The sequence below is a fragment of the Nicotiana tabacum genome, chromosome 22 (genome assembly GCF_000715075.1).
Source record: "Nicotiana tabacum cultivar K326 chromosome 22, ASM71507v2, whole genome shotgun sequence".
Lineage (NCBI taxonomy): Eukaryota > Viridiplantae > Streptophyta > Magnoliopsida > Solanales > Solanaceae > Nicotiana > Nicotiana tabacum.
In genome coordinates, this window is record NC_134101.1 from 138417385 (window position 1) to 138489473 (window position 72089).

The window sequence follows — 72089 nt, forward strand, 5'->3', positions numbered from 1 at the left end:
ATATGTGCCCAGCCACCAAACTGGGGCAGAAAATTTTCTTTGTTTTCGTCTATTTTGTTGAAGTCAGGAGCCCGCCTGGAGAGCAGGGAATACATTTCAAGTCAGCAATCAGGAGCCCGCCTGGAGAGTAGGGAATACATTTCAAGTTCAGCAGTCAGGAGCCCGCCTGGAGAGCAGGGAATACATTCAAGTTCAGCAGTCAGGAGCCCGCATGGAGAGCAGGGAATACATTCAAGTTCAGCAGTCAGGAGCCAGCCTGGAGAGCAGAGAATACATTCAAGTTCAACAGTCAGGAGCCCGCCTGGAGAACAAGGGAGTACAATTCAAGTTTTAGTTTTCAAGTTCTTATTGATATTTGGTAATGTGATTCGTTTTACACTTACATATGTTCCCAGATACCCAAATCGGGGCAGAAAAATTTCCTTTATTTTCGTCTATTTTGTTGAAGTCAGGAGCCGCCCTGGAGAGCAGGGAATACATTTCAAGTTAGCAGTCAGGAGCCTGCCTGGAGAGCAAGGAATACATTTCAAGTCTAGCAGTCAGGAGCCCGCCTGGAGAGCAGGGAATACATTCAAGTTCAGCAGTCAGGCATCCACCTGGAGAAAAGGAAAAAAATCTCATATTACAAGGCAGCAACAAAGGGATTCCACCGGGAGGATACAAGTCAACAAGGAAACAGAACCACAAGAGCAAGTTTGAAGATATAGATAGGATTTTGTAATGCATAGACCATAGTATAGTCTAGCTTCTTTTTATTTTATCATGGTGTAATAAGAGATGTAGTAAGTAGTAGCAGCAACAACAACAACAGTAAAACCACAGTTTCATAGTAGTCCCAGCTACCAAAACTTCTCGAACTATACTGACCCGATTCCTTTTCAGCCAAGGATATGTAGGCAACCTCAGAAGCAGGGTGCGGTCAACTCTTTCAAAAATGCTTCCCACGGAGTATTCAAATGGGCAAAAATCGCTCGTATCCGCTCACTTTATCTTTGCACGAAAACTCTTCGTGTTTCCGGGCAAAGAGGGGCAGCTGTGAGCACGTGATTTTTGCCCTATATGAATTACTCCCACAAATTCAAAACAAAATAATTTCTTTTCATTATTTGCATTTTTTTGTGGATTTGTGGCATTTTCTGATAATGGTTTGCATTGGTCTATGCATTTTTATTTTTATTTAATTAATGAAAAAAATATAAAAATACACTGCATTGGCATTTAGGATCTAATTTTGCATTCTTGAATTAATTAATAATTTAGCGTTTTATAAAAAATGAAAAAAATCACAAAATAGTTATTTTTGCACTTTTAATTTTAATTTTTGAACTTTGGTAGTTTTTCCTTTAATTCGTTTCGTAATTATTTGTGGTAATTATTATTTGGATTTAATTAATTCACCTTGGTAGGTCAATTTGATTTTTAATCTTAATTCAAGGGTTTCATGTTTAATTTTGAAAAAAAAGAAGAAAAAAGAAGAATTAAAAAGAGAAATGAATTAAAAAGGAAATTGAAATAAAAGAAAATCAAGTTTGGGCTGTTATAATTAAATATTCCCCAGGCCCAAGTCTTAAACACCCCTCACCCGTCCAAAAATGTCCCAAACCCATCCCAAACCCGGGTCCAACCGGTCCACCCCCCAGTAACCAAAACGACGGCGTTTGATTACCGTTTGATCACGACCGTTGGATCTCCTTAATCCAACGGTCCGGAACTGGGGAGACAATAATATATATATGTCTGAATCCGCCTACCCCCCCTTTATCTTCGTCTCTCACCATCTCAGAGACCTTCCCCTTTTGCCCCGCCCTAAAGCACCGCCTGCCGCCCGCCGGAAATCGCCCACGGCGGCGTCCGGCGTCCAAACACTACCAAATTTACACCCCTGATTCCTCTCCACCTCCCTATTACAAATCTCCAAACCCCTCCCTTGAATCTTACTCGAACTCTTCGAATCTTGAATCGAAGAAAGCAACCAAAACCCTAACGCCTCCAATCCTCACCAAATTTACACCACCTAACCACCATGACCCTCTTGTTCCTAATCCACCGTTGGTTTCCCTCGAATCTGTCCGATGCTTCTCGAATTTCAAATCTAGGGTTCAAGCCAAGGAAGTCATGGCCGAGTTCATTTATGCAAAGGTGTTTCCCCAGTCTTCACGAGTGTTCAGGGCCGATTTTACCACAAAACAATGTTATTCGACAAAGAACGAGCAGTTGACGTTCGTCGGGGATTTAAATCAAAATATCGGTCACGAGTTCGAGTTTTGTCAGTAAGTTTTCCTTCCTTATTCATTTCTGGCATTGTTCCAGTCTCGTTCCTCTTCATCTATCTTTTTTCTTCTTTGGTCAATTCAATTGAAATTCAACCAAAATTTTCTGGACGAGAATATATAGTGTTCTTTTTATTCCCTTTTAACTTTGTTTTTCAAAAATCCTATCCCCTGGTTTTTCTTGGTAGGTTCAGTTTTTATTGGTAACAACATGAATAAAAGTTCTGATTTCATCTTTTATTTAGTCGTTTAGTTAATTTAATTAGGTTTATTTTAATAATTTAGTCAACTTCCTGCTTACTTGTGTTCAATTAGTGCAAAGTTTGGCTTCAAAATCATTTAAGTGGCTGCCCTCAATTTGTTGACTAATTTGATTTGGATCATTTTGTTTGGGCTTTGAAGCCAAAATCAGAACCTCCTCCAAGGGGTTTGATTTAGGCCACGGGTTCAGCATTGAGCCCACGTTGGGCTTAACTACTGGGTCAATTCAGCCCATGACCCAAATCTGTCTAATTTCAGGGGTAATAACATGGTGTTTAAGGTGTAAAATAGGAATTCTATGGTAGGGAATATTGTTGTAACTGAATAGGGAAACTTCTAGGAAGTTGGGGTGGGGGGCTATCTTGAATTCTGAAAATTTAACTAAGGGCAACTAAGCTAAAATAAAAATTAAAAAAGGGGCAAAGTGCAAGCTGAGGCAGCCCTACTTTCTTGCCTATAAAGGCATCATTTCTTGCCTTTAAAGCAGAAAAAAGGAGCTAAGAGGCGGAAGAGAGATTCAGAGATAAAAAAAAAATCTAGAAAAAATACAAAAGGGCAAAAATTCTACTATTCCATTGAACTTCAATGATTTCTTAATTTCTGAAGAATTCCTATTCTGATATTCAAAATGGATTGATGTTTGGTTGTCGAAAGTTTTGATTCAAGCTGGTTGGGGGTTATTCTTCCATTGGGTTTCTGGGTTAATTTCAACAGTGGGTCATGTGAATCTGAGGCTATTTTTTTGCTACTACTGTTGCTGAGCTACTGACACTCACTTCTTCTTTGTTTCTTCTCTTTTCCCAGGTACATTTTGATCCTTATGGGTGTCATTTGATGTGTAATTTGAAGTATGAGTTGAGAATGAGATGAATATAATGTTGTTGATGGACTTTACCTCTTCTTCTTTCAGTTTTATAATCACCATGTAGCTTTGAATGTTCTGATTAGTGTATTCGTCAAAGGATGGTTTGTAATTGAGAATTAGACCATGTTAGTTCTTTTCTAGTATTTTCGTAACTAGTGCTGGAGTTCCCTCTGTGTGTTACGACTGATAAATTTATGTCAATAGTATGCTTAATATGAAGAGTCTACAAATTTGATTTATACCTGGTTAGATCTACTTTCTCAATATGTTTGGAAATTCCTTGAAAGCATGTTGTTGTCCTTTCATTATAGATTTTGTGGTATCGTATTTTGCATGTCATACAATTGAAAAGGAAAGGCTGGATATGTAATTAAGAAGTAGCCGGGATATTCTTAGAGTTGAAAAAAATGAATTCATGTGAGTGTCCTTGCAAATTCAATTGGGGGCAGGCTTGGTGTTGATTGTAATATAATGCTATAAGTTTTTTTTGTGATTTGTAATCAACCTGTATAAGTGCAAAATAGTTCCTTGTCTAATGCTTGAATGAAAATGTTTGAACACTGTTTCCTGTTAGTCGTAGCGTGTCGAGTTTTCCTTACTCCGCTTGGATAACGATTTGTTTTGTTTGAATGGTGGTTATTTGAGTTTTCTTTATGTATTATTTCAACTGATTGATGAAGTTAAGTTGAGTAGACAAATTAGTTCATTGGTGATTGTTCTCTATTAAATAGTAATATCTTTGGAGATTAACTATTGAATTCTCTGAATAAGGATGGTCGTGAATTTGAGTGTTAAAATGATGCTTCAACTTTAGGGACAATTGGGCCAAAGTTTGTAAATGACAGGCTTGGCCGAATCTAGTGATAAAACCTATCCTTTCTCCACAACTCTACTTCCATAAATCATGACCCTTACAATAATCTCAAAGATTAGGAAAATAATTCAAATGCGCTAGTTGCTTTAGGCGCGATTAATAAACCATTGTGACTATGGGTACGATTCCCGTGACATAGTTACGATGCCTAATTCCAAAATTCGGGGGTGCATTTCATGTAACCCGATTATAACAACTTCGAATAATAAAATCCTTTTTAATAATTTGAGGCATGACATGCCAAATAAAATCTCAAAACCCATGGCCCTCACTTAATTTGATTTTTATCCTTAGAAACTGAGGCGCGCCATTTAGCAAATTTTCCAGGACCCTCGCAAAGTTGAAAGTGTGTAGTTGCTTTAGGCGTGTTATTTTAATAATATTACCTTCCTAAACTCGAGTGCGCATTTATGTGACCCAAATCCAAATCTCAACAACGATGTTAAAATATATCAAAAATCGCGGGTGCATTTATGTGACATGGTTCGAAACGTGTTTTAATAACGTTGCAATTTTCTTTAAAAAATGAATAAAAGTGGCTAAAACTAAAATTGCACATAGGTTAAAACATGTATTAAAATCAGTAAGTAGGCCAATTATAACAATTGAGCGACCGTGCTAGAACCACGGAACTCGGGAGTGCCTAACACCTTCTTCCGGGTTAACAAAATTCCTTACCCGAATTTCTGGTTCGCGGACTGTTAAGCAGAGTCAATCTTTTCCTCGATTCGGGATTGGAACTGGTGACTTGGGACACCATAAATCATCCCAAGTGGCGACGCTGAATTTTAAATAAAATAATCCCGTTTCGATTGTCACTTTAAGTTGGAAAAAACTCCCTTATACCCCCTTCGGGTGGTAGAAAAAAGGAGGTGTGACACTCGCCATGGTACTTGGTAATATAAAGCTTATCAGAACTCTCATACTTTAAAGCGTGTAACTTCCATGGGCAACTCACATCTCGGCATGCCACTGAAGTTAATTTACTGCTACTCTTCCTCATACGAAACGCAAAATGTATTTTCATAGAAGCAATCTCCAACTGTTTCATTAGATCCAATTTGTTATCAAAATATTTCCCAAGGAAAAAACATGTACTATCAGGGTGGCTGTGTTGTGTAGCTAACGAGCCCACCAAGCCTTCATATCCAGCTATCCGACTAACAATATCTGGGAGCTCTTCTGTTCCATCTGTATCTTTCGGACCATACGAGTTAATTTCATTGTCACCAAAATCACGCAAATCATCACTAAATCCACTGAAGCCATCTTTCACCATTCTTTCCTCCTCTACTTTTAAAATTGGTGGCTGTGTTGGTGGTGGTGGTGCATCTGCAACATTTGAACCTTGATGAGATCTTTCTACAAGAACTTCAACCCCTTCTTCAAAATCATTTTCAGCCACAAATATCTTCAAACAAGGCCTTATACCATCAATTGTAACATCAAAGAGGTACGATTGCAAATCATTGTCGTTCTTAATGAAGAAAGGAGGAATATTATCCCTCTTCGGAGCAGAGCTAACAAATATGTAATATTCAAATTCCTCGGGGAACATGTTAGTTTTTCACGTTCAATAATGACATCAACAAATTCGCCAAATGTATATTGCTAGGTATGCGATAGATACTGTAACCTTTGTATAGGAATTCCAATTCCAACTAGTTGACCCCTCAACTCATTCAGTAGAATATAGACCACATACTATATATAATCTCCCATCAGTCTAATCTGAAAGGGTGGTCTATTCTAATAGTGGTCTATTATACACTAGTGGTCGAGCACTGTGCAGAAACCCAAATTAACAATGACGAAGAATATGAGATGGAAACACTTACCAGATGAAGGAGACACACAATATACCACCTGGAATGAATTATCAATCCAATATACCACCAATTTCTTCCCCAAATTCGACAGATCCAAAAAATCCCTAATTTTTGATTTCTTCAAAGTAAATGATAAATCAAAAGAATGAAGCTTTGAGAGGAGTGGGAAAGAAGGGAGACGACCTTTGTGTGTTGAATGCAAGAAAAACAAGCTGCAATGGAGGAATCAGCTATGGGAAATGGGGATTGGGGTGGCAGATGAGGCGGGAAGGGATGATTTTTTTTTTTAAAATCTGGTAATATTACAATTATATAGGTTGGGGCTAAAGTGTAAATACTGAAATTTTAGGGATAAAAACTAAACTTTTCCCTTCACTTTATAATCTCACTTAACCATTAATTAAACATGAAGGTTAACCCTACAATAATTAAAACCTGAAGATTACTCGGCCAATTCAAGTTTGGAAAGAGGCCACCTCGCCAACTACCCCTAGTCTCAAGTTAGAGGTATACTTTCTTGAAAATATTTCTGAAAAGCCAAAAAAAAAGCCGCAAAGGGTATTGTGCTTAGGAGCTTAACCTTGTGATCATGTAACCATGGGACAAGATTAGATGTAGTTTTTGTTCTTGTTTTTTTTTCCGGGGTAAAATTTTTCTGGACAACAGCTCAAAGCTGGTTTTAAAAGTCAAAAGACTGGTTGAAAAGGAAAAAAGAAAAGGTCAAACATGCATATCCCCCGATGTAGTAAAGAAAATTTTAAAAAAACCCATGACCTACAAAGCTTATGAATTAACGGCTCTTACATGATTATATTTTTTAGTTATTTTCTTTTATTAACTTGTCGCTAGTTAAACCATGCAACAAGAATCATACGTGTGTTATATATGGTTAATAAAGGAATATAGTACAACTTTGTCAACAAATCATTTCGTTCAAAATACACACACATGATTATTATATAGAATATACAAGTTAGCAATTTTCGTGACTAATTTTTAAGACATTTAAAAAAATATTAAACTATAGAATTATACTAATGTATAATACTTCTAATATAATTTTAAATATGATTATTTTATTCAGAAAAATCAACTTTTGAATTCATTTTTAGATGCAAAGAAAAAGGCAACATTGAAAAGTTTCCAACTCCCAACGGCAAAAGTCAGTCTCTGGCCCCAAACTTTCCAATTTTCCAGACACCTGTGGCTGTTGTTCATGTGAAAAAACGGAAAACAAATTCTCTTCTAAACAATGAGAGGAGGACACGTGTGCATCGTCGTCAGTTTCCTCCTCCTCCTAGCTGCCCTTAACGGGGAGTTCGCCGGCGATTACTCGAAGCTGTCGGGAATTATCATCCCAGGGTTCGCGTCCACCCAACTGAGAGCATGGTCAATATTGGACTGCCCTTATTCTCCTCTGGATTTCAATCCTCTCGATTTAGTCTGGCTCGACACCACCAAAGTAAGTAATCAATAATCAAAGTTCTAGACATTGTGTTGCTTTAATTGGTTGTGTGGAGATAATGATATTGTTCACTGTTTATTTATGCAAGCTTAGTATTTGAGTTTCACTTTGTAAAAAGTTTATAAGTACTCCGTACAATCGGAAGTTTCATGCATTAAGTAAAAGGATTTAAGTTTTACACACAGTGAGTGTAAAAAATTTCATACGATCAGTGTGATTTTTACCTGTTATAGGAGGTTACTTGCCATTTGTTGTAGGTTATCAATGCTTAGGTAATAACGTTACCTGCAATCACCTTTTTATGTGACCTGATAAGTTTTGTACTATCCGTGCATAGAACTTAAACTCAATAAAAATATTGATCAATGTACATTTAGTTAAGAACATAACACTGTAGAAGCAAATAATTCTTAAAGGTAATACCAATTAAATTGGGATTGATATTTAGGATGTGTTTGGTTATTTGGTATGAAGGAAAATGTTTCCTGAAAAAAAAAAGAGTGGGTTTCTTTCTTATTTTTGGTTTTTGGTAAGTAAGAAGAAAATATTGTCCCTAAAGTGTTTATATATAATCTAGCCAAATACTATGAGGGGGGGTGGATAAGCATGGAATGTTGCTCATGGAACTTGTTTTCTTACTCCCATGGAAGTCATTTTCCTGATTTTTAAGGAACTTGTTTTCCTAGAGAAAATGTCTTTCCAAACCGAAACATTTTGACCAACCAAATGCAGGAAAATTGGAAAATATTTTCTACCAAACACACCCTTAGGGAACCTATTTCTTTTTAGAGTATTTGGAATAAAATTGACATGAATAATATGGAATGTATATAGAGGAATAGTCGACCACAAATAATTTGCGACGATGTGCAGTTGATTGATTGAGTGGAAGAAAGTCTGATATTGAACTGTGAGTTTTATCATACACTAAGCTAATTACCAGATTTTTCATATTGTAATGGTAAACTAATGATACTAACTTATGAAGTATTAATGGGGCAATTGGTATATAAGTGATGAGGACATGGATGTTGGTTCATGTCTTATTCTGCTTCTTGTTTGAAATCTTTCCTCGTTCAGATCAATATTCAAGGTGTTCAATTACTTTCGATTTTGCTGGTGCACTACATTGAAAGATATGATCTTGGTTTTGTAATGTATTTGGGGAAATACCCTGTGCGGCAAATTACTAGATATTAGACCATGCATGAGATGTTGTTTCGATTGCAGTCATACAAAAGTACTCTCTGCTGTCAGGATCATGCTTTTGTGATACAAAAGCACTGATCTTTTAGTTTAACTTTTACCTAGAATCACATGGAATTAAGTTGTATCGAAAGACCTACAATTCCATGCAGACCTGGTGAAAAATAGGGCACAATACAAGAAAAAGATCTACATAGGTTATACCCATTAGTTGGTTGAGTTTAGTTATGTTATATTTACTTTAAGTCCGATGTTGCTAGGAGTCTTTTAGTCTTGTAAGAGATTTATGTGTCAGTAAAAAATATATAGAACTTATACTGTTAGAGAAACTTGTTTTCTTTTTGTGAAGATTTTATTGTTATTATTATTATTATTATTATTAGTATTAATATTTTTATCATGGGGGTGGTGTTCGGGCTTGCTTACACGCACCCCGATTATTTCACCGGGTACCTGCTTCCTTTCACCAGCGCATGTACCAGGTGACTTTGCCCACCAAGGTTTAGGCAGATGGGAAGAAATCACCTAGTGTGTTTTTCCTCCCTTGGGTTTGTCAAGACTTTATTTTATATAATATTGGACCGAAATGAGCCTAAATGGAGCAGCATAACAGTAATGATTCAAATAGCTTGATCCCTACTTGCTTGGGCTTGAGACGTAGTTGTTGTTTATAAGTTAACAGTTTATCTTTCTTACAGCTTCTTTCTGCTGTGAATTGCTGGCTGAAGTGCATGATGTTAGATCCTTACAATCAAACAGATCACCGGGAATGCAAGTCTCGACCTGATAGTGGCCTTTCTGCTATCACGGAGCTTGATCCGGGATACATTACAGGTGATCTTGTTTTGTTCTCCGTGCAATTCCTTTGGACTTCTAGTAAAATGGAATAAGAATTCAATATGATAGCCCCCATTAGCCAGGACATGAAACTGAACCGACGTTCACTGGTAATATCTTAAGTTGCCTCTTTTTAATCCACATGTAGCTAGGTGCACAGCAGGTTGGGCGCTTTGCCTCTGCTAGGCAGCGGTTCATTGGATTTACTAATTAGCAAGCGCTAAAGCGTGTGATTCAGCAAAAGTTTCTTTTTTTCAATAATTTTGAGAACTTAGGTGAGCGTGGTTCTGTCGCAATAAGAGCGACACTAAACAACAAAATATTTAGCAAATCAACCTAAGAAAACATTAACCTGAGAAATAGTGATAGAAACTATTAGAAATACAGTAGTTAATAGATTTGAATTAGGAACTTAAAAGTTGCATTTTGCATCTAATGAAACAAATTTATTGGTTCTTGAACTTGGACTAACATTCTTTTTTTACTTTGCTTATCAAAAAGAAAAAAGATTAGCATTGTTTTTACTTCATTTGTTTTGCTTAATCGCAGTTGTTTCATTTCCTTTATCCATATTAGTTTTGCTGTGTTTTATGTGAGTGTATATATACCTTTTTCTTCATTTGTGCCTTCACTAATGCGCCCTTTAACTATGCTTTAGCTTAGCTTCCAATTAGACCTTGGCTTTATACGTTTTTTTTTGCCTTCGAGAACAGTGGTCTGTGTGGTCTGGTTTGAGCCAATTTTTACCTATGAAAAAACCAAACCAACTAGGTCTATTCAGGTTCCGGTCTTAGTGGTTCTGTGGTTTTTTTCTTTCTCTCCAAAATTTGGCTTTTTTATCAGTAAAAAAAAATATAATTCTGCCTTTTGATTTTCTGCATGTTTTGATTGAACATGGTTGTTGCACAAGTGGGACTTAACTAGGATCTGGTATAACAGCATATGCAGGGTTAGTCAAGTCTTTGCAGCAACCATTCTCAACTAATCTTGTGGTTGTAAAAGAATTAAACCAAAAATGGGCAAAGCCACAAACCCAAAGGAGGAAAGGAAGAAAATATTACTGAAAAAATATATATAATTTTAAATATCTGTAAAACAAATATGCTTACTTTTATAAACTTACAAAGTGATATATACAGACCCCACTTGTGGGACTATACTGGGTTTGTTGTACAAAGTGATATATACATTGTTGGTTCTGTCCAATTAGCTTCTTTTTTCGTTTAATACTAAATCAAACTCAATATAATCATTCTTTTTCTAAGTGAACACCAAATAATACCAAATTTAGAAACAAAATTAGTTTATCAACTCAGCTTGAGTTGTTTCTCACTTTGGTACAACTTAATAAGTTAGAACAGTGTTTTGTCATGTTTGGAAGCGGAAGATGCTTTTACACACTAATGGCAACTTTATATGTATTTGTTTTACCGAGCCTTCACATTATGTGATGGGGTTTTGCCTGCAACAGCCTTTCGGCGAGGCATTCAAATATGAGTTGTTCTTTTTGAAGTGTCCATATAAGTTCACGATTCTTGAAGTTGCTCTGGCTTAAATGTTTGTTATGACCACTTTTTTTTCCAAAAGAAGATTTGGCTCCTTCTTTGTTATTATCTTTCTCCTTCTTCTTCTACATTTTCTGAGTTCACATTTTTTAACTTTATTCTACTTGGTTGAACTAATGAGACATGGAACTGAACGGGCAAAAACTTCTAAATTTATGACTTAAAAACCATTTTCCTTAGTGTGAGACTGATGAACTTCTGCCTGCTGCCCTTTTTCTTGGATTGTCAAGACCAATTAGTAGGGATTCTATGGTTATATTATTTTAAAGGACTATTTATATATGAATATGAAATTACAAAAAGGACAATAACAGAGAGTGGTCAGTGAAGGACCATTTGTCATAGATATCTTTGCTACTCTAAGGGATTTAAGTGATGATTCTGCTATTTGTTTTGGTTCTCTAATTGATCCAAACCACATTCCTCTTCAGGTCCTCTGTCATCAGTGTGGAAAGAATGGGTTAAGTGGTGCATTGAATTTGGTATCGAGGCTAATGCAATCATTGCAGTTCCATATGACTGGAGATTGTCTCCATCAAAGCTTGAGGAGCGAGATCTTTACTTTCACAAACTAAAGTTTGTATTTTCAGGATACCATTTATGCCTTGAATTTAGATATATGTGTTTATTATCTCACTAAACGATTCTTTCCTAAGTTCAAATGACAAATTGATTGGTAGAGAAGTGTAAACCTTTCCAATTCCTTTTTCCCAGTGGAAAGTAGAATTGTCCATTTCTTTCATCTATTTTGTTTCAGAATTTGTAGTAGTGAGCAAGATATTTACTTTATACAATGGTTGAAGATCTGGGTTGAACCCAAGGCAATGTTTTTTTTCTTCCTCTTTGGCCTGGGGAAGATTTTCCTGCAACAAATATTTAAGAATATATTACCATGGAAAACTTAGCGACTTTACAGTTTTTCTTCCTGCCTTTTTTCTCATAAAATGTTCAATCCTCCAATAGTATGGGTGGAGGGTTTTTTTCTGTTTTTTATGCTAGAGATCTTTCTTAGTACATCATTGAGTGATTTTTTTTTTTTTTTTTTTTTGCACAAATAGTGCCCGATGTGATTGTTTGCACAAAATATGAGTTCATTTTTACACATAAAACTCATCTTTTACCACCAGGCATGGTGGGATGGTCTGTTCAGGAAATAACTTTGACAATTCCAGACACATTGTGTCAGAAATACCTCTGTTACCTTTTAACGACTTGTTTTTGCATCTCCCTTTCCTGCTTCCCCTTTCCCCTCCCCGTACTTCGCATAAATCTTTTAAACCTTCTGCTTTGCTGATTTTATTGTTCTGCTCTTTTGAGTGTTAGAGCATTTCTTTTGTAATTTTTCTGGTAAATGTCTTTTATATGGTGGGTTTTTATCTCTTTTTCCTTTCTGGCAGGCTAACTTTTGAAACTGCTCTTAAACTTCGTGGTGGGCCTTCAATAGTTTTCGCTCATTCATTAGGTAACAATGTCTTTAGATACTTCTTGGAGTGGTTGAAATTAGAGATTGCTCCAAAAGAGTATTTGCGATGGCTAGACGATCACATTCATGCCTATTTTGCTGTTGGTATGTCTTACTAACCTAAATACTATTTGATTCCAGTCTTATCTCAGAAATTAGGGAAAGCTACTTATCTGGAATTGCTGCTTTCTTGTGGTTTCAGGAGCTCCTCTTCTTGGTGCTATTGAGACAGTCAAAGCAACATTATCGGGGGCTACATTTGGTCTTCCTGTTTCTGAGGTTTTTATTTTTTATTTTTATTAAATTCAACTTAAGTTCTAATGCGGTAGGCTACCTTTATCTATGTTTAGGACCTTTAGGTTGTGTAGTTCAGACATAGAAATTCTAGGTTGCGCAGGGCACACTCCTTAGAGAGCTTTAGAGACTACTTTTTTTCATTAAAGAAATGTGAATTTGAGAATTTTTTGTTCTAAAGCTCTTGTATTTGTTTCAAAAGTTAGGGAATTTAATAAAAGTTGTAAATCTGGACATTCTTATTAATTCGTACAATATTAGATATTATATCTGCATTGATATGACATGTATGTTTTCCAAGTTATCAGGGGACAGCTCGCCTGATGTTCAATACTTTTGGATCTTCTATGTGGATGTTGCCATTTTCAAAATATTGTACAACAGATAATGTGTACAGGAGGCATTTCTCTGGCGGAGACCGGAAAAACCATCACGCCTACCATTGCGATGAGCATGAGCGTCAATCAAACTATTCTGGCTGGCCAACAAACATAATCAATATTGAAGTTCCTTCAATTCGAGGTATTACCAAAAGGCCAACGAGCATGTTGTGTCTTTAGCATAACTTGTGCTAATGGGCTTTTAATATGTCTTAGCAGGGGATAAAGCTTATCCATCATTCGTAGAAATTGCCCAAGCTAACTTGTCTGGAATGGAATGTGGATTTCCAACGCAATTGTCTTTTTCTGCTCGCGAAGTCTCTGATGGGACCTTTTTCAAAGCCATAAAGGATTATGATCCTGATAGCGAAAGGCTCTTGTACCTTTTACAAAAGTGAGTACAACAGCAAATCCTTTTACGTCCATGCAACATTTTCAGATAATGCAATAAGAAGATAGTATCCTTGATGTTTTCAATGTAACATATCCAATAAATTCAAGATATAGTTGAGCTTGTTGAAGGAAATGAATTTTCTGTACCTTCCATGAAAGTGCTGATCTTATTTTATTTCCTTTTGTATTTCCAGAGGTCGGAACATATGAAAAAATATATTTTCTCCCTTGACTTCTCCATGGATGATCAAGGTGTTGCAATGCTCACAAAAACTAGCATGTTTTGCTACTTTGTTTTGCTTGTGTTACTTTCATTGTCCCAAAAAGAATGATATGATTCTATTAACAAAGGCAACTTGGACATTGTCCTCTTAAAAATTGACATGATTCAACTAACAAAGGGAAATCGAACATATTCCTTGTCTGATTTCAGAGATGTAATCTCTATTTTAAAACTAGAGTTATTTTATTTAAAAACTAAGTAAATGTAGCACTGTCTAGATATCAAAATAAAGCTGTAATAATACTCCCTTCATCTTGTTTTGTTTGACGTACTTCCGACTTAGTCTGTCTTAAAAGGGCTCATTTTGAGAAGCGGTTAGGTTCAAAACATTGAAGTCAAACTAACCTTTAAAAATACTATTTCTAATGTTATACTCTATATTTTAAATTTGATCTCATATGTTTAAACTATGCGAATTATTATCTTAACACATTGTAATATATAGAAGGTCCAATTACACTGAACTTCCTCTCCTTTTGCCATTATTCAGAGGACATCCCCTCTAGCTTGGCAAAATTACACTTGCCTTTCCTGTTAGACTTATGAACTAACAATGATAAGTTATAAAAAGGTGGTTATGTTAGTTTACTTCCTTGCCATTAGAATCCTGTACTTTTAGATAGAGTATGGCAAAAGGGCAGCCCGGTGCACGAAGCATCCCGCGTGAACGCAGGGTATAAGAGATCAAATAAAGACACCTAATTTATAATTGAATTACTTAACTACCGTTTTAACCTAAACACTCTCGATGGTGATAGAGTATCTACTTTGCCACATTGAATTATTGGGACAATATTTACATTTAAAAGTTTTTATTTGTGATAGATCATTGAATACTGATGTTTTAATTTATTATTTCGTTGTTACTCTTTATTTCAAAACTGCCATTAACCACTTATGTAGGTTGCTGTGCGTCCATTTCGGCAAGAAATTGTATTGAGAAAATTAAAAATAATTCAAGATGATAGATGAATTAAAATGAGCAAAATTTGATTAACTAAAACTTTGAAATGCAAAATTTGGAGAGCAGTTCAATTTATTAAAAAAAAAAATAGAAAATTTAATCTTGGAGCTAGGCAGAGTTTTGTGCATATGGACTCACTAAGTAAGTAAAACTTGGTGAAAGATTAAGTTGTCTTTATATAAAAGAATGTTTTATGGTGGAAGTAATTTAAGCTAGCTTAATACTTATCCTTTTTTTTCTTTTTGTTTCTCCATGAGTTATTGGCTATTGGCTTAATTGTTCTTTGGTTCTATGCCAGTTATCTCTAGCTATACCATGTTCTGACATCTAAAGAATTCAGGTCTTACCATGCCGATCCGATTTTAAATCCTCTAACACCTTGGGAAAGACCACCTCTCAAGAACATATTCTGCATTTATGGCATAGATTCGAAGACTGAGGTATTCTTCTCTTCTCAAGGGTCAATTTCTTGCTCTAGCCAGTTTAGAAATTCATTATGATTGTTGTGCATATGTGTTTTAACATAGATGATTTGGCTGTAGGCACATGCTGTTATTGAACTCAATATTACTTGTTTTACACTAATTAATCGGCATACACACTAAATCAACTTTCTTGTGCTCGTTTATCAGCTAGTTCATCATGTTCTTGTATTAATTTCTGAACTTCTTCAAAACCCAAAAGTGAAAACTAGTGCGCTAGGTGACTGTTCATCTGAAGCTGACAGGACAGCTAGAACGCCTCGAATCAGTCTTCAAACTTTGCATATTAAATTACTCGGAGATGGGATGGTACTAACCATTGATGTAACTTACCGATCAGCATGAAGGTTGTAAGTTATGTCTGCTGTTGATCAACCTAGGCCTGTCTATTATAATTCTTTGTCTGTATTGCTTTCACATGACAATTTTGTGATGGAAGTATCTGTTCTAATCGCTAATTCTTTTAAGCATTCAGTTGAAAGTTCCAACTTGAAATCTTTTACGAGGCCTCTTTTGATCTGTGGTTTAAGAAATCAGAACCAGAAAGTCCATGTGTTTTTACAACCATTTCATGTTAGCTGTGATTGAGCAACATTTGCTATAATGCTTGATTTCTTAAAGATTTTGGTTGTCGTTTTCCTTTTCATTTTTCTTATTCTAAAGGAAAAGCTTGTTTACCATATCCATCAGTTGATTGCGGCAGAAAAATAAAGAAAAGCAAGAAAAAGATGACAATTGAAGAAATAGTAGTATGAAAAAAGAAAAGGAAAATAAACAAGCAGGTTATAGTGTTCTCCCTAGTTGGCTGTATTTCTCAATGCACCAACCTCTGTCTACCACTAGTACCCCCACCCTGTAAAAATGATTTAATGACATAAGTCTTCTATCCGCATTACATTACATGCCTCTATATGATTATATTCCCCTCTTCTAGTTATGTTCTTCATTTAGTATGTGATCCTGAATATTTTTCTGCTTTCTTCATGTTGAATAACAGGTTGGTTACTATTTTGCACCCAGTGGGAAGCCTTATCCTGATAATTGGATTATAACAGATGTGATATATGAAATTGAAGGATCTCTGTATTCACGGTAACTTGTGTTCTGCATCTTGATAACATATTCTGGAAAGCTCTCTCCGAACAGCACATCTGAACATGACATTTTTCACTTATTATTGTTGCTCTTACTTCATTATCTTCTTTTCCTCATCCATGCCACCCGGATCCTCTACAACTTCATTAAGACATAAAGTTGTAAGGGTTGGAAAAAAAAAACGAAACAAGATTAAGTTGTTTGACTTTTTTTGTGAAAGTATATAATTTTGAGTCTTTGCATGGAGGACATTATCCTTCTTTTAAAATTCCTAAGCTTCAATTTTTAATCCTTAGTATTAATTTGCATAGCAGACAACATGGAGTAGGATACTGACCATGTGCGTGATACTAAATCAACCATTCTTCCTATAGAATATGTTAACTTGTCTTCCTCTTCTTATTCCTCTTAAACCTCGTTGAAGTTGGATACTGACTATTTGAACATTTGGATCTCTCTCAGTATCTCAAATTTCCTCCTTTTAGGTCAGGGAATCTGGTTGAAGGAAACCCAGGTGCAACAAGTGGGGATGAGACGGTATGATGAAGGATTAATCAGGCATATTTAAGTATATAAATTTTTGTAATTTATTGAAATGACCTCCCTACTGAAATTTAAAATGTCGTTAGAGAGCTCTCTTTGAAAAAGAATTTCCACGTGCTTGGCTCAGCAAAAAGAATCAAGTCCATATGTGAGGAGGGCATGTTAAAGACATACTTAAGTAAATAAAAGTGTGCTCTCTAAAAAAACTCAAGCTTTTTGATGAGTTGATCAAACAATTCAACAATGGGCAACGATTATTTTGACAATCGGACTAACTAATGCTTTTAAGCTCATCATTTTAGTACCCAATTTAAGTACTTACTGTAAAACAGTACTAATTCATAGGAAATTCAACGAAATTCAAATTTTAGTAATATAACTATATAAGTAATTGTGTGTTGGTGGGAGGTAGCATATGCCAAATGCACGAGCTGGTCCAGGTACACCATTATTGGAAAAAAAGTAGCTAATATTATTAAAGTCAATGGCTGCACATTGAAATGTTATTTCATCGGTTCTTTCCACTACTGAATAAATTTACTTAAAATGTTGGATTGGTTATGATATAGAATCTTTAAAATGAACTTTAGGTAATTATAATCTTAAGATATGAAATAAAGTCATTATGTTTAACAAGGAGTAAGGTTTATATTAGAATAAGCTGCAAAAATCTGACAGGGGAAGTAGTATTATTTTTAAATTCGATTGGTCCATTTGATTACGGTCTCATATCTATGACTATGAGTACGAGAAAGGGATTCTTTTTTATTAATTGAAGCAGATTCGCAGGTGCCATACCATTCTCTCTCCTGGTGCAAGAATTGGCTGGGGCCAAAAGTGAACATAACAAGGACACCACAGGTATTCAGAAGCTCTGTTATAGATATAGATATCTAAGATACCGTTGTTCCCCTCAGATCAGTTCTCTTTTATGATTTGAAAGTGCAAATTAATATTCTTTTGAAATTCGTAAAGATCATCTGCCTTCCTTTTTGGTATGTGATATTTTGTTTGATCTTAATCTCAGTCAAGTGGGGAAACCGCAACCAATATTACCACCTTTACTAGTAATTATGGGGAAGACATCTAACCATATTGAGCATATGAAAATAGCTCCAACTCCATCTCACCACCCCACATAGACACATTGGAAGAGCTGCCTAAAAGACTATGATAGATCTGACTATTGTTAGTAATTTCTCAGATACTTGAAAGTTTGATGCAACACATTTTAAAGATCCTCACATTTTCCTACAAAACGATCCCCTAGCTTTTGTCACTCAGTGCATCGGCCCTGTAAGCCCTACCTTTGAGTGCGGTTTGAATTACACCCAATTTTTCTGATTCGGCGGTTTGTCTGCCTCAGGTTGAGTAGTCAGAGAAGGGCAATGCGGCAACTATCCTGATTGAATTATTTGGCCCTCGATCCGAATGAATCAACCTTTCCACGGAGGTAAATCTTTGCCTGCTGCTAGGCAAAGATTTACACCTCCGTGGAAAGGATGATTCATTCGGATCGAAGGTCCAAATAACCAAGCTATGCAATATTTATTTCAGTAGATCCCTTTCACCTAATTGGCTTCTTCTGGAGAACATAATATATTCATGAAGATGTAGTCACATGACCTCATACTTTTCCAGTTTTCTGCTAAAACTCTACTGCTTGCTTGTGAATCATTTTAGCTTTTATATTGGTACTCACTGGCAACTGCAGCTCTATCTTACTCTCTGTCTTTGACAACATCAGTCAGAGCATGATGGCTCAGATGTACAAGTGCATCGAAATATAGAGCACCAACATGGAGAAGATATCATTCCCAATATGACAAGGTTACCTACGGTGAAGTACATAACCTATTATGAGGATTCTGAAAGTTTTCCAGGAAAGAGAACAGCAGTTTGGGAGCTTGATAAAGGTATCTGAAGTATCTCAATTTCTTATTCTTGTTTAAAGTTTTCTAAATGAATTTCTTGGTTATTTAAGTAGAATGCTGTCTTTCCCTCTCGCACTTCTTTCTGTTGGCTAGAATGTATCTTCTTTCCTCTGGTTCACCATTCGCTTTCCTATGTCTCATTTGTGGCTGTCCTTTACTTGTTTAATACCCAAAAAGCTGTGGAATGCAGTAATTTCTTTCGTCTTCTGTGATATGGCATTTCTCACCCAATATGTGTTTACTTTCCTCTCTGTATTCCTAATTTTTATTAGCTCTATCTACTATGACTTGTACAAACTCTCAGCATCTCATTCTTGTGAAGAGATAATTACTCGATTCCAGTCAGTAGCTTGTGATGACTGTAAAGTAAAATCTAGATAACACTCCAAACTTTTGTTGTATTTTTAATGTTTAAAGCTATTTTGCTGGGACTCTCCAAAAATATCGCCGAGTGCGTGTCGGATCCTTCAAAAGTAATGTATTTTTGGAGGATCCGAGATGGGTATGGCAGCATCTAGAGTCCGTGCAACATTGGTTTAAAGACATTAATTTTCTTTTTTGATAAGGAAAGAGGAGCAATGCAAAAGACATAATTTCCTTTTACATAGAAACACATACATTATGTATACACAGATACATCCTGGGTAAGGGGTTAGGCAATTCATAGTTGTAGTTATTTGGCTTTTTGGTAATATTGTTTATAGTTGAGTGATTACGTCCACAACACGCCTCGATAAGAGATATGATACGGTCATATGTAATATTATTTACCCAATTATTTTGTCGGGGCTGAATCCTATAGAGAACAATATAAGGGCGATCAAGAAAGTGAGGTATTGTCACTAATTTGGTTAAGCCAAACACTTTGACTTTATAAATGTTGATATGAACTAAAACCTAAGAAAGATAAAAATCTAAACTAGAAAGCGAATAAAGTGATCAATGGCATCCTCACAAGCAAGGAAAACAAAGAAATATAGAAAATAGGAAATTCATTGATATCGAGTATATTCCAATGTATTTAATTAACTCCTACTAATTAATCATAGGTCTAAGTCATTAGCATTTGAATTTATTACCCACTAGCGTTTCTCAGCAACTAGTGAGTCTAACCTGGTTGATTATCCCTAACCTAACCAGGTTCCGTTAAGAACCTTCCAATTTTAGGCTACAAGCGCGAAGGATTTTCCTTGACCTCAATCACTAGACTAGGACTAATCGATCCCTCAATTAACCTAGAATCCCGTCAATCAATCTAAGCCCAAACCTAATTCCCTTTGAATCAAGTCAATAGGGGATGTCCTAGGGGTAGCTACTCCTTTGAAAAATCAATACAATGCAAGATTAATTGAATAAACACAAGACCATTTCATAAATAGTAGAATTGTCATTTAATACAAAAGCAACAAGTTATAAATCAAAACCCTAATATTGAAATATCATATATATATATATATATATATATATATATATATATATATAGTAGGAAGCCCTTAAGCCCAAAGTTAAAAGACCAAAATAGCCATTAAAAGTTGAATGACCATTTTGCCTTTCAATCAAATATTCCTCCTACAATGTTTTCGTACAAAAATGTAATTATACATTCTATAACAACAACAACAACCCAGTAAAATCCCACTAGTGGGGTCTGGGGAGGGTAGTGTGTACGCAGACCTTACCCCTACCCCGAAGGAGCAGAGAGTAGAGAGGCTGTTTGTGAAAGACCCTCGGCTCAAGATAAATAAAAAGACAAAAAGGAGACAATATTAGTTTCATTACAGAGATCATAGGAAAAATAGGAACATAAAAAGCAGAAGAAAAGTGCAAAGCAAAAACGATGGCTAGTAAATAGGTCCTGCACCGAAAAGAGAAAATAGTAAGACACGACATTGCCACTAGCTATCTTAGACAAAAACCTTACCAGACTATGCTCACAAAGGTACAAAGTAAGACAAGACTCAACTACCTTCTAGCCTACAACCGTAATACTCGACCTCCACAACTTCCTATCAAGTGTCATGTCCTCGGAAATCTGAAGCCTCGCCATATCCTGCCTGATCACCTCTCCCCAATACTTCTTAGACTGATCTCTACCTCTTCTCGTGCCCTCCACAACCAGCCGCTCACACCTCCTTACTCTATTAGATCTAAATATTATGGACTACTAATATATAATTTTTTAATAAAATATTACATTATTCCTCCATTATTGCAAAAAACGTAAATAAGCATTGTTGTTTAGGAATTTTAAAAGTTGCCTTGTAATATGTAAGACAACTTATTATTATTCATCTTCAAAAATGCAAATAAGAAAAACTGTCTTGGATTTTTAAAAGTTGTGTTGCAATATTTAAGACAACTTATTATTGTCCAATGTCCACGTACAAAAACGTAAATCAGTGAAACTGTCTTGGAATTTAAAAGTTGGCATGCAATATTTAAGACAACTTCATATTGTTCATGTATATAATTTTCACATCTTTTCCAAGATTTACTATCTGATTTTTCAAATTTTCAATACATTGTCACGTATTCCAGAGCAAACTTCTAATAATTCTCATATTTGATCTTTTGGTTGTTTCTGAAGACTTTTGATACTTATAAATACTGTCATTTCAAAACCATTTTGAGAAGCATGCATCTTCATTATGGTAAAGTCATGCGGTTGGATAGCTAGCTTTTCTGATGGATCGATCTCGTGCAAAGAATTAACATACTACAGTTTTATTTCAAAAAGTCTTGCAGCTGCTACATTATAATTTCTGCATTTTCGTTAGGGCTTGTCGTGCCATTAATGGCAGCTAGCTGCATTTAAAAGGGACAATGACGTGAAATTAGCTATGGTGGCCACTATGTTAAGCTTCGCCTTGGTGGTTATTAGGGACATCGGATTAATGTTGGTTAAGAGCTCCGCAATAAAATTTTCCTCTAGGGTGCTGGTTGGAGGTCGAATGGAAATGGCCATTACATTAGGATTAACCAAGTTGATAAATTTTGCTGGCTTCAAATGTGATTCTTGATAGACTAAGCATTTCATTTTTAATTGTTTTATTTTATTTTCATCATCTTTACGCCTTTTGGTTTTTATCTTATAACGCAAATATAATTTGTAAGAATATTTATGCGATCTTTTAAAATTTTTGTACTCATCACTACACCATAAAAATAAAAATAAAACCATACGAAACAAGGAGTTAAAGATTGGAATTAAAAAGGTAAGAAATGCTCAATGAAGTTCGTCCAAATCTTCACTCCCAATGGTGTTGATGTTAATTCCAGCTTGGAAAATAGCCGAGACGTCTATTATTTCTCCTAAGTCTTGCTTTTATAGTTCCACAATTTTTCCCAAGTCCAATGGCAAAAACAGCCTTCATTTCTAAGTTTCTGCCCAGTTTTTGCATCTCTAGCCAGTTCTTACGCTTCTGGCCAGTTTTCAGTCCATTCAGCCACTTCCAAATATGGCCAGAATTGTTTCCTTTTCTTCAAATTGGCTTCTTTTGACTTGTTTTCTCTCCAAATCTGTTCTCCAACGTATAAACCTGAAATATACAATAAAACCACAATGAATGCACTAATTTTCTCCATTAACAAAATAAAGACTCAGGTAAAAAGCATATATAAGTTGGTAAAGTACCAACTGTTTACCAACTTATAATTGAACAGACAGGTATTTGAGGGGGATAGGTTGGTGCACCAATGAAATTCCAGTTTGTACAGAAGATTGGATGTCGTTCATAGATAATCTTGTTATGCTGTAGATTCTCTACTTTTTTGTGTATCTTATCAAAACAAAAAAAAGAAAAAAGAAAAAGGGTAAGAAAGAAGAACAGATAGGTGTTTGAATATCTTTTCTATGTTCTAATGCATGTCCCAGCATCATTCTAATAGTTAAACTTTGCAGAAGATCTAAATTTTCTTCTTGGATAATTATTCTTTGGGGAGAAAACTTATATCTTAGTTCAGAAAATAGACATTGGAATTTCCAGCTTACCTGAGTAGCATGTTTTGAGAGCTTGTCCAATTCCATAGACTAAAATTACTTTTCTTGGTTCCTTCATCGGTTTACGACGGTCGTAAGCGTTTGACACGGGACAGATTTAAGACATGGTACATCGTTTTATACCTCAAACCAATCTTGCATATGATGCATGATTAAAGATCTTGTCAAATGTTCAGTTTCCATATGATGCAAGATTAAAGATCTTGTCTAACTGCATTGAATGAATTCGGTAATGTTGGATTGTTCTAGTTGTAAGATATTGAATCCACCTTAGACATTTTGCACCTCATGCAAATCGTCGATCTGATGACTGTAAATTTTCTTGGGTAGCAAATCACAGGAACATTGTCAGATCTCCGGTTTTGATGCGGGAGCTGTGGCTTGAGATGTGGCATGATATTCATCCGGATAAAAAGTCTAACTTTGTTACAAAAGGTGGGTCTGTTTCCTCATTAACTTCTTCTATGAAAGTTTAGTTTTTATTGACATTGTAAGCATTGCAACAAAAAGCAAAGCGTGGGCCTCTGAGGGATGAGGACTGCTATTGGGATTATGGAAAAGCCCGATGCGCATGGCCTGAACATTGTGAATACAGGTAACAGTGTTTCAATTGAATAGTGCAAAATAATATTCCCCTTCACTGTATTTAGGCCAGCTTTCTCCGGTTACGATGATGCAGATATTTATTCGGGGATGTTCACCTGGGGCAGAGTTGCAGATTGAAGAATTCTACATATGATCTCCTGTCGCACTATGTATGATTTTAAAGGTATGCCGTTCTTTTTTGTTAAAAGGGATAAGGAATATTCAACAGCTAAATTATCCTAAGGAAGCGTAAAATGACAACCAAAATATGTGACAACAAGATCGAGATTTGCTAAAATGTACTTTGTGCTTCAATGCAAGGGATGTTGATTTGTCCCCCATTTAATGTCGTGACTTAGGAAGTACTTTTATATACCTCACTGCTTGAGGAATAGCCAGCTTTTTTCTTGATGTAACAGCCCAGCCCGCTAGTGATATTGTCCGCTCTGGGCCTAGGCCTCCACGGGTTTAAAACGCGTCACTATGATCTAAGGCTTGTTAACTTATATACCCAACATCGCTCTTGTGTTTTGTCGATGTGGGATTCTGTCTAAAGCCTGGGGTGTTACATACACCCCCTCTTATGGACTCAGCGTCCTCTCTGAGGTTTGCCCCACCGCATGGGATTTGCCTAGACTCAACATTGAGGTTTGCCCTACCTAACCGGGATTTGCCTAAACTCAGTTGAACTCTGACCCACCATCGGCATGGCTGACACAAGAGTGACTCTGATACCATCTGTAACAACCCAGCCCGCTAGTGATATTGTCCGCTCTGGGCCTAGGCCCTCATGGATTTAAAACGCGTCACTAGGGTCTAAAGCTTGTTAACTTATATACCCAGCATCCCTCTTGTGTTTTGTCAATGTGGGACTCTGTCTAAAGCCTGGGGTGTTACACTTGAAGGGTGCAGAATAATGATGGTCTTATTATTTTTCTAATGTATGATTTTTGTGATGTTCTTGGTACTTTGAATTCTTTAGTCGTAGGGGGCAAAAGCTGGGAACTTTTAAGTGATGGTTCTGTGCTTTCCCTCTAGTAGTCGTGTCCGATGGTCCTGACTATCTTTCTGAGAGATGAAAAAAGTTCGGATTAGCAGCCGTAGAATTGGGTTTTCCTCCAAAATAGGAGCTTCCCGATTTCAAGAACCTAAAAACAAGGGGGACTATTAATGGTCAAAAGATATTGAGCTGAAACTAGAAAACTCCCCAGAAATAATACAAAGTCTGCAAAAAGGAGTCAAGTATCTTCACTACTGAGTATGAGTTGGAAGACCAACTTCCCTAGTACTGTGCTAATTCATCACCAATGACAATCTTTTTGCCAGAAGAATTTTGTTTTAAGGGATAAGTTTTCATGTGGTTTGCAGAAAGCAGATGTACATTCCACAAATATTAGAAGAACAAGGCCTAACGATTCAGAGAGCAAAGACTGGATGTTCGTCTGGACTGCATCGCATCCAACTTTGTGTATCTTTAACTTGGAGAGTTTCTGGATCACCTGTACATCCAAATGGAAGAAAATTTGTAGAGTATCAGATGTAGCACCATAACATGTTCCACATTAGAGTGTAATTACAACGAAGAGTCAAATAGCTCTATTCATTTTTAGGAAGACTATGATCATTTATATGCATTGGTGTTTTGAGTGCCAACAGTTGATCACACGTCTGAAAATGTAACCCATATATTGAGACTCCATTAGTTATTTAGTTTTGACTATTTAGATAATGGAATTACACAATCCAAGACTTTGCATGGATGAACTATTTGGGTTCAAGCACGAGAACTGAATGTCTTTTTTCGCCATTCTTGCCTCTGTAATCTGTCATCAACAACAGAAAATCGGTAAAGTGATGCAGAATACAACCACGTGCCAATATTGGGGCCATAAAGGACTGTCTTGTTGAATACATTTCTATACACCCTTTTTTGTATGATGTGATAACTTGAAAAGAATCAACTGTTTGAATAAAACTACGGTCATGCATGAGAATTTCTGCTTTTGCAAAGGTTGCATCCTTGATCTTGAAGTAATCTGAATTCCAAAAGTAGGTTTTCACATTCCCTCAAAGTTGATCTTGATGTGATCTGAAGAAGTTTTTACACGATTATGATAAATGCGTTTCAATTTTTTCTCTTCTAATTAAGCAATGCAATATAATATCGTCATGTTCATCCTCATTTACATCCTATAGAAAAGAATTTATATGGTCTGAATTTCACTTTTAGGAAGGTAACATCTTATTAAACATCAGCACAAAAGCTGTGTTGGTAGCCATATTTGCAGATTCCAGAAAAGCTAAAGTATTTCCTTGCTCATCTTACAAGGATTCAATGATGTCTAGTACAGAGTCAACATCATCTATATAGTTTTCTTTACACCAAAAATGAAATAACAATGAGCAATTCATCGTCTAGAAATAGAAAAGATTAATCCAAGAAAGCAAGAAGCCAGAAAATCACTTTCATTTAGAGGTAAATCAAACTGGATCCCCATAGAACTCTCAGTTGTTTGGTCTTAAGTTAAAGTGTTTTATCTTTGACCAGGACTAAGTGCTCAGTATTTTTGTAAAGATGAAGGACCATTTGTGTCCATCATTATATAATAGCAGGGACAAAAATGTACCTGCCCTATACTTAAGGGACTACTTAACGTTTTTTTCCTCCTATTATTCCACATAGGAGTCGCTCTCTCCGTGTCAGACTTCCTCCAAACTTATCCCTTATTGGCTGATTTTAAAAAGTCAATTCCAATGATCGATCAACCATCAATTTTTTTTTAATGATCGAGAAATTCCTTAGGGGCTAAGTAGCGTATTATCAACCGTCAACTGAACTTAATATTTTCAATAATATGTTGTAAAAACTCTAATATCAACTCATCAAATTTAAAACCTTAATTTGTCTCTAGAGCTAATTTAATAATGGGTTCACCTCTCCAACTGTCTCCACTTAAATACCATAGTGCATGGTTCGCAGTTTGGTACACAATGCATTTCGTATTTACCCCAATCCGAGAAAAGGACATGTAAGCAGTCTACCGTGATATAATTATTTTGGAGCCAATATGAATTAGTAACCTATAAGTCACACAGATATAATTTTACCGTTGTTCAGCCTCTTTGGGTATTAGAGCCAATATATAAATATAATACCTAAGATAATTGTGAGAAAAAGCTCATGACCTTGTGTCTACTTTCACATGCTCACTGACCAGAGTTCGCCGATCATCATCGTCAGGATAGAAAAGAAAAAAGAAGAAAGGTCTCCTATTAACAGCCAAGGTCAGCCATGAACTTTAAAATAAAAGTAATTTATTTTAATTTTACTTTTCCTTTGTGTCTGAGATTGTGATCATCATATCATGCCTTCTTTTAATTGCTTTCTTGTGCGATCATTGAACTATATACTGAAGGAACCATGCGTTGTTATTTTCTAGTACTTTGAATGATTTTACACTTCTGGTGTTTTTTTTGCTAATGTTGACTTGAATTGGGTTAACAGAGCTCCTGTTAATTAGCTATTTGTCTGACAAGTCTAACAGATGGATCAACAATATGTATAAATTTGTGGTAAATTAGAACTAATATATATACACTTTAGTAGTGGTGGAGCAACGATTTTCACTAAGAGCTATCAAAATATATAAAAAAAACATAAAAAAATAAAGGGGATTCGACTTTATATAGTATTAATACATGAAAGAAACTTTTGTCTAGCTATACTAGTGAAATTTTCTAGTGTTGGTAACTTGGTTAAAGGTGGCTCCGCCACTACACTTTACAACAACAACAAACTAAGTGTAATCCCACAGGTGAAGGCTGTTTCCGATAGTCCCTTGTCTCGAGGAACAGTAAAAATAACGCAAATGCCACTACACTTTAGGGTATTACTAATAATGCATTGACTATAGTATGTTGTATGGCCTCTAGAATATTTTGCTTCTTCCCTCTCCCGTCATGTGGTATTGTTCACTTTTTTCTGAAAATTATGATGCATGTTTGATATAAGTGATACTATTGGTTTATTACAAGATTAAGGCCAGTGTAAGTTGCTTCTGTTGTAGCCTAACTTGGCTTCTCTGAAGTTTTAACTAGCTAGAATAAATCGGTAAAAGCGAAAGCCATATATTTTCTTGACAGACTTAAAGTTTTATATGCAGAAAAGTGTAATTTTTTTTTTTTTACAGTATTAGGTCTTTTAAAAGCCAACTACATGGAAGTTGTCTATAATAAGCATGCTCAGTGGCATGTTAATGATGGTAACCTGTTTAACTAGAACTACATTTATAATGTAAAAAGTAATTGTTGTTGGTGTATATAACTTAAATTCTTCTTTGATTGAGCTTTTGAACATTTAATACCATTATTTTCACTATCATTCCCATGTATTTATCTGTGTTTCCATGTTTAGGGGCCTCGGGTTGGTGGGAGTTATTTTTGATACTAGGCTTACTCTTCTGTTTACCTTAAGGTGTTTCATCTGAAAGGTGATTAGTAGACTCAAATGACGGGTAAACAATTGGACTGGCATGACTGGGAAATGCTTTCTAGAATTTTTACTGTGAGATTGGGGCTTGATACTCTGACAATGATTGGTTTTGTTAAAAATGGATTAAAATGTTAACTTTTAGGACTGGCTGCTTCCCACTCTAACTTTCCAAATCTGTTTCTTACTTTCAAACCATAAAGAAGAAAAAGAAAGGTTAAATTTTAGGCCTGCATTATTAATGTTTGAGATAATTTATAAATTCCTTCTAGCAGAACAAAAGAAAGAAATCTCATGCTTGGAAGATTACATTAAACAATGCAGAGATTGTTTATAAGTTAAACATGTACTGATAAATAGTCTCCATTTTGTTGGCTTTGTAAAGCAAGAAATGAGTTTACTTTTGCCGGGAAGAGTACTTAACTTTTGCTACTTAAAATGAGAAGGTTTCATTTTGGCAACTGACTTAAATAGTGTCACGGGTTCGAACTGTGGAATCAGCCATCGATGTTCGTATCAGGGCAGGCTGCCTACATCACACCCCCTTGGGGTGCGGCCCTTCTCCGGACCTTGCGTAAATGCGGGATGCTTTGTGTACTGGAGTGCTCTTTTTTGTAGAGTGTGATGCACTTGCTCCACTCCACTGTTATCAGTGGCGCGCTTAAGCCCTAACTGAAAACACTTTGAGCGCTTCGCCTCGTTTAGCGGACGCTTTAGTGTTGTCATCAAAGCTCTAAGACATATTTTTCCTTGCTAATGAACGTAATCCTGAAGAGGCGACATTAAACAATTGATATTTCACTTTATTGTAAATTTTCTTTAATTTCTTTGTCCATATAGTTGGTATTCATGCTTATAATTTTAGTCTTGGACTACACATACATATTTGTAGTTTTTCTCTACTGTGTCTTTCTTCATTAAAGCCCACGCTTTATTTGCTCTTTGAGCTTAAAGCCCCAACAAACCTTAGAGCTTTTTTACGCTTTTCGCCTTTGCTAACACTGCTACACTTCTTTAGTACTTTAGAAGGTGACAATTTCTTTCTTCTGTTCTTCCTGTTATTTGATACTGATTTTAGAGAGGATTCATTTAGGGGTCTGTTTTTCTTTCTTTTGTTGCTCAATTGTGTCTCATTTAGTTAGTTTCATAATTTTCCATTGAAAACCTCTGATTCATTGATTGGTTTTCACTTACCTAATTCAACTGTACGTCTTTGCTCATTTCAAGGTCCAATGTTTAGATGACTCCCCGCAGCATGAGCGGGAGTATCAAGCTATGAACTTATCATCATAGGTAACTAAGTTGAACTTTTTTAGTGCCATGGGTTCTGGTTACATTCGCTTGTCCTATCTGCTCATTTATGTTTTGTTTGGGAGGTAAGAAGCAAAGAAAAATGAAGGGACAAGAACAATTCTTTTCACTAGACCAAAGCCCGTGTTGGGGTTGTGATGGTTCCAGAAAACTACTAGTACTATCTTAGGAGTTTCCTTATTCTTTGTCATAAAAGACTGGCAATCTTGATGCCTGAGCAGCTATCGTGTGGATCCGGGATGATGTATTCTAGTATTTTAAGCCTCATGTCATCTCTAATATATGCGTAGTCTGCTAGACATGTTAGTGGCTCGCCAAGATTTACTGATGTGTTCACTGAGGCACAAGTTTAAAATGGAGAGGTGCTGCTTAATAATGATTGATTTGCCGTATTCTGGGTAGAGCTCTGTAATCGGGTCTGTTTGTGATTTAAATTGAAGTGTGACCTTGAATTTAGTTTGCTTAGATTTTTATTGTCAGATTATATTTGTTCAATTTCATCACAAACACATATTCCTTTATGTGAATGCAAATATGGAACAGGATGGATATAGTCAGACGTATGCAACCTTATCTTCGGATGTTTCTTGCAAATGTCCATTTTCATTCTTTAATCCTATCATATCTAAAGTTTGGTCCCTAAGTCATCCTTCTCTGTCGCGTTCTCTCTATCAGAAATTATTAAATAGGGAAGGTCAGGATTGGTATATGAACTCATACAAGGACAACCAGTTAAATAGTTGGTATTCCTGACTTATCCTTCTTAATTTATTGAGTAATTTTCACATCTTCTCAGTTAGCAAACGGCTGTGAAGCCATTCTTTCGCTTAAAGACGATAATGGTCCTTGTAGTTTATTCTTCAACAATTTTCCTTTGTAGTTTTTCCTTGTAAAAACCTCGTGACAAGGGCATATTTTTGTCATTGTGGAGACAAAAGCCAAGGTTAGGTAAGGGGGGAATGACAAGCATTAAGTTCCATATGGAAAGAACAAACAACTGATGGAGTTTTCTATGTAAAACTATGAGTTAAGCAGATTGCTGAAACTTTGTTCTGGAAATTCTTTCTTGTCATTTTTGTAATCCTCTGGCCCACCCTCCCAAACATTGAACGAATAACGAAATACTGGCATGAAGTTTTTTTCCTTTTAAAATGTTTTTCCATTTGGCTGCAGAATTATTTTAGAGCTTTCTGATTGCATAGGATTTACGTCATGAGGGACAGGTGGCCAAGAGGTAAAAAGTGGCTTAAATTGTCATCTGTAGAAACAATTGCTCTTGAACAGCTGAGACGAAGCACAACATCAAGGGAAACAAAACAAGAAATGGAAAATAATTTAGAGACCAAGGGAACTTGGCTTCCTTATGACTTGCTTTTTAAGGTTTTTCTTCTACTTCCAGCTGAAACTCTCTGCAGACTCCGTTGCGTATGCAGGACACTTCTTAACATGATCAACAGTCCGGCTTTTGTTGAAGCTCACTTTCGTCAATCTGAGACAGTTCTAATTACTCAGAAGTCCTTTCGCGAGGAAAACATACGGTCACCTTTTCCACTACCTTCAGATAAGCCAAATCAATGTTACTTCCATTTCTGGGACATCCATAGCGGTAAAGGCCACAAAGTTTGTATGCCAAATTTGAGGAACTTAGAGTGTGTTTTGGCTGCCTGCAACGGTTTGGTCCTGGCTAGAATTAAGAAAAACGGAGGTCTAGTAGTTGTAAATCCAAGTACAAGGAACCACATTAGAATGCCTCTTGGTACAATTGGTTTCGCGCAGGAGTGCTACGGGTTCATGTTCAGCCACTTCACAGGTGCTTATAAAGTAGTACACTTGTTCCGCGACGAACATAGACACATCCGCTGTGAGATCCTGAACCTTACTACAAGATCATGGCATGCAGTGGATGGACCTAATTCAGGAGAATTCGGATCAATCAGTACCACTCGTAGATCTGTTTCAGCAGTTGGAGCTTTGTATTGGCTTCCAAAAAGGGACAGTTGTAACCATGCTGTGTCTTTGGGATTTCATGATGAGAAGTTCCAAACTGTACCTCTACCAATCAACAGCACAAAAAACGATCGTCTTGTTGAGATTGGAGGCACCCTGAGCTTCATAACTCATGCGACGTTGAATTTGATTCAGGTATGGATCTTGAAGGACGGCTTAAGGGAAAATTGGATAAAGAGATATAGCATCAATAGGTTCTATGATATCACAGGATTTGTTCCACTTTGTGCTTCGACAACGGAAATATTTTTCAAGAGAAGAGGAAACCCTTTGTTACATATATACAATATTGAAGCTGAAGAAATGCAGGAGGTTAATGTTGGAGATGTGCAAATTTACATGCCTCATGTAAAGTCACTTGTTTCATGGGATAGTCCTCAAGGTCAGTGGGATGTGTAAATGGATATTCAATCAGCAGAACCTTTGTGCTGTTCAAACTTTCGAAACCTAGTTGGTTTTGTTCCTAAAATCACTTTCCAAATATTTCTACTAATAGTACAGTGTGTTTCTTTCAGTTGTATATTTGTTTGAACATTTCGAGGTGATTTTACCTGCATGCTCCGTGGATGAGTTAGTTACCATGCTATTGAGGTTTTGTTAAGCTCCAGGATTTAATTCGAGTTTTGTAATGGGAGTTTAACGAAGGAGGTGAACTTGTAAGGTATGTCCACTTTTGCTTCTTTCTTTTCCATCAACCTCAAGGAGGATAAACAATAATTCTCCATAGCTGAAAATCGTTAAAATAGCACGGGCTAGCTAGTTTTCGGACTGGTTATTCAAAAATAGCCAGTATTTGTCAAATCATTGAAAAGTAGTCACTATTTTGCTGCAATAGAGACCTGTCCAGCATAATATACTGGAGTTCGGTGCACCTTTGTATGAATTTACAACATATTATGCTGGACCGGTATACTTTGCTAGCTCCAGTATAATATGTTAGAGTTCAAGTATATTATGCTGGAGTATTTTCTGGATTTTGAATTGTGTTTTTGTTCAAATTTATTTTACATAAAAAATGACTAAATTTCGTTGACTTTTGAAACTGTGTCTATTTTTGATCGACCATTTATAAATCTGACAATTTTTGAATTTCTCCCTCTAATCTACAAAGTGCCCTCGATCAGAATCAAACTTCAGACCCATAGTTGAAGTTCATGTAAAAAGGAATGGCGAAGAATCTCAAGTTTAAGAGGCTTATTATTCTAAAAAGTAGAGAGGCAAATTAATATCCCTAATCGTCTTCTTCGTGTCTTATCTTTTATAGGAGTAAGAGCTTAAGTAGTTGTCTCTATTTGATTTCAAAAAGTTAGCATCAACAGCAATTGCAGGCTGTGCATTCCCTGTTTATTAACAATGCAGTGATGCACAACTTCGGGTTTGTTTGGTAAGAACGAAATATTTTTCGGAAAATGTTTTTCAATTTTTTCATATTTGGTTGGCTTAAATGTTTTGAAAAACATTTTCATCGTGAACTCATTTTTCTCCTTTCCTTATCAAGAGAAGGGAAAATCTTTTACAAACCTCGGAAGTTTATGAAATTTGCGGGTTCGGAAGATTGTTGGTTCAAAAGTTTATGGCTTCATGTTTATTGCATTTAAATTATTTATGAATACTCTTGAGAAGTTATTTTCCTTAATTTGCATACCAAACACCGAAAAATGAATAAAATTACTACTTGTTTTCCAAGAAAACAATTTCTTGAAATATACCTAACACACCCTTCATCTCTCCGTTTTTTTTTCCGCATGCCGAATAAGGTAAAACATCCAAGTAAATGCCGCATACCCAATACATACAACACGAGGCATACCACTAACCATCTACCAGCTTATAACAACTTAAGGGTGAAATTAAAAAATAGTCAGATTTATTAGTGGTAATTGAAAATAGACATAGTTTTAAAAGTAATAGAAATTTAGCCACTTTTCATGTAAAGATAAATCTGAACAAAAACACTGTCCAAAATTCGAAAATTATTCCAGCATAATATACTGGATTTCCAGCATAATATACTGGAGTTCCAGTATAATATACTGGTCCAACATAATATGCTGGAAGTTCATACACAAGTGTTCCAATCTCTATGCTGGACTTTCTGTGTGTTGGAGTTCCAGCATAATATACTGGAAGTTCATACACAAGTGCACCAATCTTCAGTATATTATGCTGGAATTTTTTGTGTTACAGCAAAATAGTGACTATTTTCAATGACTTTGCAAATACTGGCTATTTTTCAATGACCAGTTCGAAAACTGGCTAGCCCATACTATTTGTTCCAACTTCAAGCATATATTGCTACGGGTAAACTTCAATAATCCACGTTAAATCCATTCCAACAGTATCGCAGATTCATACATGGTGCACTCTAGTGCCTAGTGCCTAGTGCTACCTCTTTTTCAATTTATGTGATAAATAAAATTACATATTTGGAAACAACGAATATATATCACAATAATTAATAATTTAAAAGACATAAAAAAGTTTACGATCAAACTCATTTAACTCTTAAAATCTAAACACCGTATATACTATTAAACATGATTCTTCCGAAAAGCACCATTGGGCTAAAATAGCTCAGTCGGTAAGACCAAAGATTTCGTTGCACCATTTTTAAATCTCATGATCTTGAACTTCTCTCCTCCAGCGGTAGAACAAATCTTTCATGCGCCATACTTGTAGCTCGTCGCCTCCACCATTGTTCAAGTTGTCACAGCCAAAATCCAACCAAGTCGTGATGACACCTAACCTAAACCCCTAGGTAAGCTGATCAACATATAACACATCTTGAACAAAAGATCATCAAATAAATAATATAATAAGAATGCAAAAATTAATATAACTATCCCCAAGAACTAGTAGTACAAGTCATGAGCCACTAAGTTTAAGAAATGCGATATTGGTATGAATATTATTTACTCTAAAAAACGGATAACAATTAAATTTGTAAGTGATTTTAAGGATACACAGATTAATTCGATACAAAAGATAAATTGCGTTAGATTAAACAGATAAAAGATGTAGTAAGTTATCAAACCGCTTGAGGAGGAGGATTCTCGATTTAGCAACAGCCTCAATGAAATATCCATCCTCGATCCAGACTCACAATGACCAAGCACTGATGAACAAGAATAATAACTTTGAATAACACAGAAAATAATAGTATATTGCCTTGGTATGCGTGTGTTACCATGTCGTCAATAAATAATCAGACTCCCCTTTATATAGTAGGAAAGTTTTACCCAAAGTACAATTCTATAAAAGGTAAAAATCTTTTGCTTAACTAATCATCGGTTCTCTATTGATACGTGTCGAGATTCACGTCGTGATATCCGGACGGTCGCGAATATCACGGCCTTTTGTTGGTCGTGCCCGATCGTCCGTTAATGTTCTTCGAGGCCTTCGGGGTTCAAACCAGACCTGGGGACCATGGCCTCTATATTCCCAAGGGTAGTCATTTCACCCCGACCCTGGATCAAGGGGCTCTTTGCCTCGATTTCATTTCCTTGCTTTACGTTTCTCGCTCCGTTTACTTCATCAAAAATCGAGACGTACCATGAGCTCGATTTTACCCGTATACAGATAGTCCCCTCGTTTCTCGGAGGGTGAGTTGACGAGAAACGAAATGAGCTCTTTGATTCCTTATTCAATACGCCATGACAGAAACGACAAAGATCCCGAAACGTCCCGTCATTTATGACTTCAAACGCGTGCCAATCACCGGTTGGCTATCTATGAACGTGAAATATCATGAAGCCTCTATAAATATTCCCCTCTTTCGTTCATTTTTTGCTTTATGTTCAAGCTTCTACCCTCGAGTCTTCTACCCTTCTTCATACTCTAGCATTTTTACCTCCGTTTTTCAAGAATTTTCAGTAAGTTCAAATTTTTTACTCATCTTCTATCCAAACCGCCGCACTTGACCCTTCGTCTTTCGTCATCTTTTCTCAAGCCTTATCTAGATAAGAATGGAAAAAACTTCCAAATCTGTTCCCAAAAAAGTTGCTTCTTCCTCTCAACTGACCGCTGAAATCGATGAGGCCACTCCCGATGTGGTTGACGTGGAGAGGTTCGCTGCTGATGTGTCTACTGACGAACCGGTCATCGAACCTCCCTTGAAAATGTTCATTCTTGGGGATTGTTTGGTTGCCAACGACTTTAAGGTTGAGAAACCCTCTTCAGTGAAGGGTCGGCATAAGGAGGCATCGAGATATATATGCTCGATCACCGAAGATGTCCTCCCTGAGGTCAGAAAGAACCATAATTAGGCAGACAAGGACATAGTGGTCCCTGACCTTGAGGAGGCCATTACTACCCATATCGAGGGATATCTAAGTGTTTACACTTATCCCTTCACATTGGGCCTAGTGGACCCGGTCATTATAGACTTCTGCAAGAGGTACGAAGTATGCCTCAGTCAAATCCACCCATCACCATGGAGGATTGTAATCCTCCTTCGATTCTTCGTCAACAAGATCGATTCTTGTCAGCTCACCATAGATCATTTACTCCGCTTGTGAAATCCCCGACTCTTCCGAAGGGGACTGATAAAGCTCGTGCACCGGGTTAGCAAAGCCCCATTCTCAAGCATCAATGAGGACCGAGATCGAGGCTGGTAGGGGCGCTTTGTCCAGGTGAGGACCTCAGACATAATCCCTGCAGAGTTTAGGCCATTCCCCGAGCGGTGGAACGTATCACGTAAGTACAACTTTCCTTTGAGTGTTGATTTTATGTTCATCTCCTTTTTCCTCATCGGTATTTTGTCGTGGTGAAGCTGTCGCTCGAGTCCCAAAGCTATCCCTTGGCTCAAGGAGTGGATCGAGGGTATTGTCTCACAGATGCCTTACTCTGAGCGCTCGTGGCGCAAACTCTCGAAGGGCTGTTGGGAGGACCGTTCCCATGGTAAGATTTCTTTCCCGAATAAGTTACACTAGGCTTCTTCTTCTAGCATCACGTTCTTATTTCCTTTTCACAAGTTTGCCTAAGACCATCGAGCTTAGGCCTCCGTTCGGGGATGAGGACTTGCCCGTCGATTCCTCTACTTTGGGGCAGCTCGGGGCTGCAGCAGGAGAGAAGAAGAAGAAATGAAAGGCTCTGGGTTCGTCGAGCTCAGAGAAGAAAAAACCAAAGAGAAGATTGGTTCGTAAGCTAAAGGAGAGCTCCATCTCTCGAGCACCAGACTAGGACTCACTCTACCGGCTCAGGGATGATCCCGAGGAGGAAGATCTTTTTGCAGCCCGCGAACCGTCGCCCTCCGAGGAGTAGAGGGTGTTGAATAGGAGATCCATGAGGCGGATCTCTAATCACGTCCAAATGCACACCTCAAAAGAGGTATGACACAGTCGCATGCAATAATAAAACCCAACTCAGAGTCAAGGTCGAATCCGCATGGAACTAAGATGGGAGTTAGGAGTATATACTCGGAATGAGCAAGTGAAGTATCTATATTGAACTTACACAATGAGTTTTTGGTGTTTATATTATCTAATATTAATCTAATGATTGTAAATTAAAGACAGAAGACTAAAGATAGTTGTTTTTGAGAGTTTTCCAAATATGTAAAAAACCTAGTGCTATGACCAAGACCTAGGTGTTTGCCTAATGGGATAAAAACTTTTATGCTCGTTTTGTTGACAAGGGTGTATTATAACTCACAACTCTACGTTGTGAGCATGTGATTTTTGCCCTATATGAATTACTCCCACAAATTCAAGAAAAATTAATTTTCCCATTATTTACAATTTCGTAGATTTTTGTAGCATTTTGTTAATTGTTGGCATTTGTTTGTGCATTTTTAATTTTGCTTGATTCATGAAAATACAAAATACATTGCATTTGCATTTAAGACTTAATTTTACATTTTTGGATTAATTAGTAAATTAATTTGTTTGACAAAAATAGAGAAAATCACAAAAATAACTCATTTTGCTTTTTTAACTTTTAATTTTGAGTTTTATAGTTTTTCTTCTAATTTAGGATTTAATTAATTATTGAAAATACTGTGTTGACTAATTAGCTTAATTTGGTAAATTAATTTAGTTTAAGAGTTAATTTAGGATTTAAATTAATTTGAGAAGAAAAGAAAGAAAAGAAAACAATTGAAAATTGAAAAGAAGAAGAAGAAAGGAAATTAAAATAAAAAAGGCTGCTTTGATTTTGGGCTAATATGCCTAAGCCCAATCCCATTTCCCCTCCCAAAACCCTTGAATCTGCCCAGGCCCAAGTCGTTCCCCATTAACCCGTCTCGATCTGGCCCAAAACCCACCCCATTACCCGGTCCTCATCCCTCACCTCCCAAACGATGTCGTTTAGTGCAAATGTGATCCCAACCGTCAAGGTTACGTGATCTAACGGCTGGGAAGTTGGGGGTCATTTGATATAAGATTGTCTGAACCCTGTACTCCCCCCGTCTCATTTCTCAGACCCCATCGTCCCCAACCGAAACCCTAGCGCCGCCGCCCTAATTTCCACCATTTGTCACCGGCGGCGTTGTTCCCAAACCGCCCCAAACTAACACCCTACAACCCCCATGATCCCCTCATACCAAATCCACAACTATTTTCCTTCAAATCTGCCCGGAGCTCCGCAAATCTTGAATCCGAGTTCAAACCCCAAAAAGTTCAAAGCCATTTTTCATCGAGCCTGGTAGCATGCACGTTCGGGGAGCACTATTCTTTCAAACTCTGAGGTTTGGACTCGGCAAAACTGATGTCATTTAGTTGTTCTTGACAAAGAACAAGGGATCGACATAAGTTTGGCTAAGTTCTTTGTCCCTGTCCAGTTTCGAGGTTCGATTTGGTGAGTCCCTTTCCCTCTCCGGTTTCCTTTCTGTCATCCTCATCTTTCCCTTTCTTAAAACTAGTATTCTTATAATAATTTGGTCGAAAATTCAATTCATCTTCTGAGTCCAAGTTTGTTCTTCCATTCGTTATTTTTCTCTTTTCTCTCCTTTTCTTCGTGAATTTCGTTTTGTGACATTTTTAGTTTGTTAAACAGGTTAAGTTTCTGGTTCGTTAAATCACTTAATTAGGTCTTAATTTAGTCGATTTCCTGTTAATTAGCTCATTCATCTTTGTCTTTGCTTGATTGCATTTTAAAGAAGGGGTTCCGGGTTTTCTTGTAGGGAAATTTTGGTCAGTCTTTTGAGTTTGGAATCCCTGATGGATTTTAATTGGACTCCGAAAATCAGAAAGTCCAAGTGGGGATTTAATTTGTGTTTGCAGACCCTTACCAATTTGAGTCGGGTCAGTGTGACCTATACTTGGGTTGGAGGGGTAGTTTTTAGAGGTTTAAAGGGTATTTTGGGGAATCTTATGCAAATAACTACCTAAGGAAGCTTCTAGGAAGTTGGGGTAGGGATTAATCTGCAATTCTGAATTTTACACTAAGGAGGTCTAAGCAAAAAGGAGAATTTAAAAAGGGGTAAGGTGCAAAAAACTGAATACTTTAGGCTGCCCTAATGCCTTGCCTTTAAAGGCACCTCTAACTTGGCATTCAAGGCAGAGGGGAAAAGAGATAAAAAAAAACCTAAAACCTGAGACGGCTGAATTTTTTTTTTAAAAAAAGGTTCTGAAATCCCTGCATTCCATGGTGGAAGAACAATCAAATTTTGCTCATTTGAATTTCTGACCCCTCTTGTGCTAGTTAAAATTCTCCAAAATCCCATATTTATAATCTGATTTGAGAAATGAATTAAGGATGGTTTGAAGATTAAGTTCTGGTTTACTGCTTTCTACTGTTTTATTGGTTGTTTTCTAGGTTTAGTGTTGCTGGTTGTCTTTCTGTTACTGGGCTCTATTCTGCTGTTGGCTACTGATTCTTCATCTCTTTGTTTTTCTCTTTCGATATCCAGGTACACACTCTTGAGTCTCAATGTTTGTGAAGTTGATTTGAAGAATGAAATGAAAGACAGAATTTAAAGCTTAGCATTCGCTTGTTCTGTTGATTCAGTAGTGTTATTTTGATTTCGTTTTCTTGACTTGATGTGTTATATTGTTCAATTGAGTTCTATCTTGAACAAGTGAGATTTTACTATTGTGTTTAATTTGGGACTGTCATGAAACTGGAAGAATGATTTGCTTGGTTGAATCATGTAGCATAGATTCTGCATATTAAACCCTGTAATTGCATGGGATATTTTCTACTATGTAATTTCATTCACATTATTGTCAAGTATTGCTGGTTTTGGATGCTTCCACACTCATGAAATTGGAGTGGCTGAAGGTTCCTCTTAAGTGTTGGGCACGCAGAATCCTGTTAGTAGAAAGGGAAATGGTTCAGGTTGTTTAAAAAGGGTAAAAGCATGCATTGATTTATTTTGGATGGTATGTTGAATACGTTTAAACTTAGAAGTGAATCTCAGAATGCTTGGTTAGACTATTTAGGATTCAATTAGTTTTAAAATGCAAAAGCAAAATGTCGATCCAGTAGCATGTTTCATATTTTCTGATTGGGTTTGCATTCTAAGTGGTCGAGTATCATTGTTTGGGTTTGAACGTTGGGCCTAGTGCTGGCCTAAGTGTTAAAAGCCTCGCTTCAGGCACATATGCCATGCCATGAACGCTTTGGCCTCTATCAAAATTTGGGCTCATTTGAGCCTAAGCCTGAATGTGTTTGTAAATAGATTGTTTTACCCTTTGGATTTGTTTCGTTTCATGCAAATGCAGTTATTTCACTCATTTAGGCTTTGGCGTAAGTGCAAATTTCAGGTGATTGATTATTTGATACAACTCCTCTGTTAATTTCTACGTAGTTGCAAACAATCAATTAAGGTCCCTTCATTTATTTTTAATTAACTAGTTTGTCTTAAAATGAATTTGAGGCGAACCATATTTGACGAGTTATAATTTATGGCCCTCACATGCTAATTTGGAAACCTTTGGTTAGAATAAATCGAGGTGTGCCGTGCCGGACAAAACCTTAAATTGCATGGCCCTCGTTTAATTAATATTTTAAATCCTTAGAACTCGAGGCATGCCATTTAGCAAATCTTCCATGGCCCTCGCAAACTTAAAAATGCGTAGTTGCTTTAGGCGCGCTATTTTAAAAATTTACTTTCCTAAACTCGGGTGTGCATTTCATGTGACCCAAATCCAAATCTTAACAACGTTGAATAAAATGTGTGTTCGGATTGCGGGTGCATTTCATGTGGCGCGGTCCCAAGACATATTTTAGATGGCATTGAAATCTTCCTTAAAATAATTAAAAGCGGTTTGAAGTAAAATGCACATAGGTTTAAAAGTGTTTTAAAATCAGATAATTAGGCCAATGAAAACAGTTAAGCGACCATGCTAGAACCACAGAATCCGGGGATGCCTAACACCTTCCCCCGGGTTAACAGAATTTCTTACCCAGATTTCTGTGTTCGCTGACTGAAAAACAGAGTCAATCTTTCCTCAATTCGGGATTCTAAACCGGTGACTTGGGACACCATAAATTATCCCAAGTGTCGACTCTGAATTTTAAATAAAATAATCCCGTTTCGATTGTCACTTAAATTGGAAAAAAACTCCTTTTATACTCCCTTCTCGGGGGTGAGAAAAAGGAGGTGTGACAGCTCTGGCGACTCTGCTGGGGATCGAACCCAGAATCTCTGGTTCAGGGTTCAGAATTCGAGCTTAGATGAATTGTTATAGTTGGCTTTATTAATTTTGTGTGCCAAGTGTTGCTTTTACCACTTTGATATTCTGTGAACTGTATATAAATTACCACGAAACCCTTCTTCTCTCTGAGTCTTCTAAATCATGGAGGAATGTGCACTTCGTGTGACTTCTCTTCCGTTAGAGTCATATCCCAAATTTTATAACGAGGTTCGGACAAGTTGCAAAGCCGGTGAAGCTTCTGTATTCCCGGTACGTTGCCCCTCCCCCCCCCCCGGCTCGAGTTGTCCGCTCGGGTCAGCCAGGTCTAGAACAATAAACCCCGTTTTTAAATCTAGTATAACAAAACCTCATGCCGGATCCCTAGTAGGAACGTTTTCTTGCATCACGTGTATTTGACTTTGGAGACTCAACACGGGGGTTGAGTCTGTCTAGGACAAGTGTACCCTAAAATGAAAAGACCATCCTGATGCATCTTACTTTCTACTTGTGCATTTATTTGATTTGGATTTACCTGCTGACCGGCTTTTGAATAATGGAAGAAAGTTGGAAAAAAGAGAATATCAATGTGAGGGTTTAGTGAGTTAAATCACCTGTTTTGGAAAATCAATGTCCAAATGGTACTGAAACTCTGCCGAATTTTTTGAGAAAAATGAAAAAAAAAGAATGAAAAAAAAATGGTTTTGTTTTGAAAAATAGTTGGTTTTATTTTATTTGCCCGAACTATGCCAGTTTGATTCTCACCGGATGTGAGATACGTAGGCAACCCCCATCGGGTCCAACTTCTTTTTTTGCAAAAATAGCCCAAAAAGAACAAAAATTTTATGTTTATTACAAATAAGTAAGGTGATGTCATTCTTGCAAAAATAGCCGAATGTCCCTCAAAAGGGCGCCGGAAGGCTGTTTTTGCAAGAACAATCACCTTTAGTCATTTTTAAAGGTTTTGGCTGGTTAGCCGACACAGCCTTAAAATCTTCGTTTTCGGAGTGCTGAAAGGCCTGTCACACCTCCTTTTTCCTACCCCCGAAGGGTATAAAGGAGTTTTTCCAATTAAAGGACAATCGAAACAGGATTTATTTCAATTAAAATTCAGAGTCACCACTTGGGATAGTTTAATGGTGTCCCAAGTCACCGGTTCAAGTCCCGAATCGAGGAAAAGATTGACTCTGTATTACAGTCCGCGAGCCAGAAATCTGGGTAAGGAATTCTGTTAACCAGGGAGAAGGTGTTAGGGATTCCCGAGTTCCGTGGTTCTAGCACGGTCGCTCAACTGTTATTATTGGCCTATTTATCTGATTTAAAACATTTTTGAACCTATGTGCATTTTAACTTTAAAACTGCTTTAATTAATTTTAGGGAGATTTCAACGTCATCTAAAATACGTCTTTGGACCACGCCACATGAAATGCACCCATAGTCCGAGACACGTTTTATTTAACATTATTGAGATTTGGATTTGGGTCACATAAATGCGCACCCGAGTTTAGGAAGGTAAATTATTAAAGTAACGCGCCTAAAGCAACTACGCGTTTGCAACTTTGCGAGGGCCATGAAAATTCGCTAAACGACACGCCTCGATTTTAAGGATAAAAAAGATTAATTAAACAAGGGCCATGCAATTGAGATTTTTGTCCGGCACATCGCACCTCAATTTATTTTAACCAAAAGTTTAAGAATTAACCCGTGAGGGCCACAAATTATGATTCGTCTAATGTGGCTTGCCTCCAATTCATTTAGAGAACTTAATTAATTATGGAAGAAAAGAAACCCCAGGTGTTCAACATATACTCAATGTTAAAGCCCGAACTAAATTTGCTATTAACAACCAAACAAACGAGGGAGTTGGGCTAGCGAAACTCAACAGGCCCAAAATATGCTATTTTGATTTTTACAAGTCTCTTCAGATTCAAGCCCATGAGAGGAGCCCATGCCTCAATGAAATCACACCTATACTGGGCTCGTGGACCGAACTCACGCAGGCACGACCAACATTGAATTAAGGCCAATTTTCAACAACACATATTTTATGCTAAAATGAATTACAATTCAAGATAAACTACAATTAAAACCTGAATTAATCAGTATTAACACACTATATGTATTAGCTAGGAAACTTTATCCATTATTCAACACTAACCATATTGAGAACTCAAAGCCTTATGCCTGACTACAAGAAATATCAAGGTGAACAAGGACCCAGACTATTCTTTAACACATGTTAATTTTGGCATTAACAACCCACCCTACTGATGATAAAACCAGATGCATTCATAATCAACCAAACATTACTTAATTTTAATACTGAACCACAGAGTTTCCAGCGACAATTCCAACGAGCAATTCATGTGATCAAACCTAAACATGAATGAAAGATGCAAGACTCAAACTATTAGCTCGAATAACAACAACACTCACTAAATTCCAATCATAACAATCCCAACACACAAGTATTTGAGAAAGAGTTCATCTAATCTAGAATTAAAATAACAAAACCAAAGTTCAAGCATGTTCCTAAAATATACGCCATAAGTCATGACTGAATACAATAATGTCCAGGTAATCAAGCTAATTTAGACAAGAAAACACATGAACAAATCATTTAAAAACAGAGGCCATTTATTCACTATCTAAATCAACTACATGGCATCCCTTTACATCTCATATGCTACTCAAATGTTGAAGCATACCTGGGAAATGAGAGGAAGTAAGAAATGTAAGATCAGTAGCCAAGCAGCAGCAGTCATAGCTATGAAACAATTCCTAGAACCAATCAAATAGTAACCAAACAACAAAATTTAGAACAGAGCTTTCAGAACCCCCAAATTCAAACTATTTCTCAACTCAAGTGCAGAATGTGAAGCTTTTAGAGATTTTAGCTCATGAAAAAGATCAGAAAGACCCACTTAATACAGAATTTGATCAATTTTTATAAAGGAAAAGTGCTGGAAATTAGTGCAGTTTCAGAACTTCAGCCGTTTTTGGTTTTCTGGATTTTCTATATCTTAAAGTCTCTGAGCTCTCCTTTCTCTATCTTTGTACTCTATCTCTCTGTATTCTTCAGTATCCAGTCTGTATTCTTTCTTTCTCAGTGTGTTGTTTCCTTAAATAGGCAATGAGAAATGCCTTTTGGATTCACAAAGTGCCCTTTCAACATTTAAAAATTCGATTCCACTCAATTCTTAAGGTTTTCGTTTATTCAGTAGTGAAATTTAAACCCTACCACTATAGAAGCTTCTTAATTAGGTGACTACTTTAAACTTATATTAATCCATTCTTATTAACATAATTAAACAAGAAGTTAAACCAAATTATTGAAACAATCCCAATTACTCTAACTAAGTGATTAGACGAGATACAATTTCACAGTCTTTAAACAAGCTGATATCCCAATTATATGAAACAAATCCACAAAACCAATCGTAAAGAAACAAAGTGAATAGAAATAATTTATACCAAAGAACTGATCGAATTTCAATTGAAATTGACCAGAAAAAGAAAAAGAGACGAGGAAGACGAATAACAAAATAATACTAATGAGAATAATCGTAAAAAATAGGAACGAACTCACCCTACACTTGAACTTTCAACTGATAATCCAGTTTGGTCCCCAATAATGTCAATCATTTGTTCTTTGCCAAGAACAAACGAGCAGCATTATTTTGTGACCAAACCGTCCTGAATACTTGAGAAAACTTGAAGGAGTAGTCTTGCATATCTAAATTTGGCTTCGGGCTTTTATGGCTCGAACCCTAGATTTGAAATTCGAAGGGTTCAGGCCATGTTCGAGAGAAACGAAGCAAGAATTTGCGAAGAAGGGGTCTTGATGATCATGGGGTGTAACTTTGGAGGTGTTTGGAGGCGGTGCCGCCACCAGAAAGTGGTGGAGAATGGTGGCGTCTGCTAGGGTTCATACCTTTAAATCAAAATTCGAGAAATTCCAAGGATGTTCGAAGGAAGTGAAGTTGGGATTTGAGAAGAGGAAGTTGTTGTGGTTCTGGGGTGTAGTTTTGGTGGTGAACGGAACCGGTGCCGCCACCCTAAGGCGGTAAGGGTATGGTGGTAGCTGGTCTCTAGGGTTTGGGTGAGGGAGACGAGAGATAAAAATGGGGGGTTCTAAGGGGGGCGGGGTCCATTTGGGTAATTATATACTGGGGTGGAATTGGATCTAGGACGTTCGATCAAACAAGATCAACGGCTTGGATTATTTGATTAATTTGAACGGTGTCGTTTATTAGTATTAGAGGCTAGATCGGGTTTAGGGGGAAACGATTCAGGGTCGGGTTAAACGGGTAATGGGTTAAGTCCTGGTTGTTGGATGTGGGGAATGGACGGTTGAGATTGGTTGACACTAAAACGACGTCGTTTGAGTCGTCTCTAAGGTCTGAATTGAACGGACCGGGTATGACATGGGTCTTGGGCTGGTTTTGGTTGGGTATTAGGTGTATTTGATTTGGGCTTGGGGATTAAATTGAATTGGCCTAAGAATTCCTTTCCCTTTCTATTTATTTCCAAACTATTTTCTTCTCAAAATTAATTTAAATCCTAAATTGATCCTTAAACCAAATTATTCCACCAAATTAACTTAATTATCTCTAGATAATAATTAACCCAATTAATTAAGTACCAAATCAAAGGAAAAACTACTAAAATTCAAGACTAAAAAATAAAAAAAAGAAGAAGAATAAACTATTTTGTGATTTATTTTTCATTTTTATAAAACACCTAATTATTAATTAATTCAAAAATGTCAAATTAAATCCTAAATGCAATTACAATATATTTTTGTATTTTTTATTACTAAAATAAACAGGCAAAGACAATATTCACACAATAACAGAAAATGCCACTAAAATCCACAAAAATCGCAAATAATGGAAAAATTATTTTGTTTTGAAATTTTTGGGAACAATTCGTATATGGCAAAAATCACGTGCTCACAAGGCCGTATTGGTAAAGCCGGATATTTTTCTGAATTTTTTGAAAAAATGGTCATTTTTCTTGAGTCAAAATGAGTCATAGTTTTCTTTTAATTAAAATCACCTTGATAAATGTGCAGGATGAGCACAATTCAAAATGAACCTTTCTCAGTCTGTGAAGAGATCCCTTTGGAGCTACATATGTGGTGGCATAATTTGGGGGACAATAGCAGAAAAGTTGTGACAAAAGCATTGGGTGGTCTTGTCGGGCTCTTGAAGGTTAAGCCGAGAAAGGACATAATCGAGGCATTGATACCATTTTAGGACCCAGCACATAATGTATTCCACTTTGCTGATTTCGAGTTAACTCCTACCCTAGAAGAGATAGCAAGCTACGTCGGTCTCGAGGGGAATCTTAGAAATCATTACCCGGTAGCACCAAGAATAGTAACCCCTCACAAATTTTTGGACCTGTTAAGCATCTGTCGGGACATCCAAGACGGAAATTTGACCAAAGAATTCTATACCTTCTACTTTTTGTACCGACGTTACGGGAATCGCCGTGGCTTCGAGACGCCAGATATCGGTCTTACTCACGCGGGAAACCAAGACAAGTGCGAAGCTCGGAGAGGATTAGCTTTTATAACGGTGTTCCTGGGTACTTAGATTTGCCCCAGAAAAGACGGAAATATAGAGTTGGGACTCGTGGGGATAGCCGACTTTATGATGAAAAGGGCAAATGGGACCATAGTGCCGCTGATCTTGGCAGAAATTTACCAAGCTCTGACCCTCTGTCGAGAAGGGGGAAAGTTCTTTGAAGGGTGCAATATGCTGTTACAATTATGGATGGAGGAACACCTTTGCCACCGTCCTGGATACTTGAATTGTGGTATGACTGGCCTCGAGTGCATTGTAAAACAAGAAAAGTGGGTAGAGGGTTATGAGTTCCCGGATGGTACAGAAGCATGGCATGCTCATTTGAGATCTTTGACTGCAAATAAGATCGAATGGGCATTCAGGTGGCTCTCGGTCAGTGAGGTAATCTATATGTCAGCTGAGGTATGCTTTCTACTGTTAATGGTTCTGCGGAGTATCCAACTTTATGCCCCGCACCGACTTCTATGTCAGTTAGGCCGATACCAGACCATCCCACACAATGAGGATTTGAGTCGGCAGGTTATTGAGTTGGAACCAAAAGCCGCTTTTCCAGAAGAAAGAGTGCGTCGGATTTGGCATCAGTGCAGATTCTTAGAGCCTAGAACTCAAGTACGAGATCTATCCAAAGGCGAGGTAGAGCCTGGTTACACTGCGTGGTATAGTAAAAGATCCCGAGTTCATCAGGAGCCCGAAAGGCCCGCAAAGAGACCCCATGTCCAACAATTTACCGACGGAGCACAGGTGCAATGAGACTGGTTGATCAAAGAAAATGAGTACCGAGCCACCATAGGCAGGCTGGAAAAGCAAGTCATGGACCTTCAGTTTGAGAATGGGTTGCAAGCCGCCACAGATGAAGGCGAGAAGAAGAAGCTAACCCAGGAAAATTAAGCCCTCAAAGCCCAAATCTGGAAGATGAAAATAGCTGCTAGAATCCCGAAAAGAAGGCGAGCGGATGAAAGGCTTATAAGCAGTCTGAAAAAGAAAGCCCTTGAGTATCAAGATGACCTAGAAAAGTCTGAGGCTAGTCTAGCAAAAGTCCGGGCTTAATTGGCGGAAAACGCAAAAGGTCGGACACAGTTTGTGCAACAAATAAAAAGAAAGTATAAAGGGACAATCACTAGCCTAAAAAGAAAAATAGTTACTCTCGAGAATGAGGCAGCCAAGCATGCCAAAGACTTTAAAGCTGATAAGGAACACTATTATGATTTGATGGATCAGATGGAGGAAGAAATGCAACAGTTGCAAAATCAACATCTCCATGATACTCAGGTGTTAGAAGCCCGGAATCAACAGGTTGGGAGTTTGCTTCAGGAAAAGGGTAGAATTCGATAGCGGATCAGAACTATTGCCGACTACATTGTTATGAAATGCCAAGCATGTGAGGATATGACTCATACCACCTTCTTTGCGGCAGTGATGACATTTGTCCGACAGATAATGAGTGACTTGGAGAGGCTTCAAAGGGATCTTGCACATAGGCCCATGGCGAGACCGAATGATGTCCCGCGGGCCCCAGGAGCATTTGAGGCAGTAATATATTCATGATTTTCATTAGAGTCTGCTAGTCTGTATTTTCTTTTATTGGAGTTTGTTAGTTGGTTTTCGAGTCTGTTGTTTTTACCTTCTGTTAGAGTCTGTTGATCTTGTTTTGAGTCAGAGTCTGTTAATTTCCCTTTTTGAGTCTGTTAATTTTATAATTTGGTAGAATGAGTGGTTGTAATCAAAACTGTTTTATTTTATGGAAAAATTTGAAAATCCCAATATGTTTTATTATTATGCACTTATCTCCAGAACTACGCTCGATCTGATACATGTGGGGTCATGATACGTAGGCAATCTCCATAGAATTCGACCATAACTAAAAGAAAGAAAAAGAGTGAAAAAGGGGAGAATAAGAGAGAGAAGAAAAAGAAAAGAGAAACAGTGAGAAGGAAACAATGGCAAAGCAAGAAAGAGTCATGAGAGAATAAAAACAAAAGAGAGACCAAGCAAGTAAAGGCAAGAATAAAAAAGAAAAAGAGAGGGAGAAAAGAGAATTTGCAAACAGAAATAAGGAAAAGCCGGGATGACGCAAGCAGCCGATCAAATGCATGATAGAAACGGTTAACTGCTTAGGTGAATTCACTCCTCAAATGTGCGGTTGCTTATCTGTTAAAGCCCTAATCGCTAACAAGTTTGTTATTGATGAAATTCCAGTTCATGCATGTGGTTAGTTTGATTGGTATTCTGGAAACTCACTCCTACACCACCCGGTCCAACAACAAGCTGAACATGGCCAACCAGGAAGTTAAAGTAAGTATTGTCGATCCGTCAAAAGAGGTGGAAGAATTGGAGGTTAATCTGAAAGATGAGTTTTATAAGCTGAAGCAGCAAATGGCTGAAATGTACCAAGCATGGGTAAAAGGGCACCCACCGCCAGTTTACCCAGCCAACCCTGCTTTTATCCCGCCATTGGCTCAGGCCCAGGAACATCCCACTGTGAACTCATCTCCAGCCTTTTCCCTCTACCAACAATGCTACGGCACCACTTCCCATACATCACAAGCTCCACCACCCAAACAAGTCTTGTACCCTCCTCCACCAGTCACTCCTGTTTTTGTGGCCCCTCCACCTACTACATTACACCGATCCTCCAATGAGCCTCTGTTCCAGACTCATGACAACCAGTATTACCCCCGGAGCCCACTTTCAAGGTTCCCGAACCCTATTCCTACACTCCCCATTTTGATCTCCCTGTGGAAACTGAAAAACCATCTAGAAATCCCGAACAGAAAGAGATGTTCAGAAAAGTTAAAAGCCTGGAGCAGTCATTCAGAGACATGCGGGGGTTGGGAGGTCAAGTAAGTGTGGCTTACAAAGATCTATGTCTATTTATGGATGTGCAATTGCCAGCAGGGTTTAAGATGCCCGAGTTTGATTTGTATGATGGGCACAGTGATCTAGTAGCGCATTTGAGAGGTTTTTGTAGCAAAATAAGGGGAGATGGTGGGAAAGACGAGATGCTAATGGCGTATTTCAGTCAGAGTCTGAGTGGATCAGCGCTAGAATGGTATACTCGGCAGGATCACGGAAGATGGTACACATGGGATGATCTAGCCCAGGCATTTGCTTGCCACTTCCAGTATAATCTCGAGATTATTCTGGATCGTCTTTCTTTGACAAAACTTGAGAAAAAGCACAATGAAAGTTTCAGGGAATATGGTTTTAGGTGGAGAGAGCAGGCAGCAAGGGTTGACCCTCCAATGAAAGAAAATGAAATGGTGGATTATTTTCTGCAGGCCATAGAACCTACTTATTATGGTCATCTGGTATCAACTATAGGTAAGTCCTTCAATAAAGTGGTAAAGATGGGCGGTATGGTAGAAGAAGGGCTCAAGACAAACAAAATCATGAGTTATTCGGCTATTAAGGCAACCACCCAGGCCATTCAAAGCGGAACTGGGGGAGTAATTGGAAAGAAGAAGAAAGAGGATGTAGCAACGATTGATTCAGGAGCTTGTTTTATTTCGTTTTTTAAAATTGGAGTAGTGTGACTATGTTACTATTGACTTTTTTATTTAAATAGTGCCAAATTCAAAAATAAAAGGAAAAAGATGCTTGTACGCACATTAGGGTTCGGACCTAGGGGCGCATCACATTACTATAACCAGCCTCGACCCCACCATCAAACCTACCCTCATACCCCATATATCCCACCACAACACTACTACCCACCACCAGACCCCCATTTTTCTGTTCACAATGCCCAAACATACACCCAACCTCCGGCCCACGTACAATGGCGTGCGCTAGTCCCATAAAATACATACCCAGCTCCACAAAATGCCTATCCACCCCTAAGAGCCTACCGAAACCCTCCTGGATTAGGTATTCGGCCCAACCAAGCATTTAAGAACGAGAGGTTGCAAAAGAAGAAAACCTTTACTCCATTGGGAGAATCCTATACCAGTTTGTTCCACAGGTTGCGACAATTGGGTATATTGAGTCCGATCGAGCCAAAACTGCCAAATCCTCCCCCGAGGAACCTTGATCACTTTGTGAATTGCGCATATTGTTCTGGTGCTCCGGGGCACGACATAGAGAAGTGCTAGCAATTGAAAACAGCTATTCAACAGCTCATTGATACTAATCGGATTGAGGTCCAAGCTCTGGAGGCACCCAATATCAACCAGAATCCGTTGCCGGCCCATCTTGAGACAAATATGATCGAGATAGTGCATAGAGGAGGGGAGCCCAAGAAGCCTTCACAGACAGTCATGATGATCCAGTCCAATGAAGTCAGGCCGGTTGAAAAGCCAACAATAAGAAATCAGTGATCTGGTTGAGTGGGGCAGACAATGAACCATCTGTGGAAGGCATGAAGGGGTTTTCAAGTGGTGTTGCAGTGAAACAAGAAAGAGCAAAAGTGATTGTGCCAGGAGTGGCAAACAAGCCTATTGTAATTGTAGAGGGTGCCCGCACAGACCCTGTCATTATCAAGTCGATAACTCAATTACCGATAGTCGATAACAAGGCGGCCCCGTGGAATTATGAACGAGTGACAGTGACTTACAAGGGGAAAGAGGTTAAAGAAGAAGTTTGTGAGACCCATGGTTTGACTCGATCGGGGAGGTGCTTTGCCCCCGAAGAGTTGAGAAAAGCTAAGAGCTCCAAAGACAACCCGGTGATAGTGAAGAAAGATGTGACCGAGGAAGAAGCAGAGGAGTTCTTGAGAAAGATGAAAGTGCAGGACTATTCCATTGTGGAGCAGTTGAGGAAGACACCGGCTCAGATTTCACTATTGTCATTATTGATCCATTCAGACGAGCACCATCGGGCTTTGATGAATATCTTGAATGAGGCCCACGTTCCTGATAAAATCTCAGTAAACCACTTGGAAAAGATAGCTAACAAGATATTTGAGGTAAACAGAGTTACTTTTTCTAATGATGAGTTGCCCGTGGAGGGTTCTGAGCACAATAGAGCCCTCTATCTCACGGTGAAATGCGAAGATTCCGTGGTTACCGGGTACTGGTCGACAATGGTTCCAGTGCGAACATTTGCCCTCTCTCCACTTTGAACAAATTAAAGGTGGATGATGAAAGAATTCACAAGAACAGTATCTGCGTTCGGGGATTCGATGGTGGAGGGAAAGATTCAGTTGGGGACATAGTGCTTGAGCTTACAATAGGGCCTGTTGAATTTACCATGGAGTTCCAGATGCTCGTTGTGGCTATTTATTACAATCTGCTGTTGAGTCGACCCTGGATTCATTTTGCAAAAGCGGTCCCGTCTACTCTGCATCAAATGGTCAAGTTCGAATGGGATAGACAGGAAATTGTTGTGCACGGTGAGGATAATTTGTGTGCCCACAGTGATGCCATTGTTCCGTTCATAGAGTTTGAAGACGACAAGGGGCCATGGGTTTATTAGGTTTTTGACACAATATATATAGAGAAAATTCCAGAAGGGAAGTACGTTCCAACGCCGAGGGTAGCTGCCGCATCAGTCATGGTAGCCGTTGAAATGTTGAAAAATGGTTTTGTACCAGGTAAGGGTTTGGGTGCATCTCTGCAAGCTATCGTATAGCTGGTGTCTCTCCCCAAAAACTTGGATACATTTGGTTTGGGGTTCAAGCCCATAGTTGCGGACATAAAAAGAGCCAGAAAGTTGAAATAGAGGGCATGGGTCCTCCCAAAGCCCATCCCACATCTCTCCAGATCATTTGTCAGGCCCGACACCAAGAAACGCCTAGCAACAACAGTCCTCAGTTCTGTGGTTGGTCCTGATAAGGAGTTGCTTGAAAGGTTTGAGAAATTATTCGACGAGGTGAATATGGTGGAAGCTGGAGAGGGTTCTAGCAAGGCGGATGTGCAATTTGTTGGGCCCAGTGCAAAGATTAACAATTGGGAAGCTACTCCTCTCCCCACCAGGAAGGAGTTTTGGTAGTTTGCTTTGATTTTCTTTCAGTTTATCTGGATTATTCCAGGGTTGTAATTCAGATTCTATGTTCCGTCAGTTTGGATGTATAAACCCTGTTATCTTTCAATTTCAATGAAATGCAATTTCCCTTTTCCTCATTCCTAACAGTTTTATTTTTGTTTTCTTTTCTTTCTTGTACAGTTCTTTTTATGCTGGTTTCCATGACATGACATGCATGAAGAATCTTCGTCCCAGTCTTAAAAGTCAGTCTAATTCTGAAATAGTAATTCAAGAAATAGAGTGTGATGATGAATCGGAATATGATGAGGATGAGGCCTTTAAAGAGATTAGTAAAGAATTAAGCCATTTTGAAGAAAAGCCCAAGCCTAACCTGAGTGATACAGAAGCAATCAATTTAGGGGACCCAGATAATATCAGAGAAACTAAGATAAGTGTCCATCTTGAACCTCAACTCAGGGAAGAGATAATTAAAGCGTTACTTGAGTACAAAGACGTCTTTGCATGGTCATATGGTGACATGCCGGGTTTAAGCACTGACTTGGTGATTCACAAATTGCCCACTAACCCGACATTCCATCCTGTCAAGCATAAGCTGAGGAAATTTAAGATTGATATGAGTGTGAAGATCAAAGAAGAGGTCACCAAGCAGTTTGATGCAAAAGTCATTCGGGTCACTCGGTATCCAACTTGGTTAGCCAATGTAGTACCTGTGCCAAAAAAGGATGGCAAGACTAGGGTGTGTGTTGATTACCGTGATCTCAACAAAGCGAGTCCCAAGGACAACTTCCCACTACCAAATATCCACATTCTGATTGACAATTGCGCCAAACATGAGCTTGGGTCTTTTGTGGACTGTTATGCAGGTTATCATCAGATCTTAATGGATGAAGAAGATGTGGAGAAGACGACATTCATCACACTATAGGGAACATACTGCTACAGGGTCATGCCTTTCGGGTTGAAAAATGCTGGGGCAACTTAAATGAGGGCATTGACAACCATATTTCACGACATGATACACAAGGAGATCGAGGTTTATGTGGATAATGTAATCATAAAGTCTAGAAAGCAGTCTGATCACATCAGAGATTTGAGAAAATTCTTCCAAAGGCTTCGCAGGTACAATCTTAAGCTCAATCCTGCAAAATGCGCATTCAGCGTGCCATCCGGAAAATTGTTGGGATTCATAGTCAGCCGTTGAGGTATTAAATTGGACCCGTCAAAGATTAAAGTTATCCAAGAATTGCCACCTCCAAGGAACAAGACTAAGGTGATGAGTTTATTAGGGAGGTTGAATTACATCAGCAGGTTTATTGCTCAGCTTAAGACAACTTGTGAGCCTATCTTCAAACTGTTGAAGAAAGATGCTGCGGTCAAGTGGACAGATGAGTGTCAAGAAGCATTTGATAAGATAAAAGGGTATTTGTCAAACCCACCTGTGTTGGTGCCACCAGAACTAGAGAGACCTTTGATTCTGTATTTGATGGTTTTGGACAATTCGTTTGGTTGTGTACTGGGTCAGCATGACATCACCGGCAGGAAAGAGCAGGCCATCTATTATCTCAGCAAGAAGTTCACATCTTATGAGGTTAAGTACACTCACCTTGAGAGGACATGTTGCGCCCTAACTTGGGTAGCACAGAAGTTGAAGCACTATTTGTCATCTTACACTACTTACCTCATCTCTCGTTTGGATCCATTAAAGTATATCTTTCAGAAGCCTATGCCCACAGGGAGGCTCGCAAAGTGGTAGATTTTGCTCATAAAATTTGACATCGTCTATGTGACCCGGACTGCGATGAAAGCCCAGGCATTGGCCGACCATTTGGCTGAGAACCTAGTGGATGAGGAATATAAGCCTTTGAAGACTTACTTCCCTGATGAAAAGGTAATGCACGTTGATGAGTTGGAGCAAGTTGGAGAGACAGGTTGGAAACTTTTCTTTGATGGAGCTACTAACATGAAAGGCGTTGGGATAGGAGTTGTATTGATTTCTGAAACAGGACATCACTACCCTGTTATGGCTCAGCTTCGTTTCTACTGTACTAATAACATGGTTGAATACGAGGCATGCATTTTGGGTTTAAGGTTAGCTACTGACATAGGTGTCCAGGAAGTTTTGGTCTTGGGGGACTCAGACCTTTTGGTGCATCAGATGCAAGGGGAATGGGAAACACGAGATCTGAAACTTATACCGTACCGACAATGTTTGCATGATCTTTGTCAACGATTTTGATCAGTAGAGTTCAGGCACATTCCAAGGATCCATAATGAAGTTGCTGATGCTTTGGCTACCTTGGCGTCAATGTTACATCATCCGGATAAGGCTTATGTTGACCCGTTGCATATTCAAGTCCATGATCAACATGCTTACTGTAATGTGGTAGAAGGAGAGAACTTGATGGAGAGCCTTGGTTTCATGATATCAAGGAATATATCAGAATGGGGGTGTATCCGGTACAAGCCACATGCGATCAAAAGAGAACAATTAGGCGGTTAGCGAGCGGATTTTTCTTCAGCGGAGGGGTTTTGTACAAAAGGACTCCGGATCTTGGATTGTTGAGATGCATAGATGCTAGATAGGCCACAACTATTATGACCGAAGTACATTCTGGAGTCTGTGGACCGCATATGAGCGGGTACGTGTTGGCAAATAAGATCCTCCGAGCAAGTTATTATTGGCTCACTATGGAGCGAGATTGTATCAGTTTCGTGCGCAAGTGTCATCAGTGCCAAGTGCATGGAGATTTGATTCATTCTTCACCATCTGAATTGCACACAATGTCTGCACCATGGCCTTTTGTTGCATGGGGCATGGATGTCATTGGGCCAATTGAGCCATCAGCATCAAATGGGCACAGGTTCATTCTAGTGGCCATCAACTATTTCACCAAGTGGGTAGAGGCTAAAACGTTCAAGTCCGTAACCAAGAAAGTGGTGGTTGATTTTGTGCACTCAAATATCATTTGTCGGTTTGGGATACCAAAGGTGATCATTACAAACAATGGGGCTAATCTCAATAGTCATCTGATGAAAGAGGTATGTAAGCAATTCAAGATTACGCATCGCAATTCCACCCCTTACCACCCCAAGGCAAACGGAGCAGTTGAGGCGGCCAACAAGAATATAAAGAAAATACTTCGGAAAATGGTGGAAGGCTCCAGGCAATGGCATGAGAAGTTGCCTTTTGCATTACTGGGTTATCGCACTACTGTTCGCACTTTAGTAGGGGCAACTCCTTATTTATTGGTATATGGCACTGAGGCGGTGATACCTGCGGAAATTGAAATCCCGTCCCTTTGGATTGTCGCTGAGGCCGAAATTGATGACGATGAGTAGGTCAAAACTCACTTGGAACAATTGAGTTTAATTGATGAGAAAAGATTAGCAGCAGTGTGTAATGACCAGTTGTATCAACAGAGAATGGCAAGAGCATATAATAAGAAGGTGCGTCCATGGAGGTTTGAAGTGGGTCAGTTAGTATTGAAACGTATCCTTCCTCATCAGGCTGAAGTAAAAGGCAAGTTCGCCCCAAACTGGCAGGGGCCGTTCATCGTGATGAGAGTGTTGTCTAATGGTGCTTTGTATTTAACAGATGCAGAAGGCAAATGTGTAGAAATGGCCATCAATTCTGATGCGGTCAAAAGATATTATGTATGATTTCTTCAGTTAAATTGTGTTTGTTTGTAATTGGCATATTTTGAAGATTGGAATGACGAAGGCATTTTGTTCTGCTATCTAAACACTTTATCCTTTGTTACCCCTTTCGAGCCTTATTTACTTCCTTTTGTACCCCTCTTTTGGAATTAATAGCAAAGATCAAAAACGCGAGCGCAAAAGATAGGTAAAGGAAAAGAGAGAAAAGAAAAGATGAAAATTGAAAAAAAAGAAAGAAAAAGAGGAAAAAGAAGAAAGAAAAAACAACAAAACAACAAAAATAGAAAAAGGAAGAAAGAAAAGAAAGGAAAGAGAATAAAAAATCACAACAACAGAGCAATTCCTAAGACCTGAACTACGTTCGACCTGATTACTTTAAAGGATACGTAGGAAGCCTCACGGTTCAGTCCCATCAAACAAAAATTCAAAAGTCCCCAAGAAAAGAAATTGGGGCAGAAGTTGTGGTTGTTGTAAGATATTTTATTCCGAAAGTTGTAATTTTGAACCCATTCAAATTGTGTCGAGCCTTTTGACACCCTTTCTTTCTAACCCTATCCAAAAGCCCATGTTATGATCCAAAGAAAGACCTTCTGACCAGTCTTCGAGAGATGCCAAGTCGAGCAAGTAGAGGTAATTCATATTAGGGGCAGCACTCTGACCCAAGTAGGAAAATAAAAAAATGAGAGAGTTTTATTGGTGAAAATCCTCACGGGCACCATAAGACGACGAGAGCTAAGAGAAATAAAAAATGAGAGAGTTTTATTGGTGAAAACCCTCACGGGCACCGTAAGACGAAAGTGAGTTGAGAGATGAACAAATGAGAGAGGCTTGGTGGTGAACCCTTCAGGGCACCGCAGGCCGAACAAGGTCAAGGTTTTGGCAAAGAAGTCAGGTTATGGAAACTCCGGGGCAACAAAGTATGGCAACTGAAAGTTGATTGGTTGGACAGATTGGGCCAATTAATCCGAAATGCATGTCATGATCATTGGTATCAGCTGTTCCACTTAGATAAGTTTCTTTCCTTTTTCCCTTTTTAGCAAGTCATCCAGTCTTGGATTTTCTCTATCCTTAACTCTGAAAGTCATTGCATTTCATTTATTTTGGGTTATCTCTTTAATATGTTCCTGATGTCAGTTCTGTTTAAGCAAATAAGAGGAAATTTTAAAGCTTACTCCCAACTTCCAAAGTTGCACAAGGCACAAGGCAACCAAGGCATTGCTAAAGATAGCATGATGTAGAGTGGGATAAAATGCCAGTAAAAGTTCCACCGATGGAATGATTTAGTAATTTCATGGGAAATGCAGAGGTTTAGTAAAAGGGGTCAGAGGTGTAAAACAACGGTTCGGGTATAGAACACTCGGGTCATCCAAGGTCATGAGGTTTGAAAGTCAGCCAGAAAGTCAAGTGGTTCTCGGCCAGTTCGGGGAAGCCAGTCAAAACAAAGCACGACAGCGGAGAGACCTTCAACAAGAATGTCATCAACTAACCACCACATTTTAAATTGACAAGATTTTTCTTTGATTGAAACAGGGGCAGAAAGTTTCGTTGTTTCGGAGAAACCCTCCATAAGGAAAGGCAAGCACCAGATAGGTTTGATCGTAAGCTCTCAGGACCCGCATAGATAATGGGATTTAATTTGAAGATTCTCAGTACCCTCCTGGAAAATGGGACCTAGTTTAAAATTCAAAACAATCATGAATAGCAAAATCTAGCATAAATGCACCCCAAAGGAATATAAGTTGGCTTCAAAATTTTCATACTTGAGATAGGATTCAATTAAGAGCTGTCAGGACCCTCATGAATAATGGGAACTAGCTTTAAGATTTCCATTAGATAACAAGATTTAACGTATGTTCTGCTGTAAGGAAGTATAATTCAGCCGTAAAAGTTGTCACTCTTAAGATAAGACTTGATTTTTGATTGTCAGGACCCTCCTGAATAATGGGATGCAACTTTAATACTTTCTTACCTTTAGAAGATATAACTTATATTTAAAATTATCATTTAATTAATAATTGTCAGGACCCTCCTGGATAATGGGGTGGAGTTTTAAGATCGGCTTAGATAACAAGATGCAGCGAAAGTAATACCTTTAGAAGTTATAATTTAGATTTAAAACTGTCGTGTAAGTAGGAGTTGTCAGGACCCCTCCTGGATAATGGGACCTAGCTTTCAAATTCTTAGTAATATTTGGTAATATGATTCAGTTTAACACTCACATATGTGCCCAGCTACCAAATTGGGAGAGAAATGTTTTTTTTGTTTTGTCTATTTTGTTGAAATCAGGCACCCACCTGGAGAGCACGGGAATACTGTTCAAGTTCAGCAGTCGGAAGCCCACCTAGAGAGCACGGGAATACAGTTCAAGTTCAGCAGTCAGGCGCCCACCTGGAGAGCACGGGAATACAATTTAAGTTCAGCAGTCAGGCGCCCACCTGGAGAGCAAGGGAATACAATTTAAGTTCAGCAATCAGGAGCCCACCTGAAGAGCACGGGAATACAATTCAAGTTCAGCAATCAGGCGCCCACATGGAGAGCAAGGGAATACAATTTAAGTTCAACAGTCAGGCGTCCACCTAGAGAGCACGGGAATACAATTTAAGTTCAGCAGTCAGGCGCCCACCTGGAGAGCAAGGGAATACAACTTAAGTTCAGCAATTAGGCGCCCACCTGAAGAGCACGGGAATACAATTTAAGTTCAGCAATCAGGCGCCCACCTGGAGAGCAAGGGAATACAATTTAAGTTCAGCAGTCAGGCGCCCACCTGGAGAGCACGGGAATACAATTCAAGTTCATCAGTCAGGCGCCCACCCGGAGAGCACGGGAATACAATTCAAGTTCAGCAGTCAGGCGCCCACCTGGAGAGAACGGGAATACAATTCAAGTTCAGCACGTGAATACAATTCAAGTTCAGCAGTCAGGCGCCCACCTGGAGAGCATGGGAATACAATTCAAGTTCAGCAATCAGGCGCCCACCCGGAGAGCACGGGAATATAATTCAAGTTCAGCAGTCAGGCATCCACCCGGAGAAAGGGAAAGCATCTCACATTACAATTCGAATTCAGCAATCAGACGTCCACCTGGAGAAAAGGAAAACAACTCAGGTTACAATTCAAGTCGGCAACAAAGGGATTTCACCGGGAGAATACAAATCAACAAGGCAACAAGAATCACAAGATCAAGTTCGAGGATGTAGATAGGATTTTGTAATGCGTAGATCATAGTTTAGTCTAGCTTTTTTTATTTTGTCATAGTGTAATAAGGGGCTCAGTAAGCAGTAGCAGCAACAACAACATTGAAATCACAGCTTCATGGTAGTCCCAGCTACCCAAAACTTCCCGAACTACACTAACCTGATTCCTTTATAGTCAAGGATATGTAGGCAACCTCGGAAGCAGGGTGCGGTCAAATCTTTCAAAGATGCTTCCCACAGAGTATTCAAACGGGCAAAAATCGCTCGTATCCGCTCACTTTATCTTTGCACAAAAACTTTCCGTGTTTTCGAGCAAAGAGGGGCAGCTGTGAGCACGTGATTTTTGCCTTATATGAATTACTCCCATAAATTCAAGAAAAATAAATTTTCCCATTATTTACAAGTTCGTAGATTTTTGTAGCATTTTGTTAATTGTTGGCATTTGTTTGTGCATGTTTAATTTTGCTTGATTCATGAAAATACAAAATACATTGCATTTGCATTTAGGACTTAATTTTACATTTTTTGATTAATTAGTAAATTAATTTGTTTGACAAAAATAGATAAAAATCACAAAAATAACTCATTTTGCATTTTTAACTTTTAATTTTGAATTTTATAGTTTTTCTTCTAATTTAGGATTTAATTAATTATTGAAAATACTATGTTGAGTAATTAGCTTAATTTGGTAAATTAATTTAGTTTAAGAGTTAATTTAGGTTTTAAATTAATTTGAGAAGAAAAGAAAGAAAAGAAAACAATTGAAAATTGAAAAAAAAGAAAGGAAATTAAAATAAAAAAGGCTGCCTTGATTTTGGGCTAATATGCCTAAGCCCAATCCCATTTCCCCTCCCAAAACCCTTGAATCCGCCCAGGCCCAAGTCGTTCCCTATTAACCCGTCTCGATCTGGCCCAAAACCCGCCCCATTACCCGGTCCTCATCCCTCACCTCCCAAACGACGCCGTTTAGTGCAAATGTGATCCCAGCCATCGAGGTTACTTGATCTAACGGCTAGGAAGTTGGGGGTAGTTTGATATAAGATTGTATGAACCTTGTACTCCCCCCGTCTCATTTCCCAGACCCCATCGTCCCCAACCGAAACCATAGCGACGCCGCCTTAATTTCCACCGTTTTTTGCCGGCGGCGTTGTTCCCAAACTGCCCCAAACTAACACCCTACAACCCTCATGATCCCTTCATACCAAATCCACAACTATTTTCCTTCAAATCTGCCCGGAGCTCCGCGAATCTTGAATCCGAGTTCAAAGCCATTTTTCATCGAGCCTGGTAGCATGCACGTTCGGGGAGCACTATTCTTTCAAACTCTGAGGTTTGGACTCGGTGAAACTGATGTCGTTCAGTTGTTCTTGACAAAGAACAAGGGATCGACCTAAGTTGGCTAAGTTCTTTGTCCCCGTCCGGTTTCGAGGTTCGATTTGGTGAGTCCCTTTTCCTCTCCGGTTTCCTTTCTGTCATCCTCATCTTTCCCTTTCTTAAAACTAGTTTTCTTATAATAATTTGGTCGAAAATTCAATTCATCTTCTGAGTCCAAGTTTGTTCTCCCGTTCGTTATTTTTCTCTTTTCTCTCCTTTTCTTTGTGAATTCCGTTTTGTGACATTTTTAGTTTGTTAAACAGGTTAAGTTTCTGGTTCATTAAATCACTTAATTAGGTCTTAATTTAGTCGATTTCCTGTTAATTAGCTCATTCATCTTTGTCTTTGCTTGATTGCATTTTAAAGAAGGGGTTCCGGGTTTTCTTGTAGGGAAATTTTGGTCAGTCTTTCGAGTTTGGAATCCCTGATGTAATTTAATTGGAATCCAAAAATCAGAAAGCCCAAGTGGGGATTTAATTTGGGTTTGCAGACCCCTACCAATTTGAGTCGGGTTAGTGTGACCTATACTTGGGTTGGAGGGGTAGTTTTCAGAGGTTTAAAGGGTATTTTGGGGAATCTTATGCAAATAATTGCCTAAGGAAGCTTCTAGGAAGCTAGGGTAGGGATTAATCTGCAATTCTGAATTTTACACTAAGGAGGTCTAAGCAAAAAGGAGAATTTCAAAAGGGGTAAGGTGCAAAAAATTGAATTCTTTAGGCTGCCCTAATGCCTTGCCTTTAAAGGCACCTCTAACTTGGCATTCAAGGCAGAGGGGAAAGGAGATAAAAAAAACCTGAAAGCTGAGACAGCTGATTTTTTTTAAAAAAAAAGGTTCTGAAATTCCTGCATTCCATGGTGGAAGAACTATCAAATTTTGCTCATTTGGATTTCTGTCCCCTCTTGTGCTAGTTAAAATTCTCCAAAATCCCATAGTAATAATCTGATTTGAGAAATGAATTAAGGATGGTTTGAAGATTAAGTTCTGGTTTACTGCTTTCTACTGTTCTATTGGTTGTTTTCTAGGTTTAGTGTTGCTGGTTGTCTTTCTGTTGTTGGGCTCTATTCTGCTATTGGCTACTGATTCTTCATCTCTTTGTTTTTCTCTTTCGATATCCAGGTACACACTCTTGAGTCTCAATGTTTGTGAAGTTGATTTGAAGAATGAAATGAAAGACAGAATTTAAAGCTTAGCATTCGTTTGTTCTGTTGATTCAGTAGTGTTATTTTGATTTTGTTTTCTTGACTTGATGTGTTATATTGGTCAATTGTGTTCTAGCTTGAACAAGTGAGCTTTTACTACTGTGTTTAATTTGGGACTGTCATGAAACTGGAAGAATGATTTGTTTGGTTGAATCATGTAGCATAGATTCTGCATATTAAACCCTGTATTGCTTGGGACATTTTCTACTATGTAATTTCATTCACATTATTGTCAAGTATTACTGGTTTTAGATGCTGCCACACTCATAAAATTGGGGTGGCTAAAGGTTCCTCTTAAGTGTAGGGCACGCAGAATCCTGTTAATAGAAAGGGAAATGGTTCAGGTTGTTTTAAAAGGGTAAAAACATGCATTGATTTATTTTGGATGGCATGTTGAATACGTTTAAACTTAGAAGTGAATCTCAGAATGCTTGGTTAGACTATTTAGGATTCAATTAGTTTTAAAATGCAAAAGCAAAATGTCGATCCAGTAGCATGTTTCGTATTTTCTGATTGGGTTTGCATTCTAAGTGGTCGAGTATCATTGTTTGGGTTTGAACGTTGGGCCTAGTGCTAGCCTAAGTGTTAAAAGCCTCACTTCAGGCGCATATACCATGCCATGAACGCTTTGGCCTCTATCAAAATTTGGGCTCATTTGAGCCTAAGCCTGAATGTGTTTGTAAATACATTGTTTTACCCTTTGGATTTGTTTCGTTTCATGCAAATGCAGTTATTTCACTCATTTAGGCTTTGGCTTAAGTGCAAATTTCAGGTGATTGATTATTCGATACAGCTCCTCTGTTAATTTCTACGTAGTTGCAAACAATCAATTAGGGTCCCTTCTTTTCTTTTTAATTAACTAGTTTGTCTTAAAATGAATTTGAGGCGAACCATATTAGACGAGTTATAATTTATGGCCCTCACGTGCTAATTTGGAAACATTTGGTTAGAACAAATCGAGGTCTGTCGTGCCGAACAAAACCTTAAATTGCATGGCCCTTGTTTAATTAATATTTTAAATCCTTAGAACTCGAGACGTGCCATTTAGCAAATCTTCCATGGCCCTCGCAAACTTAAAAATGCGTAGTTGCTTTAGGCGCGCTATTTTAAAATTTACCTTCCTAAACTCGGGTGTGCATTTCATGTGACCCAAATCCTAATCTTAACAACGTTGAATAAAATGTGTTTCGGATTGCGGGTGCATTTCATGTGGCGCGGTCCCAAGACATATTTTAGATGGCGTTGAAATCTTCTTTAAAATAATTAAAAGCGGTTTGAAGTAAAATGCACATAGGTTTAAAAGTGTTTTAAAATCAGATAATTAGGCCAATGAAAACAGTTAAGCAACCGTACTAGAACCACGGAATCCGGGGATGCCTAACATCTTCCCCCAGGTTAACAGAATTCCTTACCCAGATTTCTGTGTTCGCGGACTAAAAAACAGAGTCAATCTTTTCTCGATTCGGGATTCTGAACCGGTGACTTGGAACACCATAAATTATCTCAAGTGGCTACTCTGAATTTTAAATAAAATAATCTCATTTCGATTGTCACTTAAATTGGAAAAAACTCCTTTTATACTCCCTTCTCGGGGGTGAGAAAAAGGAGGTGTGACATACGTTACCTACTCAATACCTCTCGATCAGAGAGTGGTTTTGCCCAATTTAGCTTTCTCAAGACCAAATGGGTATCAACCAAAATAGTTGATAAGAGCTCAAGTTGGGTTGTTACTATCTCTAGGTTGAACCCTTTAATTGGGTTAATCTCTCTCAATTGATCCAATTATTTGTTAGCTAAGTTAAACCTAGGTCCCTCTTTCTCAAGTAGAGACTAAGTCAAATAGGCATGAATCAATATTTGCAACCATCAATTCTACAAATAAAGCATGAAATAAGCTAAATAATAAACACCCAATCATAAACAAGCATAAAATTAATCACCCATAAGGTTTACACTATAGGGTTGGGTCACAACTCTAGTAAAAATCTAGCTACTCATAGTGGATGTAGAAGAAAACAAAGAAGAAAAGATAATAAAACTCATATTGGAAGATTAAAATAGAGAAATCTAATATTAAATCACCAAAATAAGCTAAGATTTCCTAAAGAGGCAAAGAAAAACGGCTACAGTACTTCAGATATTCAAAAACTTGACCTAATTTTGTGAAACTCATCTATTTATACAAAGCTGGAAATCTCGGACAAAAATGCCCATCGGGAGGTTCTGCGGCTGCACAATTCCATGTGCGGTCCGCATATTTCTTCATCTGTCAGGAACTAGAGATCTACGACCGCACATTTCTGAACTGCAGCCGCGAGGCAACTCTTCTACGTTCCGCAGAATTTGGACTACAGCCGCAAGGCATTTTTTTGCAGCCACACAATTCTTGTGCAGTCCGTAATTCACAAAGGACATGGACTTAGTCTTTTTGCACACTCTCTGATCTTCGACTCTTAGATCATCTTTGTGGCCGCATAATTCATATCTGGTCTGCAGTTCGCGCAAATGTATAATAGATTTCCCTTTTTTGCTTGCGGCCGTAGATAGAAATCTGCGGACCACACAGTTATGCTCATGCGCCTTTCATTGTCTTCTGCCTCGGACTACTCTTTTTTGAGTCGAATTTCATCTCAGGAGATCGATTTCCATCATTCTTGCAATTTTCACAATTCCATTAGTTTCGGGAACACAATTCAATGCTTTTAGACTAAATAAAAGCCAAAAAGCACTAATAAGCAGTCAAAATCCCCACTTATCAACTCCTCCAAAATTAAGTCTTTGCTTGTCCTCAAGCAAATAAAATAGTTCCCACCTCCAAAAGTTAAGGGACATTACAGCTAGCCACTGGTGAGACACTCACACCTCAGTTGGGACCAACAATTACCCACACCACTCATGCATTATTGAGAAGGTGACAAGTAAAACATTTATGCACATATAGTTCTAATATGACATTCGAGCATCAAGAATTGACTTTACTTATCAAGGACTCTCGCTCTATCTTGTAGGTCATGGTGGACTCCAAACTCTTCCTCCTCTACTTTTCATTTTCCAAGCCCACTTAAGGAATTAGCACTCAATTCAAAGATTTGTGAAAGGTTCACTCATCTCTCTCAAGAGAATGTCACAAGTATGACTTCAAGTACCATAAGCTTGCCCCTCATATAGATCACCACTAATGTAAGCTTACTTGGCTCAAAATCAAGTAGGACTTCTTTTCTTTGCCTTTCCTTCTCATTATTTCTTTTCTCTTTTGTGCCTTGATACCTTTTTCTTCCTTTTCTCTCCCCCAAACTTATGGATTTAGCCATTTGTTTCACATGAGTGTTAAGGAAATCTCGAGTGCCAAGAGAGGGTCATGCAGGTAAAGGTTTGTAACATGGTTTTCAAATGAGAAAGGCTAACGGGACAAACGGGTTGAATAGGGATGACATCATTGGTAGGAAATAGAAAACTCAAACGGGCCAAGGAAAGCCTACAATCACTTCTCAAGCCAAGCAAAACTTAGGATTTCGCCTTAAAACACATGCGGGGCAAGTTCTAGACCTTTAACACGGGTACTTGGACTAGAAACAAAGCTTATCACCTCTTACGCAACTTGATTGTTAAAGAGGATAGAGTCGAGGGCACATAACGACCATATTTAAGATTGAAGATCACTATGGTCAAATTAGACAACTCGATGGTACCAAAGTCAACACAAGAGTCACAAAGTCACTAACTAGAGCTATTTCCTTTTAAAATCGTGTCTCTAACGATAAGCACATAGCTAAATGTGTTGGTGCCAAATGAAGCATGTTTGACTCTTCGAGTTTGACTCAATTAGGTCTCTTTATTCATTACAACTACTATTATTACCTAAACACAAAACAAACTCATTCCCTTAAGAAGGTTGTCACGCCATTCATCGTTGGGACGAGTCACCCGGTTTACACAACAACTACATTTGGAAAGAACCGTGGCATTAAGAAACCTAAAGGCTTGTTATCTACTAACGCATAAAAAGAAGCTACCGAATAAAAAAGAAGCAACAGAATCAAATACTAACTATTAAGGAAATAAACATAAAGAAACTACAAAGCAAAAACTATTGATAGTAGAACGAATATACATAATGAGAGAGAAAGAGACAATATATACATAATGAGAGAAGAGAGAGAATATATACATAATGAGAAAGAAAAAGAAATAGTATCAAGCTAAGTACATGCCAAATGTCTCAAAAAGATCAATAAAATGAACTCAACCCCCCCTCCCATTCCCGAACAAAGATAAGCAATGTCCCTAATACTTAACAAAATAAGAGTAAAGGAAGGGAAAGAGTGAAGAAAACTCCCTATGGCTCCTTGGACATCTCTGTATCCCAACAATGTCACCGCCCTCATGCTCATCCAACTGCATCTCATCATTCTTAACTCTGGGAGTGGCTGGGTTGGTGAACATCTCGTGCACTGCCTCAGCAGTGTCAGCAGCCAGATCTGGCTCCTCAGACTAGCCAGCTGGTGCCAACAGAGCTAATGATGTTGTAGAACTGGATCAATCAGCATGCCAAAGGGAATATCTACTGCTGCTGCAATCTTGGTCACCTGTCTCCGGAGCTTGTCAAATGAATTGTCTCCGGAGCTTGTCAAATGAATTCTTGGTGGCCTGGGACTTTCTCATTTTCTTTACCTCTTTTCCCAGCTCTTCAATCACTAACCCATGATGCACCAAAGTAGCCATAATAGTACTCTAGTTCTCTAGGAGCTTCTTTAAAGTCTCTTCAACTACCGGGGGAACCTGTGGTGCCTGAATAGAGGACTGTGCTGCAACAATACTTGATAAATTAGACAGCTTTGCAGTTGTTGTCTGCATCCAGTTGTTGAGGCTCACCAATGTCTGGGATGCATGCAACACAGAAAGTGGAATAATAGGCATGGGCATCGGCTTCAAAGCCGAGATGGAAACTACGATATGGACTGCAGTAGGAACTGAATATGATGGGGGAGGCATAACTGCGACACTAGAGAAAGGCTCGACCGAAGTGAATGGAACATCAACTGCCTCTGCAACTACCACAGCTGGATCATCAGACTGGCCTGTGATGGTAGATGAATGACTTTTTCTCTTTGGGTTGTTCGCATCCATAAGTAAATACCATGAGAAAGGCTTCTTCGGCCGCACCTTTGTGTCATAATCCCTTGGCTCTACCTATGCATCCATAAGATACTTTGTATTGGTGTTGGGATATGGGTAGGAAGAGTCATCCTATTGAGCAATCACTGAGATGTTGGCCAACATCACGGCACCCACATTAATAGGATACCCAGCCATGATAGAAGCAACTAGAACTGCCCGAGGAATCTGAAGATATGTGTCATTCTGGATCGAGTCTAGTCTGTTGCAGACAAAGGTTTGCCATCCCTTTGCCTCGAAACTCAGAGTGCTCCTATAGAAAGGCACCCCTATTGTGAACCATAGTGGTGGTGGTCCTGGTGCAGCTAGAATGTCAGCTAACCAAGGACGAGCTGCATCCCCAAGTGCACACTTCTCTAAGTACTCTGTGGGCTCAACATTACCAAATCCCAAGTATATGTTCAATGTGTGATGATGTGCACTTTGAGGTTTCTCACTTTCGTCACTTTTGTCCTCTTTTGTATCCACCACGCTCTGGGTAAACCACATCCACCCTTTGCATTCTCTGAACTGTCACAATACTGCAGGGTTATACCTTTCTAGATCTTTCAATTGAAACTGTCGCTCAAGAGTGAGCGACCTCACTAGCCACCAAGTGCGAAAGATGGTGAAGGAAGCGAAACTAACAAAGTGGTCCTCCTAGAACTCTTTCTTCCTCGACCTTTCAAGATTGGAAACTGTAGCATTTCCCCCTCTGCCATCATCGGGGATGTCCTCAACCGTTGTATTTGGTGCCTCAGGGACGGGTGCAGTGGATGGATCAGAAGCCTGACTAGCACTTTTTGAACCCTAGGAAGCGCTATGAGATGTGGATGACTCGTCCCTAGTTTTATATCTCCTGGCGGCTTTGACTGGACAACCGGCTGCTCATGAACCGAGGCTGAGTTGCCCTCTAATGCTTCCCTAGACGGGACATAATATCTTAACTCAGAGAGATCTGCACCTCTCCCTCTGTTGGTTGTAGCTTTGTTTGTAATTATATTTTGTAGGCCGAGGGGTAAAGCACGCTTGCCTCAATCCCTAGAAGGTTTACCCCTCTCACCTCTGCCTCTAGATCGAACCATTTTCTGTATCAAGCAAAGGTAATTGTTAGTTGTAATTCATGTTCAGACATATAAAGAGATATGTAAAGACACATCAGAAACACAATAAGGAACACAATTGAACATGCTTGTAGGATAAGGATCTACGGTCCGCACATTTTCCCTTGCGGCCGCAGATTTGACCTTCGGACCGCACAATTCTCTCTTGCGGCCGCATATGTGGATTGCGGTCCGCACATTGCGGCCGTAACTCAAAAATCCAAAATGTTCCAACTCTATAATAACAGAGAATTGGCTGTTTTGCGGTCGCAACCTATTTTCTGCAGTCCGCACAATTTGTCTTGCGGCCGCACATATGAGTCACAAATTGTAAACTCTCCGATAACAGGATAATGGCAGTTCTGCAGCCGCAATGGGATTTTTGTGTCTTGCACAATTTTCCTTGCTGCTGCAGACCCATTCATTACTACAATTTCCCTAGACTCAACTTCTGTGCACCGCACAATTTTCTTGCAACCGCAGATTTCAAAAAATCACGAACAGTTCAATACTTATATCTAGGGCTTGAAATTTTTGCACAAATTTTGACATGGTAACAGTTTACACATGAAAATCTATTGAATCATTCCCCATAGAGCATGTACTAGTTGTTCTACTACAGGTTTACCCCCACATAGTTGTACAATTGAGTTCTATTGACAAATAGCCTAAAAAAGCTTTAAAACTACAATTCAAATTAAAAATTGAAAAACTCTAACAAGTAATTGAGGCATACCAGATATGAAGTAATGAAAGAAATGAGTGATTACAATTGTTGAGTGTGTGGGCAGATAATTTACCAAGAGATTTCAAATTGATGCAAGTTTTGTGCTCAGATAGGGAAATGTGTAACAGGAGCCCTAGTCCTCTATTTATATTCAACGATTCTCTAAGGGAAGAAAGGGCGAGTGCGATCGACAAAATTTCAATTGCAGACCACACTCTGTTACCTTGTGAGCTTAAACCAACTTTTCGTTTGCGGTTCGCAGAATTTTACGTGCGACCGCAGATCCTTGTTGCGGACAACATATTTTCTGTTGCGGCCGCAGATCGACCACTTTTCTGACAGACCAACTTTAGAGAGTTGGCATTTTCCACATTCCATTTGTGCGGTCCGCAAGTTATTTGGCTGCAACAACCAAAATTGTGCAGTCCGAAGAATGTGTCACGACCCTAAAACCGGCCCAGTCGTGATGGCGCCTATCATGAAACTAGGCTAGCCAACACAAATCCCAAATCAAACCAGTATTTCATAAAAAGGCATTTTTTTACTAAAAATTTACTAAGATCCCATAACATGCATCTAAATAACAAGTGCGAAAAATAACACAAGCCCGACATTAGGGTATCACAAATCACGAGCATCAACTAGGTATTGTCTGAATACAATGGAGTCTATCAAAGTCTGGGAACAATACTAATATAATCTAGGGAAGATAAGAGGGAGAAGAGTAAGGCTGTGAACGCCATGCAGCTACCTTGCCGACTCCAAATGACTCGCTAGATGAAGATCAACTCTCGCTATCACAACCCATAACTCCTAGATTTGCACACAAGGTGCAGGGAGTAATGTGAGTATGCCAACTCAGTAAGTAATAAAAGTAAATAAAGATTGAGCAGTAAGAAAACACATAATCCATGTCATAACGCCACAGTAAGTACAATATATTTTTAAAACAATATATAAATCAAGTCATCTTGTTAAAATTCGATTTCAGTAAAAAAATCCTTTGAAAAATGTCTTTTTAACCATTTCAACAAAGATTCAATGAAGGTTAGCGTAAAACTGTGAAAAATCATAAATAGCCCCTCGGGAAAGACATGTACCATAAACCGCCCCTCGGGCATTACATCAATCAGAACCAGCCCCTCGGACAACATCACAGTCACTCGTAAGCAGCCCCTCGGGCATAACATAAATCAAGATCAGCCTCTCGGGCAACATCATATCACTCACTCAGGGTACCCACGCTCACTGGAGGTGTTCAGATTCCGGAGGGGCTCCTACAGGCCAAGCGCTATAACAAGCCATTTCGTGGCATAATAAATTAGGCCCTCGGCCTCTCATATATCACAAATCAGTACAACATGCTACGGCGTGCAACCCGATCCCATAATATCCTCACAACACAGGCCCTCGGCCTCACTCAATCAGAAACTCTCTCAAGCCACTCAGGCTAACAGTAAAACAGGGCGTTCAGCCCAAAGTATCAATTATAATATCAAACAAAGTAAGTAAGGCTGAATTATGAAATTAGTAAAACACGGCATGACTGAGTACATATATTAAATCAAAACAGTAAGGAATAGTAGTAATAGGTCCTTAAGGGTCCAAACAGCTTGGCACGAGACTCAAATATGGCATTCAGCCTAAAACATAGTAATACTTTCAAAAACACAATAGTATCAAATAGTTTTCAGTCAAATATGCGACTTATTAATCTAACGGGATGGACCAAGTCACAATCCGCAACGGTGCACGCCCCCATGCTCGGCATCTACCGTGTGCGTCACCTCAAAGTAGTGAAACGATGTGAAATCTGGGGTTTCATACCCTCAAGACAAGATTACAGTCATTACTTACCTCAAATCGGACAAATCTCTAACCCGCGATGCCCTCGCCTCACAACTCGGTCTCTAGATGCTCCGAATCTAGAAAATATCAGTATTACATCATTAATACACGCTAAAGGAACAAAATCCCATGTGAAAATTATCAAATTAACTCAAAAATCCCGAAATTGGCCAAACCCGGCCCCTGGGCCCACTTCTCGGAATCCGATTAAAATCATAACACTAGAATCCTTATCCTCTCACGAGTCTATACATACCAAAATCATCAAAATCGAGCCTCAACTGTCCCCTCAAATCCCTAATTTAAACTCTCTAATTTCAAGCCCTAATCCTCTAATTTTCACCCTAAATTCCCTATTAGTTTCATGATTAAGTAGTGGAAATTCATCACAAACACCAAATACAAAGTCCAAGCAACTTACCTCACTGAAACCCCTCAATTCCTCTTCAAATTTCCGGATTGGAGCTCCAGAATCACACAAAAATGGTGAAAGAATGGCTGAAAATCGTGAAGGGGCCTTTTTATACATTCTGCCCAGCACTTTTGCACCTACGACCCATTTCACGCATCTGTGGGCCGCTTCTACAGTCAAAATAACCACATCTGCGGTTTTAACTTAAGTCACCAGCTTTCACACCTGCTCCCTAAGCCTCGCACCTGCGGGCTCACAGATGCGGTCAATCCCTTCGCTCCCGAGACAAACTCCACATCTGCGGTTGCTTCCCGCTTCTACGATCATTGCGCCTGCGCTCCCCACTCCGCAGGTGCGGAAACAACAGAAGCAGCAAAATTTACAGCAACAATTCAAGACCAAACCTTCCGTCAACCACCCAAATCCATCCTGAGGCCCTCGAGACCTCAACCAAACATGTCATCAAGTCATATCTCACCATTCAAACTTATTCCAACCTTCAGAACACTCAAAACATCAAATCATCCTTGGATTCAAGCCTAAGGATTCCAAAACTTCCGAATTCCGCAAACGATGTAAAAACCTACAAAACCTCATCCGAATGCCCTGAAATTTTGCACACACGTCACAAATGACACAACGGACCTACTCTAATTTCCAAAATTCCATTCCGACCCCGATATTAAGATTTCCACTGTCGACTGGAAAATGCCAAATTTCCAAATTTTGCCATGTCAAGCGTAAATCTACCACAAACCTCCAAAATACATTCCGAACACGCTCCTAAGTTCAAAATCACCTAACGAAGCTATCTGAACCATCAAAATTCACATCCAAGATCTTCTACACACAAGTCAATATCTAATTGACTTTTCCAACTTAAGCTTCTAAATAAGAGACTAAGTATCTCATTCCACTCTAAGACTACTCCGAACA

At 38.4% G+C, this 72089-nt stretch overlaps 2 protein-coding genes across 7 annotated transcripts; both read left to right on the plus strand.

The window, feature by feature from the left end:
- Nucleotides 1-7226: 7226 nt before the first annotated feature.
- On the plus strand, nt 7227-25347 carry LOC107830779 (phospholipid--sterol O-acyltransferase). 2 transcript variants are annotated; one of them, XR_001658216.2, is made up of 16 exons: nt 7227-7561; nt 9469-9604; nt 11604-11748; nt 12570-12739; nt 12837-12913; nt 13237-13450; nt 13528-13702; nt 15289-15388; nt 16428-16522; nt 17011-17062; nt 17858-17929; nt 18816-18984; nt 23343-23437; nt 23513-23597; nt 23682-23771; nt 24956-25308. XR_001658216.2 is itself a non-coding variant. In XM_016658425.2 (16 exons), the coding sequence occupies exons 1-15, from the start codon at nt 7352-7354 to the stop codon at nt 23761-23763; spliced, it is 1887 nt and encodes a 628-aa protein (XP_016513911.1). In that variant the 5' UTR covers nt 7229-7351; the 3' UTR covers nt 23764-23771; nt 24956-25347. The 2 variants fall into 2 exon arrangements, 1 of the variants encoding a protein (XP_016513911.1); XM_016658425.2 differs by having other exon boundaries at nt 7229-7561; nt 23333-23437; nt 24956-25347.
- A 1388-nt stretch (nt 25348-26735) lies between these two features.
- LOC107830780 (putative F-box/LRR-repeat/kelch-repeat protein At1g11620) lies at nt 26736-39479 on the plus strand. Of its 5 annotated transcripts, XR_012705511.1 has the most exons (5): nt 26744-26872; nt 29304-29369; nt 30561-31776; nt 31910-32055; nt 39244-39479. XR_012705511.1 is itself a non-coding variant. In XM_016658427.2 (4 exons), exons 3-4 carry the CDS (start codon nt 30600-30602, stop codon nt 31993-31995), a joined length of 1263 nt encoding a protein of 420 aa, XP_016513913.1. In that variant the 5' UTR covers nt 26744-26872; nt 29304-29369; nt 30561-30599; the 3' UTR covers nt 31996-32078. The 5 variants fall into 5 exon arrangements, 4 of the variants coding, with proteins under 4 accessions (XP_016513912.1, XP_016513913.1, XP_016513914.1 ...); XM_016658427.2 differs by lacking the exon at nt 39244-39479 and having other exon boundaries at nt 31910-32078; XM_016658426.2 differs by lacking the exons at nt 29304-29369; nt 39244-39479 and having other exon boundaries at nt 26736-26872; nt 31910-32078.
- The last annotated feature ends 32610 nt before the right edge of the window (nt 39480-72089 follow it).

Excerpts from the sequence above, each read along its gene's own strand:
- LOC107830779 (XM_016658425.2), top strand. The coding sequence starts at position 7,352 with ATGAGAGGAGGACACGTGTGCATCGTCGTCAGTTTCCTCCTCCTCCTA. Across the intron at positions 17,063-17,857 it reads CAACAAGTGGGGATGAGACG|GTGCCATACCATTCTCTCTC; the intron begins GTATGATGAAGG and ends GCAGATTCGCAG. Across the intron at positions 23,598-23,681 it reads CCTGAACATTGTGAATACAG|ATATTTATTCGGGGATGTTC; the intron begins GTAACAGTGTTT and ends ACGATGATGCAG.
- LOC107830780 (XM_016658426.2), top strand. The coding sequence starts at position 30,600 with ATGAGGGACAGGTGGCCAAGAGGTAAAAAGTGGCTTAAATTGTCATCT. Across the intron at positions 31,777-31,909 it reads TTCATGGGATAGTCCTCAAG|TTGTATATTTGTTTGAACAT; the intron begins GTCAGTGGGATG and ends TGTTTCTTTCAG.